The sequence below is a fragment of the Paramormyrops kingsleyae genome, chromosome 10 (genome assembly GCF_048594095.1).
Source record: "Paramormyrops kingsleyae isolate MSU_618 chromosome 10, PKINGS_0.4, whole genome shotgun sequence".
NCBI lineage: Eukaryota > Metazoa > Chordata > Actinopteri > Osteoglossiformes > Mormyridae > Paramormyrops > Paramormyrops kingsleyae.
Genome location: NC_132806.1, coordinates 10,215,231 through 10,287,319, shown reverse-complemented (window position 1 = coordinate 10,287,319; position 72,089 = coordinate 10,215,231). Strand labels below are relative to the sequence as shown.

General features: G+C 43.9%; 2 protein-coding genes across 2 annotated transcripts; one reads left to right on the top strand and one right to left on the bottom strand.

Moving 5' to 3' along the window:
- Positions 1-29,635: 29,635 nt before the first annotated feature.
- Positions 29,636-33,956, bottom strand: LOC111834262 (uncharacterized). The gene is made up of 6 exons (XM_072717237.1): positions 33,824-33,956; positions 33,689-33,732; positions 30,897-33,565; positions 29,885-30,839; positions 29,784-29,812; positions 29,636-29,713 (listed from the first exon to the last, which is right to left on the bottom strand). Exons 1-5 carry the CDS (start codon positions 33,847-33,849, stop codon positions 29,805-29,807), a joined length of 3,702 nt encoding a protein of 1,233 aa, XP_072573338.1. The 5' UTR covers positions 33,850-33,956; the 3' UTR covers positions 29,636-29,713; positions 29,784-29,804.
- Positions 33,957-34,535: 579 nt separating this feature from the next.
- On the top strand, positions 34,536-38,820 carry LOC140593261 (uncharacterized). The gene is made up of 6 exons (XM_072717236.1): positions 34,536-34,662; positions 34,754-34,797; positions 34,921-35,807; positions 36,165-36,842; positions 36,900-38,184; positions 38,753-38,820. The coding sequence occupies exons 1-6, from the start codon at positions 34,637-34,639 to the stop codon at positions 38,818-38,820; spliced, it is 2,988 nt and encodes a 995-aa protein (XP_072573337.1). The 5' UTR covers positions 34,536-34,636.
- The last annotated feature ends 33,269 nt before the right edge of the window (positions 38,821-72,089 follow it).

The following is a 72,089-nucleotide window of genomic DNA, read 5'->3' as shown; positions in this document are numbered from 1 at the left end:
CCAAAGGCTTTACTCCAACTCGCCACATTTCCCTGTGGGGAGGGAGAAGCTTTTTGTGGTCTTCCGCACGACTTCTGCGTGGCTCGGCAAATGGTAAAAGAGACCGCCCACATCTGCCGGGCTCCGCCATTAGTCGCTTTTGTCAACTGCCAGTCTGCCATTGGCCGGCCCCTTTCCATACTCCCCCCACCATAACATGGCCATCGTTAACCACCCTGCTGCCTGTCATTCCCTTGGGCTAGCACTCCTGGAGGTGAAAGAGTGGCGGTCTTTTGGACCAGCGTTGATCTTCACTCCCTTTCATGCTTAATCCCTCTGCTGACGAGGTGTGTCCTGGGCCCATGAAGTAGGAGAAGCCTGCAGAATGTTTATGAAGCAGTGAAACTTTATCACTGTTGCCATGGAGGCAGTGTGGGTCCCCGTGATCTACAAACATGACCATTCCCATTCTCCTGCCCAGTCCAGTCACATGTCTGTCCTATGACTCCAACTCGATCCGGATCTGTCGCACGAGCTCACCTCAGGCTTGGAACCGTGTTCCTCAGTTACCAAGCAACTAGGGTGTCCTCCGTTAAACATGACCATGACTTGGTGATATAATTATGCACACCTTACAGGACCTACACCTGGATCCCCAAATCTCTGCTCCCTAAATGGGCTGCAGTGAAGAAGGGGGGGGTACTTATCGTGTTCCTGACATCTCAACTTCTTATACAGCTAGAACACATCTTCAAAACACCTTAGTGTGCTTGTGAGGCGAATGAAAGGTGACTGACATATTCCGCTCTCTCTTCTGCGGTTCTTCAGCTTGTTATTATTGAGCTACAAGCAGATACTTTTCCCACTTTATACCAGTACAGTTTTTTTTTTTTTACTGGATTTGTTGGAGGATCTTGCTTGGCTTCCCCATCTCTCCCGATAAAGTGTCGGCTTAGCGAATAAAATATAGAAAGTAAAACCCAGCCTGCGGGTGACCGTCGACGGGCAGCAGCGGTTTGCTGGATCTGGAGCCAACACGCACGTTGCCAGCAGAAGTTAAAAATAAATAAGCATATCATCCACACTTTCGGCGTCTTGATAATGTAAAAGCTTGTTACCGTGGATGATGCGATCGCAAAACACACGGCGCATTTCACGAGACAAACAGGCCGCAATAACATACTTGCATCTGGGATTTTTTCCCCCTCATAATTCCACACCTATCGATTGCTGCAATGAAATCTGTTTAGTTGACTTGTGACATGTCTTGTGTCACCATCTAATGACAGTGGAATGACAGGGCAGCCTGAAGGCAGTCCCTGTCTCCACGGCGATGCGGGCTAGTTAGCGCTGGTGGCGGGGGGCCTCTTAAGGGTGCAGGCCACACTCTTGTTCCTGTCACTAATATGACAAGGAAGCCACTTCCAATTACCAGCCAGTAATTCATCCTGTAAGATGTCATTTTTGAGAAAGTCCTTCAAATCCAATTTTTAAAAAGTATTTCAGTAACAAGAAAAGTAATAATATTGATGCTGTAAAGCAATCTGCAAACAAATATCTGTAAACAAAACCAAACTTTTAAAGATATAAAAGGCATTAAAATAATAATAATGAAATAATAATGAAATTGCTTGTTTTTCCCTTTCTGTGTTTCTTGTATTTAACTCTTTCCATTTCTTTTCACTTTCTTTCTCATTCTCTATCCCTTTCTTTTTCTTTGTCTATCACTGTTCTTTCTCTTTCCTCACTCTCTTTCTTCTTCTCCTCCCTGTTCTTCTCCTTCTTTCCTGTTTCTCCAATTTTCCCCTGTCCTTCTCTCGCTTTAATCTCTGTCTCTTTCACCTTTTCCCCAGTCCATCTCCCTCTCTCCTCTCTGTTTCTCTCCTTTTCCCCAGTCCATCCCCCTCTCTCTTCTCTGTTTCTCTCCTTTTCCCCAGTCCATCTCCCTCTCTCCTGTCTGTTTCTCTCTTTTTCCCCAGTCCATCTCCCTCTCTCCTCTCTGTTTCTCTCCTTTTCCCCAGTCCATCTCCCTCTCTCCTCTGTTTCTCTCCTTTTGCCCAGTCCATCCCCCTCTCTCCTCTCTGTTTCTCTCCTTTTCCCCTGTCATCCCCCTCTCTTCTCTGTTTCTCTCCTCTTCCCCTGTCATCCCCCTCTCCTCTCTCTTTCTCCACTTTTCCCCTGTCATACACTGCAGGGGAAAGTGAATCTGTTTCCACCTCTGCTGTCTCACACTCTCTCTCTCTCCTTTATTTGTTCTCCTCCATTTCTTTCCCCATATCTCTTTCTTTCCTTCTCCATTTCTCTAAATCTCTTTTTCAATCTTTCTTTCTTTCTTTCTTTCTTTCTTTCTTTCTTTCCCTTTGTCCATCCCCTTCCATTTCCTGCCTTCCACTTCTCTTTCTCCTTGTCTATCTTCCTCCCTCTCCTTTTCTTCCTCTCACCTTCCATGCTGACCCGTGAGCCTACAGAAGGGCCTCTGTGCCATGATTTCTCATGCCCCCCCCCCCATAGCCGTGTGACCCCCAAGGTTTTGGGGGAAGGTCAGGGCAGCGGGCGTTTAAACACGCGCTGTTTTCATGCTCTCGCACCCGGATACCCAGCATGCTGTGGCAGCAGGCCTTATTTAAACAGCCGCACCGCTGTCATGTTTCATTAGCGTTCGGATGAGTTAGTGGCCCTGCACCGGGCTCTTATGCTGCCCCTATCACCCTCTCAAGGGAACCCGGGGGCGTGGTCTTCACCTGCCGTCCTCCAGGTGCAAGCTATGCTGAGTGCTTATACATACCTCTAGTATATAGAGAAAGGCTTTTTACTTGGCCTCCGTGTTTCACTCAGTCGCCACTATGCACTAACTATTACCTGCTTACCTTAACCAATATGGATCACCCGATACTTACTACAAAGCCAGCAATTACCCCTTTTATCCTTCTCCTTTTGTAATGTTTTTCCTGTTTGTCAGACATATCAAGTTTAACTGATTACTAATGGGACATTAATGGTGTCATGGTGTTTACACAAAGCAAAGAATTTGCCCCATTTAGAATGACAGCTCCCGAATTGTGCTTCTCAGGATAGACACGACCCTACACTGGATAAGCGGTCATGGAAAAGGGATGGATGAGTGGGAGTGTATAAAGAGCGAAGACAGAACCATGACTGTAAACCTCCGCTTCCTGTCAGCCAAGCCGGCCACGTCATTTACCTGGAAATCTCCAAGCTTCTCATCATCCCGCCCTGTCGTCTCGGCTAAGCTGACGTGTGAAAAATCCAGGGTGAAGCAGTTGGGCCTCGAGCGAGGAAAGCCAGCTGATGGAGGGCTAATCTGTCAGCTTTTGACAAAGCTGAGCCTGGCCTGACGTTGAGGGGTATTTAATTGAAACATTACCCCTTTTAAAGACTCTGTGAGCTGTCGACGCAGGGGCCAGGGTGGCAAGTTTGGGTCTTGCCCAGACGGCGCCCCCCCCCCCCCACCCCTGAATGCGCCACACTGATTTGGGCTCTTACTCGAAATGCCCTTGGCATAGAAGGGATGAAGAAAGAACCCACAGCTGTCTCCGCACACATGAGTGTCAACGGTGATGTCATAGCGCACACTGAAGGGGTTTATCTTGGCTAATTAACTGGCTCATTAAATGTACTTGGCAGTTCTAAGAACTGGTGCCCTTCTTGCGTAACATGTCATCTGTATCATGCTCCACTGATCAGTGAGGGGACGTGACACATGTTGTTATCAGCAACCTTTAGGTTTCAGATGATAAAGTCTAACCAAACCCTATGTCGCAGCGGAACTAGCAATGTTTGTTTTACTGGGTCTTTCTCGTCTTGAACATTCCCAGTAGTAAGTTCCCATAGAGTAGCTTTGACATTGAGATGATTCTTCCAGGTGATACCTGAATGGGAACCAAATGTAAGAACAACTACTCATTGAATAACCCAGTTATGTATTCATCTGACTCCATATAGATAGTGTCTAATAGATCCAGAACATTCGGAAAACCTGTCATTGTTTACAAAGAATATTGAGTCTACATTGGTCTTGTCCACTTTGGTCCAGTCCACGAACACAGATGTTCCTGTTACACTTGATCCCAGTGGAGCTCCAGGCAAAGCTGTAATGTCATTTGCATGACTATGTGATCCATGCGGGCCTGCATGAGAAGGGACACCCACTCAAGGACATAGAGGACAATATCAGCTGAACCAAAGCAAACACACACAGATGATGACGTGCAGCTACAGTCCAGCTTCACTCTCAGAACTTCTTCTGCTCACTTACCTGGCATTTGAAGCACAGAAATGACAAAAATGAGCATTGAAAGTGAGAAGGTGTTATTGTAGTCACTGTTCTCTCTCTCTCTCTCTCTCTCTCTCTCTCTTTATATATATATATATATATATATATATATATATATATATATATATATATAACCCCCCAAAGATTTTAAGGATTCATCAATTACAGTTGTGTCAAAAAGCAAGATTCTGCTTTGGATGACATCTTTATGAGTTTAGTGAAACATAAAATCAACACAGAAAATGAATGATGTAGTATTTCTGTGTAACAATATATTTTGTTAAGATAGCCATATCACGATTATTCAACCCCATATAATATTGCTTTTTATAAAGCTTTCTGAAAGTTTTTATCACTCGAAGTGGAGTTGAAACATAATTAAGCCTTTGGGAACTCTATAATGATCTTTCATTTGCTTCAGCTGTGATGCATATATAAACCCCACCCATGAAGGTATTCAAGGTGAGTTACAATCATGGGAAAGACAATGTAGCTTCCACAAAAGTTGAGAGAGGTGATTATTTCATCACACATGAAGGGCCTTGGGTATAAGAAGATGTCCAAGACATTTTCATTCCAAGAGACACCATTGGGATCATCATAAGGGAGAAAGAACAGCTGCAAGCCTGCCTGGCCGTGGAAGAAAGCCCAAAATTTCATCAAGGGCCCTTAGCAATTTAGTCAGGACAACTAAAAGAAACCCCTGTGTGGGGGCGATGTTGGTGTGGGAGGTAGTACAATCGTTTGACAACTGGTGGGTTGTAGGTTCGAGTCCCGCTTCCTCCTGACCATGTCGAAGTGTCCTTGAGCAAGACCCAAAATTGTTCTTGGTGAGCAGGTTGGTGCCTTGCATGGCAGCCTTCGCCACCGGTGAACATGAGGCATGAATTATAAAGCGCTTTGAATGCTTGTAAGAGTAGAAAAGTGCTATATAAATGCAGTCCATTTACCCCCTGTGACTGCAAGATACCTACAGGATGACCTGATGAAGGCTGGTAGAAGTGCTTCAGTGGTAACTATAAGCAGTGGTATGTCTGGCATGTGAAAGGCCAGAAAAATACCATCCCCACGATCAAGCAGGGGGGTGGGTCATTGATGATTTGGGGTTGTTTTTCTGCGGCAGGAACTGGAAATATTTACCGTGTACCTGGCATCATGAAATACCCATAAATGCCAGGCCATTTTAAGGAGAAATGTGATGCCTTCTGTTGACAAATTGCACCTTCGTGATCGTTGGACTTTCTAGCAAGACAATGATCCCAAGCACACCTCCAGATCAACCAAAGCTTCGTTGAGAAAAAGATCCTGGAACATCCTGCAGTGACCTCCTCAGTCACCAGATTCATATCCAATTGAAAATCTTTGGTGGGATTTAAAGAAGGCAGTTGCAGCACGGAGGCCATCAAACATAAATGAGCTACAGGTTTTTGCACGTGAAGAATGGGCAAAGATTCCGATTGAAAGGCGTAAGAAGCTTGTCAGCACTTACCGAAAACATTTGTTAGAAGTTATAAAAGCTAATGGATTCTCCACAAAGTACTGAAGCTGGGGGTTGAATAATACTGCACATGCACATGTTTTAAAAAGTTAAGAAGTTAAGTCAACTTCTGTTGTCAAATTAACTCAGATATCATATCATATAAATGTTTTATGTTGTTTAAATGAGATTTTTTGTCAGTTATTGTCATTATCTTTCATCTACATGACTATCATGTCTTTTGAGGTGAAAGGGTTGAATATTTCTGATTGCAACTGTATATATATATATATATATATATATATATATATATATATATATACTGTATATATAAAATATTGAGACCACAGCATTTTCAGTTTCACTCATTTATTAATTTATGGGTATGTGCCTGTGTAAAATATATATATTTTTGCACACTCCAACCTGGCTCTTCCCTGCTTCTCATTGATGAATGACTTCTTCTTTACTTTATGGGTGTTCATTTCTGCATCTAAGAGTCTCTTATGAAATGTGCTAGCCGCAGAATTGGGAACAAATCATTTCTTGGTGAGTTTCGAGTCAAGTCTCGAGTCAAAACATTGCAGTCCTAGTCAAGTCTGGGGTCATTTGCCCTCAAGTACAATTCTTTGTACTTGTGTATTCCCTTAAAATGATGTTGAATAACGACTTACGAATATTTCAAGTTACGAATGGCCGTTCGGAACGTATCTCATTCGTAAGTAGAGGAGCGTCTGTACACTGAAGTTATAAAATTAATGTTATGGTATCCAGAGGGGGATTATAACCTGAAGTCTTCACGAGTCATAGGGTCCAAGTCAGGTCCAAGTCTCGAGTCATTTGCCTTCAAGTCCAAATCGATCCCAAGTCCAAGTTTTGCTGAGTCAAGTCACAAGTCATCAAGCTGAGTCACGAATCAGTGACTGATGTCCCCACCTCTGCCTAGCAGTGCATTTCACACCACTTAATGTTTCCCATTTTTTTTGTAGGTCTCTTGAGGTCATCCTCTGATTTCTGAGGCACTGGCAGATAAGTTGACAGTCATCTCTGGCATTAGAAAGTTGCTTCTGCTCTCCACCTGACTGGCTTTTAGTTATTGCCAGTGTCTCCTACTTCACCTTATTCTTGTGTACTGCTGTTTTAGAAACTTGGAGCCTGGAAGCAGCCTGCCTCGCAGTGTAGCTTTCTGCCAATAGGACCAGAATTAAACCCCCTCCCCCCTCACACACACACATCATATATTTTTGGGGACCGCTCATTCATTTCTATGGGATAAATCCTAATCTCAGCAATGACAACCTTAACCCCTACCCAGCCCTAACCTTAATCCAAGTAACCAAACAAAATACAGTGATACCTCAGTTATCGAACTCATTAGAACTCAAATTTCTTAAAAGTTGAACCAACCAGTTAAATTTTTTTTTACCTAGAACTCGATCTGAATCTCAGAAGTAAAACCGTGAACGCCGACCTAAGACAACTTGTACGCGCGGGGAAATGAGTCACGCGGCACGTCTCTCAGCGGAAACAAAGGGTAACACTTCTGTCTAAACTTCGCATTCCCTGTGATAGCATTGTGTATGTTTACACTAGCAGAATACATATATTTAGACAGTAAAAATACATTTAGACAATGATAGACATTAACAGTAATTATTATATAATAAAATACATTTAAAATAAAGATTTCTTATTAATAATTTAAATATTAATAATAAACCATTAATACATTTAATTATAATAATATTGTCGTGCTGAGCGGGGACGGAACGAAGGCAAAGGCGCAGACGTCAGGGTATTGGGGAATACGGGGTTTAACTACAGATAAGGCAGGCAAAACGCAGACGGACAATACAATAATACAATAACCGGACTGGGGAAACACACTGAAACGCGGACTAAATACAGAGGACTAATGACAACAACCAGAAACAGCTGATCACACTGGGATTCCACACGGGGTTAACGAGGGGGCGTGGCACACGGAAGGAGCGGACGATCGGGGCAGGACACATTGTTTTTTTTTTACTTTACACATTGTTTGGATGCATTTATTTTCTTACTTTACAAATGACTGTTTTGATAAATGTGCTTAGATATGTTTAGTACAGTATATGCTCTTCTTGTTTTATCAGGTTCATTTTGTGTTTAAATGCTAAAAAAACATATTTAGGTGTAATTTTTGGGGGCCGGGAACCAATTATTTGGTTTTCCATTATTTCTTATGTGGAAAATTCGATCACAACTCGAACTTTTTAGGATTCGATCCGGAGTTCTGAATGGATTAAATTCGAGTTCTGAGGTACCACTGTACAAGACTTTTAGCATTTTTAGTTTTTTTTATTGTAGTCACACATTTTTATAAAATTGAGTCTCCCGTTTTGGGGACCGAAAACATGGTCCCCACAATGTCAAAATAGCAGGCTTTTATCACATTGTGTAACATATACATGCCCCCCCCCCACATAATCGAAAGTTCTTTACAGGTATGTTTTTTTCACCCATTTATCCATATTTGTCCATATTAGACACTTCCTCTGCTGGCACCAGTTAGGCACCAAGCTACCACTCTGACCTGTTTTCGGCAGCTTTTTTGTAAAAGTCCCATCGTTACCAACAGACACAAACAACGACATGCTGACCCATTGATATTTTTTCCCTCCATTTGCACGTGCTGGGTAACTCTGAAAGCATGCAGCCGCTCAGGCGGTACCTGGAGGTGCCATTCTTCTGTGGATTTACAGCCAAGAACCTCAGAAATATATCATTACTTTCACATTTCCTTCCTGTCCTGTGTTGCTGATGTACACTTGCCTGGAGCAGGGGCGGGGCACAGGGGGGGGGTGGGGCACAGGGGTGGGGGGGTGGACTAGGCAACCTTATCAGATCCAGACCACTTTGGAGAGACACCTGGGGAATTTTGCTCGATATATTACCACCTAAGTAGCCATAAAAGAGATTTACGGCTGTGCCCAGCAATTCCAGGGAGACTCACAAGCCCACAAGGGCTTTGGAGAAAATACAAAAATACATACATTTATGGGATTTGGTGGGTCTGGATTTCTTGGGGGTTTGATACAAAAGTGAATCAAGATGCCCAAAGAACACCACACTCCAGATGCCACCCCGGAGGCAGGAGCGCACAGATGCGTCAGCATGTATCAAGACGAGAATCCTGGTTCTCCTGACTGGACACGGAGCCCTTAGCGGCTGGTGTTTTCCCAGAGGGACAGAGGGAGCGAGGGCTCGCGGCTGATGGCCTTCCAGTCAGCGGCCGCTTTGAAGTACCAGGCTTTACCTGTCCGTCTGGCCTGGAAACCTGTTTGTTTCACACCTACAGTGTTGACAGGTGTCAGGTCTGGGAACCTGCACCTTTGTCTAGGTGAGGCAGAAGGGGTTAGGAGGCATGGGGGGTGGGGTCGGAGGGGGCGTGGTCCCTAAGCCCTAGGGGTCTTCCTGTGGTGGCATATGTTTCCAGCATAATTCCTAAAGGTGACGGTTTTTTAAATGGAGGGTTTAACTAGCCTCGACACATCCCCAGCGACTGCCATTAAGACCTAAACGGCTAGTGCGTTACTCTGTTTGTTTCTGCCACGTTTTTTTTTTTTGTTTTTTTTAAACGACACGGTGTTCTCTTTCGGCTGCTTATCTTAAACCAGCGCCTTTGTGCGGCGAACAAAAGGAAAACGGGAATTGAACCCGAGTATAAAAGGAAACGCAAGCGAGAGAAATCAGGTGGCAATTAGCTAAACAGCCCTAACGAACGCATTTTACATTCATTATCCTTGTATAAATGGTAATTACATGAATCACACGGAGCAAAATGCTTATGCAGGATTCAGAGGTCATTCACATTTATTCAGCATAATTATGACAATTTATTTATTTTGACAAATACATTTGCCCCGCAGGAGCTGTATCCCTTCATTAAGCACCGACAGACAAAAATCTGAATGGTGCATTTATTTATTTGATTTTTATCAGCAAGAAAACACGTTTTTTTACCGGTTTAATGGGTTACAGTATATGAGAATGGGCACCACACCCAGTTCCCTCCATACACCTTCAGTAAAATGTTTATATACATTATAAGAATAAGTTTCATGATAATATTGAAGAATATTAACTTTTTAGTTGTTTTATTTTTCCTTTAGAAATATCTACGCTAAGTGTTCATTTTTCACATACAATGCATATGATGTGGACACTGCAAATGAAGTTTTGTTATGTTTTTCTTTTCATCACTCGAGATTTTTTTAATTTCTGGAGGTTTCCACACTGAGTGTTGATTTCTGTGAAATACAGAAAATGTGGATGTGACCTTTGGCAGGAGTGCTATCTGTGGTGTGGTTTTCTCAGCACGAGCATTGTGTTCTGACGCTGGGGGGCACTTGTGGTGTTGAGCTGTGGGGGCAGGTGAGATCCTCGGAAAATGAAGCGTCTCCGAGGACCTGGGGCAGCTTCAAGCAAGATGATTTCTGGGCTTTGTGGAAATGGGACCTTCTTTTCAGAATATTCACATTTGCAGTGGAAGCCCTATCATGAATTGGCAGAACACAAAAATATGCATTCCAGAAGATGCCGTCTGAAAATAAAGAAAAGAAAGGGAAATCTGATGGGACATGTCAGGTTGGAAATCCGGGCACTGACCAACCCAGCTTTCCACAGAAAAGATCATGTGTTTCACTATGTAGATGTTACACTAAAGATGCCACGCTAGGTAGTCACAGGAGACTGCAAAGAGTCAACCAGTTCCAAAACGTAGGGGTCTGAACCTCCTCGCCAGAAAGCCTTTGGCCCCCTTTACGGTTACAATAATTTAGGTATTGTCGTCTGGACAAATTGCCTCAGGAGTTGCCCCATTAACTAAGCTCTGTATTTATTCAGACGTGTTCCTACCTGCACAAGAGCTATGTGAAAAATGTAATGGAGCATCTCATTCTGGACCCAGCTCAGAAATACCGGCATGGGGACCAGTACACAGAGAGGAAGCAGGCAGTTGGCAGTCGCAATCCCACAGAACCAGGATGGATGGAAAATTGACCACCACCACCCCCGCCCCCCCGCCACCCCCCCCTTAAAATTTGTTAGGTTGTTCATTGTGTTGGGCTGTGCCTGCAGGATAGTTAGATGTTGGCCGCAGTTGGGGTGAGGGGGGGATGGTGCCAACCGGGATTAGAGACCCCCCTCTGGGTTTAGACTCATAAGCAGCCGGTCAGTCCGCTCTGCCTGCTCAGCATCACAATGGGCTGATCGCCGAACAAGATTTTTCAAAGGACGCAGGCAGCCCAGTACGTTTGACTGTTAAAGTCAGCAACGGCTGTTTGGTCGTATGGTCAATGTCTTGATAATATGGAACATCCCTCCAAATATTTCTATTTCTATTTAAGAAAAACTTTAAATGCATGTTTATGTTATATCTTTAGATTGCTCCTTTGTAGTAGGTTACGATGGACATGAAATCTAGGCTTCAGGCACCTGTTTGTTGTAGATTCTGTAGTTATATACCTCAATACCTTGAGAAAACCAGCTCCACTACAATTGAGTAGTGTCTTTGGATTCCTGGATCTACAAGACGAGCACATAGGGGCTACAGCTATGGTGAGAACCTCACTGGTCTGGTAGACACCAACAGCAGCTGTAGATCTCCCTTAGCTCAATAAAAAAAACAGGCTCAAAGTTTGATGCAGTAGTAGGAGATACACAGCGACCTCTAGTGTTGGTCTCAAAATCATAACTAGTAGCCAAGGTAGGTAGAGAAAACCAAGGTTGAGATGACTATTGGTCTTGGACCATTGGAAGACTGGAGTCTGGACTATGACCTGAGGATGAGGTGTGAGATGACCAGTGTGAATATTTTGCACCACAGACACACTCATTGTGTGTAACTGTGGTCTACATGCAGTGGGAAGGGGGGTGGGTGGGGATGGATGATGATGTTGGATAAGTGTTCCTCCTGTTTTCTCTCATTGACAGGGATCCATGCCTACCAGGAGAGTGTGGGCAACACGTTTAACTGCTTGGTGACATTACTTTGCATTTCCATCCATCCAGAGCCAACTGTGACACGCTCCTTAATCCGCCTACACATCGTGCCACACCGTGACTTAGTGCTGAAGCAATTAAGTTCAAGCACCCCCATCCTTGTGAAATTTCAACACCTGCATTACATCTGGAAGTAATGCTGTGAGAGACACTGTGTGGCAGGTGAGGCCACAACACAGTGAGGTGGCCAACTGCCCGAGCCGTCGCCACAGGCCAAGAGGTGTTAATGGAACGGCAGTCTGAAGACAGACGGTCAGACTATTCCCTTAAGCCCCCCGGTCCCATTTCCCCCCTCAGATCCAGGTTCCTACTGGTCTCCGAGGAAAGCCCAGTCGTGTTGGTCATTGAACCAGAGACATCTAACATAAACGTACAACTTGAAATGGAAGCTGAAAATGGCATGGTAGCATGAGGGATTATGGGATATGTTTTTTTTAGTCCTCCAATGTGCAATTTTCACCTTTTCTTTTCCGTGCCTTAGCAAAGAAGCACCTCCATGGCACCTCTGCAGTGAGAATAGCACACAGCCCAACAGGCTTCTCAAGCAGGCTCCAGCTCCGCAGTGCCCCCAACTGTCAGGTGCACTGGGATATCCGGAACTATTGTACTTTTACTTGGGCAACCATTCCTTTTAGCACTTTGATTGACATCTTATTGACCCACAATTAATTAAAAAGCAATTACTTAGGATGGCAATCGGGTTTTGCTGCTTGTTGCAGTTCATTCATTTGTGATTATGGTGGTTTGATGGAACCTTGAGATCCATGGCAGCCAACAGGAGACCCACAGAAGGGCCACACTGTACCACTAGGGGCCCTATCCCTGTTAATTTATGTCCCTCTCCCCATAGCACCTGGAGCTAGAGCAATGTCAGCTTCCCCTTTAAAAAAATATCACGGCATGCTCATGCTATCACAGTATACATGAGCGTGCAAGCACCGCACCGGAATGAACCGCGAGGCTTCCGGTTCTCGCTCACCACCACCCGTGAGGTGTTGCTGATGTGCTGTGCCACGATTGGTGCACCTGGCTGCGGGGTTGTGGGTTATCTGCGGTCAAAGGAGCACTTCTCTCCCTCTCAGGGTTCGATGCCACACTCTCCGCCGTGCAACCAGTTCTGCATAAACATGTTGGCCGGGCAGGGGGTATGTTTACAGCTGTGCATTACATACCCTTGAAGGAGGCGGGGGCCTTGAAGGGGGGCAGTCGAGCCTGATACTCTAGCAAGAACCAATACAAATAAATTGGTGAAAATGAGGGAAATTTCAAAAAGAAAACTGTCATCTTCTAATGCTAAAAATAATGTAGCCACTTTGTTCAAGGACGCTGTAGTGAGTACTGGGGAGATAAATGCCTTTAGGAATTCCTGCTCTAACTAAGCACCCTGCTACTCCGATTATTGCCCATCCTACACATTCCATCATGGTTTACTTTTACATTGTGTTTTAATGTTATTAATGCGTTTCCATCCTGCACTTGTGCTGTCTATCCATGTACTTTATGCTCATATATAGCATCGTGGTCCAGGGAATGTTATTCTATATCCCTGTATGCAGCTTACTGAATATGCTTGGTCTGACAATAAAGCCCTACTTGACTTGAATTCCATAAAATAAACAATACCAATTTCTATGAAGCCCATTTTCATAAAGCCTAACAACTGCTCCTGCAATTCATTGTAATACATTCATTAAGTATTATAAACACGGCTATAACACATTACAGCCATGTTTCCCATGCATTATGAAAAGTCTGTTAAGGTCTCATCTATAATGCATTATAAATACCTTCATAATGCATTATAATGGTCAGTATAAGCATTAAGGATGCTTTGTGCTGCATTATGAAGGTATCTATAGTGCATTATAGATGAGGCCTTCATCAAGCATTCATAATACATGATACACATGGCTATAATGTGTTATGCCTTTTTATAAGTAGTTATACCCATGTTTATAATACTTCATGAATGCATTATAATGCATTATGAATGTATGTGTGATGCAGTATAATGACTGCTTTAAGTAAAGTGTTACCAAATAAAGCAAGCCACGTGAAAATGAAGCCCATTTAAACAGTAATGCTCAAACACAGGCAGCCAGCTCCAGTTTGATGGTAGAGGAATGAGCTGCCGTGTGTTTTCTGCAAAGGCAGACCTTGTGCAGCCTGATAATTACAGCCCAGCAGTCAGTCTTTAATTTTGGGACATGAGAGCGGTCGACTTTCTGCAGCCATGTTGGAATTTGAGGCTGAGGTGTGAGATAAATTTAGGGGTGCCTGACATTTTTATTCGGGGGAATCCCCAAGATGCCTTCTGAAAACTGATGGGCTTGTAAATCATATCTCCTGGTGGCAGATCATCATCACGGCTGAAAGGATGTGTTTTTGTGGGCTGCCGTGTCCAAGGCAACGTCATACACCTCCTGCATACATGCAGAGATTTAACAACCCCCCCCCCCCCAGTCTCTAGCTTCTGGCCTTCCTCCTCTCTGCCCACCCCATCCCTTCTTTCCTGGGGGCACAGGTGAGTACAGGTGGCAGCCAAACGCCATGGGAATTGAATGACATCACAGTTGGGGGCTGACCTACATTTAGACCAAGGCTGAGGTGCATTGTTCCAGCGTGTCAGACAGGCGTTGAAACAGTGACCCTTTGTGACCTACGCAGTGGTCTGGGATTGTAATACACAGCACAGCCAGGCCCTCTGCCTCTCCGACATCCGGGGTAGGGGGTCACCGGGGAGGGGCTGACCTCCACAGGCCAAATGTCACCATTCAACTCGTCCATCAGCATCTTTTTCATGTGGCTGTTCATACAAATTACTTATATCCTGTCTTCTGTTTTAACAGGCGTTGTGATGTTTCTTCAGGTGTTGCAAAGCCGAAAACTTTAAAGAAAGTAGTAAAGTGATTTTAAAAACTCAGTTGCATTGGCGCTTAGGCTAATCAGCAGATATTTGAGATGTTACGATAACGATTCTTAAAACCATAAACAATCAGTTTTTTCAGTTTTTCCTTAATGCCATTGCAGCAATTATGGAGTCTTTTATAATAATGACTTTCCCAGGCCTGATATACTGTATAATGCTTGAATTCCATTCTGATAATCCAGCGTTCATATCCTTGCACCTTGCTTATGGTGTTCTGACTTATCCTCTACTGCCATCCAGTGGTCAAAACATAAAATGGCTAAAAGGTTAATCCTGACGTCAGAACCATAAAAGACAAATTCCAACACGACTAAAACATACTTGAGCCCACGTGGAACATCATTACTGAAAATCCTTTTGAAACAACTTAAATAAAAAACACACAATGCAATATTACAGTTGGTGGCTTTCACATTTACAGTCAAACGTATTATTTGACTATACTAATATTAGTAGAGAATAACTGTTTGAATTTACATTTACTGTTCAAATGTATTTAGCATACCTGCACAGGCAACAACGGTCACAGGGATTACACATATTCTTGCCCAAACATTCATACACATACACACGCACACACACACACACACACGCACACACATGTAGGGTAAACATATCCTTATGGGGACCGCTCATTCATTTCAATGGGAAAAATGCTAACGCTAACTATGACAACCTTAACCCCTACCCAGCCCTAACCATAACCATAAGTAACCAAACAAAATACAAGAGTTTTTGCATTTTTAGTTTTTTCATAGCAGTCACCGATTTTTATAAAATAGAGTTTTCCCTTATGGGGACCAGGAAACCGGTCCCCATAAGGGAAAAAAATGGATATTTATCACGTTATGGGGACATTGTGTCCCCATAAGGATAGGTAAACCCGCTCACACACACACACACACACACACACAATATTTATGTATCTGGAAAACCTCTATTTTAATTCAGTTTACACGTGCTGGGATCTGAACCAACAATTTTTTAAGGGAATGGATCAATTTGCACACAGAAAAATTTCCATAAAGGATAAATAGTCAAGTCAAGTCATGTCAAGTTAGTTACGTTTATTTGTATGGCACATTTTCATGCACAGAGTCCAATAACATGCTAAGGTTAATTGGAGTTAGCAAATTGCCCGTGTGCGTGTGTGAGTGAGGGTGCCCGGTGCTGGGATGGCTCCCAGTCCAGGGTTATTCCCTGCCTTGTGCCCATAGTCTCTGGGATTGGCTCTGGAAAAGAAAAAGAAACAAACCTCTACAGTTACGCATTCATGCTCACATACATCCATTTAAACAAATCAAATACTGGATTCTGGAAAAAAAAAGAGCACAAATACATCTGACCATAGTGTGGATTAAAAAATGTATACCTTTAGTGTTCTTTTGGTTCCTAGTGTTGCGTGGGGATGCAGGGAAGGATTGACGATCCATGGAGCAGCTTAAAATGCCCAAGGAGACTTTATTTTTCAAAAATCAAACATACCCTAAAGCAGAAACAAAAAGAACCGCAAGTGGTCAAAAACAAAGGGCAACAATGCATAAGAATAACATGCAAATTAACACCAAAAGGGCAATAAAACAGAACCATAACTGGGGAGTTAAACCCAGGTAACAATAAGCAGGAACCAAACCACACAGCACTAACATCTACAATAACCAACAATGGAAGAGGGCAAAGGCAGACACATTTATATATAAGTAACAAGGCTAGGGTCACCATTTGTCCAGATTTCCCTGGACACGTCCTCTTTTTGGGCCCCTGTCCGGGCGTCCAGGTGGTTTTTCAAAAATCAGTGGCTTGTCTGGGTTTAGCCCTGCAACTGTATGACCCAGTGTTGCAAGTTACAGTGCAGTAGTAAGTGAAGAAGGAGGCACCGATTTTCAACATACGGCAGCCACTCAGTATCACCTCACAGCGCTTGCAAGGCTCGTCCACACATTTAAAAATTAAACCATATGCATATCCCTATGTGTCACGCTGCTCACGAGTGACATCAGCTTCAGGGAACCATTGGCACTTTGACATTTCATTTTTGTTTTCATGTGAACAATGAGTCGCATTGCTTGCTTGAAGTTTAACAAACTTTAGCTTAGCGTTTTGTATCTTTTGTTGAAAAAGACTTGTATATACATATATTGTGTCAATTGTGTGTAGATTGTAAAAAACGAGAGTTAACCGTAAGGATACCATATGTTCAGGTTTCTCCGGATGCGAATATTAATTTAACAGGGTGGTTTAGGGAAGATTGACTAAATTGACTAAATTGGTCAGTGAACGTGAAAACTCATTAATATTCTGAACCCCAGACACATCCTCTTTTTTGTCTCACAGAATATGGTAACCCTAAAGAAGGCTAAATGAGGGACAGGCTATTACTAATTACAGACAATGAACTAAAAGCTACAGAGAACAGGTGAGGGTCACGAATGAGCACTAAGGACTTCAGACAGTAGGAGAGACTAGGATCATAGGTGAAACAGAACAGAACCACAAAACTAAAGACTAGCAGGGATAAGTAAAAACAAAGGCACATAACAAGAACCAATGCAGGAATATATGAACATTAAATTGGGACAAACTCAAATGTCCAGTATGGTTGAAGTTGGTATCGGGCCGTCTGAAACACACATCAGTAGAGATACATGGTTATTGGCCACCTGCTTAGTCCATTCGGCCAAGCAGCAGCCCAGAGAGCAGGGAAACACACTAATAGAAACTAATGAAGTTGCTACAACACTGTGGAAGGAACAGGGTGACCAGCGACACCTGCTGGTCAAATGAGGAAGCAGACAGAACAGAACAAGGCAGGGATTGATCCTGACATCTAGATCAACGCAGAACATGTTCCTTTTGGATTGGGTCAAGCAACTGGGTCACAGTAGGGCCTTCTGCTACCGAACTCCACACACACAGGAGATACAAGCACGAGCACCAAGGCGATACATTCTTGCACAGTGATACCATTGGTGTGTGGACTTCAACAGAAGTAGTTCTACATTAAGCCACTCACTACAAAGTCTGTGGATTATGAAGAGTAACTGTATCATGATTTCTAGTAAGAGAGATTGCTGTTGAGTTTTTATAATGCATTTTTTTAGTGCTTTAATCATCACAGAAAGAATGCCATTCGGTCCCATTGTATTCAAGAGAAGACCAATATCTCTATCGCTGATATCTCCAAAACTATGTGACTCCCAGCAGAACAACCTAGATGAATAGATAGCACTAAAGCCCTTCTAAAACATCTTTTTTTCAGTTTTGGGTTGAGCCTCCCCTTTGAGACAAGTCAAGTCAAATCGTTTATTTAAATTATATACCACATTTAAAAACAACAGGAGTTGACCCAAAGTGCTTTCCATTTCAGAAAGAATTAACAAACACTGCATACATAGTACAATATAGAAATAAAATAACATGAGTTACATAGTAAAATATAAAAAATATAAATTAAATAACATGAAAATATGCATACAAGAAATAAGCAATTAAAAATTTAAATTCAAAATAAAAATTAAAGGAAATAAACCAATAAGCAACAGAAAAAGAACTAAGAGGGTAATTAAAATAAATTAAAAGAGTTTTTAAAATAAAATTAAAAGTAACTTAATAGTGGACTTCACAAAACCCTAGGAGACCTTCAAACTGAGTTGAAAGTAAGAAAAAGAAGGTGGGTCATTAATTTAGATTCATCAATAGAAGTGCAGGACTTAATGTTGGATGGGTGACTAATCCAGAGTCTGGGCGCAGCGTGAGTGAGGAACTGAGGGGAGCATTTGTGAGGATGACCTAAGTGACCAGGGGGCTGATCACGGAACTAATAGGTCTGAAATGTTCTGTGGTGCTAATCCACTGAGTGCGTTAAAATCAAATAGCAAAATTTTTAAATCTACTCTGTAGTTCACTGGTAACTAATGCAAATGAGTCAAAACAGGAGTATGCCATCTTTTCTTTGTTCCAGTTAAAAGTCTAGCAGCTGCATTTTGAACCATTTGAAGTCTAGAAAGCCAACCCCATATGCAGGGAATTACAGTAGTCAGGCCGAGAGGTGATAAAAGCATGGATAATTATCTACAGGTCCTTATGAGATAAAATCGGCTTTAACTTGACTATAGTTCTGAGATGATAAAAGCTGCCCTTTACAATACTGCTGACTTGTTTGTTAAAATTCAATGATGTATCCAAAAATACACCTAGGTCTTTAACTTCATTATGCAAATATACTGACAGGGGACCAAGTGCACTGCTAAGGCTAATAATAGAGTATTGGGGGGCCAAATATAATTTACTTCAGTTTTGTTTTCATTTTGTTGAAGGAAGTTCCTCACAATCCAGCATTTCATATCATCCAAGCAGCTGAGCAGGTTCTTCAGAGAGCAGGCGCTATCAGCTGTAGCTGCTAGGAAAAATGTGTGTCGTCTGCATGATGATGATACAAAAAATTGTATTTTTCTGAGATAGAGCCAAGATGTTAAACTTGTTCAAGTAGGAGGTGACCTGGGAGAATGCAACTTTTCCCAGTATCTTGGAGATCAATGGTGGCCTAGAGATGGGACTTTAATTTTCATGCTCATTGGGGTTGAGGCTGGTTAATAAGCAGAGTTGGGTAATTCAGGTCCAGAGAGTAAAAGTCCAGACCAAGATGTTGTTTCAACCAACCAGTTGAGCTTAAAGAGTCACAGTCACAGAGTACTCAACTGATTGGTTGAAACAAAATCCCGGTCTGGAGTCTTACTCTCTGGACCTGAATTACCCAACTCTATTAATAAGCTATTACTTATAGCCAAAATAAGAGGGCAGATTGTAACAAAAAATTCCTATTAAAGGTGTGATGGTATAATATCTAAGTAAGTGGCATTCATTTGTGGGCAGATGGGAAGATGACACTGGCTGAAATTGCTGGAGGTAACTGATTGGACTATGTGTCTCTGAGGAATTTGTGTTTGGTGGTGAGATGTTAGATCTCATGTTGTTGTCTTTGTCAAAAGCTCCTCACAGATTTCAGCAGTAGAAGCAAAGATAACAGCAGCAGTAGCAACAGGATGATTTAAGATTTAATTGTGCTGAATAATATTTTGGGTCTGTGAGCATTTTTATTAATTAGTTCAGCATAATATTTAAAGAGCCTTCCTGCAAAAACCCAGATATGAGCCTGGATTTGGTCGCCACTCACTGGTAGGAATGACCGCCATCTATAAGCATCCATTTCCTACACTTCCTCTTCACTATGGAGACCTTTGGCAGCAGGGCAAAAATGGGAAACAAACTGCAGTTGGTGTCAGAATCTTCACACAAGTGGCCCTGGACACCCCCAGAGTAGAATAGGGCTGCACGGTCACATCGCAATATGTGAAATTTCCACAAGGAATACTGAGGTATTTTGAAAAGGAGATGAAATTACCCAAAATAGACTATAGCCAAGTAGAACTTGCTATTAAATACCAATAGAGTGTGGCAGATAAGCTGGCGGAGTTTCTGCAAGTGGTTAAGAGACTCAAATCAGTAACGCACATACCGATGACAATGATGAAATGATATATGACAAATAAGTCTAGATCACCTCTCCAGGTTTAACCAGCAGGGCGGCGCCCTTCAGGCAGGTCGTCAGCAGTCAAACTTAGGCTACAGAGGCTTTCTTCCCGATCTCCGGCACAAGAGTCAAACTCAGGGACTGCCTCTCCACTGCCCCCATCAGGCCAGAGTGCAGCTGTCTGCAGCACACAGTTGAAACCTTTACAGTGCATAGCTTGTGCTCTGCTAGGTATGAGTTCTGTGTGAAATGGGCCAGGTTCCATAGTAGATGGGCTTTCTTCCCAGAAACAGCCACCGGTCCATCTTTGACTGGAAATAGGCAGTAGGGAAGAACCTCAACATCCTCCATAGTTCCTTCACTCTTGTTACAGCCCCCAGGACATGCTTTTGGCAGCATGAAAAGTATTTTTAAAAAAGGCAGAGGTTTAAAGTTCAGGGAGGGGTTTAAAAAAACCATAGAAGAACGAACATTAAAATAAAATTGTCAAAATAACTTTTTAAAACACATTGAAAAAGCCGTGCATTCATTTCCCTACCGTGACTGAAATTTTTAGTACTCCCTTGTTCTCTTCCGTCTTTTTGGTTCTGCCATGTTTAATCCACTGAGGTAAAGGTATATAGTCAATGTATGTACATTGCACTTCATTATTTCGACACTCGTCGTTCCTACATGGAATGGGAAGGGTGATCACCTAGATTGTGGTAACTACAGGTGGGTAACACTGCCCTCGGTGTTGGGTAAGGTCCTTGCTAGGGTCATCCTCAACAGGACCTGTGATCACTTGCTCACCTATCAGCAACCGGAGCAGTCTGGTTTTATGCCTAAGACGTCTACTATCAACCATATCCTGGCACCAAGGGTTTCACACAAATTTCAGCAGTTTCTTTGCAGGTTTTGCCGATTTTCGTAATGCATTCGAAGCAGTTGAATCTTTCTCAAAAAGATTGTCAAAAGGATGTAGGACTTCCTGAGACTTTGTAGGATCCCTCCCGAAGTTGCTCAACTTCACGGCTGGTCTGTACACTGGTACTGTGAGTGCTGTGCAGAGTGGAGGCAGAACCACTGCATTCTTCCCAGTTGATTCTGGGGTTGTTCAGGGGCGTGTTCTTACCCCAGCTATGTTCAATGTTCTTGACTTTGCTGACGATGCTGTGATAATTTCTGAATCAATCGAGGCACTGATTGGGGCTCCTGAGAGACCTCGACAGTGACATTCATGTCTCTGGTGACCTCCAATGAAGTCAGTAGACAGATTGGGAGTGCATGGGGGTCATGAGGTCACTGGAAAGGGGTGTGCAACCCCCCTGATATCTTTGTAAGAGGTTGATTGTCCAAGTCTTTAGATTCCTGGTGCCCCCTGTTTTGCTGTATGGCTGCGAGACATGGACACTATCCAGTGACCAGAGACAAAGACAGGACTCTTTTGATGCTGTGTCTTTTCAGAGAATCCTTGGGTACCACTGGTTTGATTTGTTGAACGAGTGAATGCTCAGGGAGCCCCAAATAAGGCACATTACCTGGATCGTGAGAGGATGTCAGAGATGGCACTATAGTCATGTGGCGCGATTCCCTGACAGTGATCTGGCTCACAGGATCCTCTTTGCTGAGAACCTGAGTGGCTGGACCAGGCCAAAGGGATGCCCATAGAAAACCTGGCTGCAGCAGATAGAAAGCCATTTGCAGAGAGTGGAACTGTACTGTGTATTAGCCTGGGGGGTTGCCAATTCGGATCCTGAGGTGTTTCGTCATGTGGTGGGTGTGGCAATGCACTGTACCAGTGCATGCTTCCCAACCTGGGGGGTATTCTCCGTATGTGGATTAGTCGTTTTATACTGTAGGCGATGCGGAAAATCTGTCGAAGAGCGCTGTTTGCCGGGAAATTCGCAAAGTCTGTGTAGCCCTGAAATATATGCTCCGGGCATTCATAGTATTTCCTGGACACCTGCGTGTGCAGACAATTAAAGAGGCGTTTTATGCCATTGGAGGTAATCTATAGGCAAACAAATTACAGTCCTATAACAAATTTCATAATCGGACTAATATTCTCATCATCCAGGATTTCCAAATGTGATTGGGGCACTGGATTGCACCCAGATCAGAATCAAGGCCCCATCAGGTCCAAACGAACCGGACTATGTGAATAGAAAAGGCTTCCACAGTATTAACGTACAGGTATTGTAACCTATAATATACTGCCAATAAGCAGGCTGACATACAGGAAAGTTGTTTTACACACTGAATTCTCAGGTGACCTGTGATGCATCATACCTTATTTCAAATGTGGAGGCTAAATGGCCAGGGTCTGTTCATGACTCCAGAATATTTAGGGAGTCACACCTGCATCGGACACTTGAACAAGGTAATACTCATACATATTTCTGAATCATGGTGAAGCGTGCATTGTAATCACAACTGTTACCTATTCCACAGGTCATCATGATGGAATCCTGGTTGGGGATAGGGGATATGCCTGTAGACAGATTTTAATGACCCCATTCCCTAACCCCAACCCTGACAAACCCGATATAATGCAGCTCTGTGTAGAACAAGGGCACGTATTGAAATGACCTTCGGCCACCTGAAGGAGAGAGTTCAATGTCTGAAAAGGCTGAGGGTTGCACCTGACAGAGCATGTGACATAATTGTTGCATGCTCCATCCTACACAACATAGCCACCATCAGAAGAGGGAGGGCCCCTGAGGTGGGGGTGCAGCCTGATGATGACCTTGAGCCAGTGCACCTTGACCAACCCAGCGGCACAGCAGCCAGAGACCGAATTGTGGCCCGATATTTCCAGGAATGACAACACAGTTGTTTCACACAAATGTTACCTTTATTGTGAAGTCACTTTTCAGCCTGTAAGGAGTACAGAACCAAGTATTCATAAGTTGTATGCGCATAATATACTGACAGAGAGAGGCGGATTTGTTACCATTTGTTTTCTAAGTATTTCTATCTGCAACTTAATTTTGGTCTTCCTGAGTTCATTAAATTCCATGTCCTGCTGGATTTTCCTCATTTTCAGTTTCCTGTATGTGATTTTCTGTTGAAGGTATCTCTTGTACAAAACACGTACGTTATTTGTCCTAAGGACAAATGCCTTAGGATTCTCTCTGCACTGTACATGCAGTATAGCATTTTGATTCTTCTTTCCACTTTACAAAGTACTCAACTGACCTCACCATCTCCTCTTCTTCATGTGAATCGTGTTCCAGAAGGGACATGTGTGCTGCAACTGGGCTCCTGTACAGAAGTTATATCATCATTAGAACTGATTGCTCAGAGTGCAGTTTGTTCAAACATTATTCGAAACATTTACCTCTTCCCCTGATGAATGGTCAGACACTGTCTTCATCAACTACATCACATGGGTCAATGTCTCGTTGGTCAGACACAGGTTCAAAGGTTATGATATTCCCTGCAACTGACCCAGCAACGAAAAAAAAGATATATCATATTGAAACGCTGAAAATTAATATATATATATTGTTAATAGAAAATAACAACCCAGGGAAAAAAAAAAAACACATACGGAAATTGTACCACAGGTCCTCTGTGACTGCACCTATGGCACCCGCAGACCACAAATATATGCAATGGTCATCCTGTACCTGAAATGAAGTGACCGCTGCTGCGTCCTGCCACTGGCTCCGACGAGGAGATTCCCCCTTCAATGCCCTGAGACACAGGGCGATGGGCATTCTGCTGGAGAGCCAGCTCTTCAGCGGGGGTTAGGTCTGGACCGGGCGGACCTCCAACAGTTTTATTTTTGTTCGCTTTGACAGGATTTTATTTATTTTATTTTTTGCACACGTTAACATACATAGATGGATACACACATCTATCTAATTATTAGAGTGTGTGTAAATATCATTATGCATACACACACACACTTTATGAGATGTCATATTTACCAGTTTGAAGTATATTTTTGTACTTCACTTTAACTTGTTCCCCTGTCCTGATCGTGCTTATGTTTGATCTGGAATTATAACGATTAAATGATGATTCACGTAAGACATTGGACCAGTAACGCTGCATTCAAGGAATATGATAATTGCCAGTAATACAATAATTGCAAACTACTCACGCATTTAATTTGTCGGCCACTTTTTGCCAGCCGTCTTTTCTGGATTGTGCCACTTTTGCGGTGTTTCCTTTGGTGCTAATTAAGTTTATGAACTCCTCATATCCCTCCAGTATAAGGTCCTGCTCGCTTTGGGAGAAGAATTGTGCCCTTTCTTTCGACATGTTGCAGGAGCCAATGAGAGACTTGCCGATCATGTTTTCTAGACTCGATGTATATACTGTAGGCTTTTCGAGCAGCGCAATCATCTCGGATGATTGGATCCAGCTAAGCTAATCTACTCGTGAAGTGCGTTTCAGGAACCGAATTAACCGGATGATTTTCACCGGCATTAATTGATCCAAGATGAAGCTTCTGATCTTGGATGATTTAAGCGACGTACGGAGAATACCCCCCAAGTCAAGACTGAGTCCAAATGAGAGAGACAGCAAAGACAAAGGGTGTTGTATTATATTTGTGGTATTCATTTATAGGCCCAAGATTGACATATATACAGTAAACATAATCAGCTGCAGTCTTATAATAAATACACAAAATGTGTTTATTATTCTATAAAAACCTTTTGATTCAGAAAAGTCTTGAACAGAGTGAGATTACTATTCTGAATCCAGGATCCACAGAGCTACAGCAGCGAAACACAATCACAGCCCTTAAGGGACAACATCCTTGAGATTTTTTCCATTTAACCAAATATGATTGAATATTTATCTCAAGGCTTGAATTAAGGCAGCTGACTAATTATTTGAATCATGAGTTTTGTAAAATTAGCACAACTGAATATAATTAGGGTTGTCATGATAGCAGATTTTCACCACACAATTATCTTGGTCAAAAGAATTCACAGTAATGATATTATCACCATATTCATAGAAGATATTGGCAAATTAATAATGATGTTATCAATCAAATTCATCTTTTAATTTGTTTATTGTGTATTTAGTCTCTTTTTGGCAAATGAATTTCACTCATAATACGAGTTTAATGAGGTGGAGAGTCTATAAGCAGAACTAGAAGAACAATTACGGTACTTAATGGGGAGTGAAAAGACAACGGGGGCTAAAACCCCGATTGCACTCGCTCTTGTTTGTCATCTTCGACATGCCTTTCCATGCCCGTAGTGGCCACACAGCACAGTTTGTTGCACTTGCACATCTGAACATGAGTAACATTACACTTTACAGCTTTTTACAATGGTGCCCGATTTGTACCACCTTGTTTTCACCACACGGCACAACTCAACCTGAATTTCTTTTAACAACATCAAGTTAATTTTACGGATGGCTTGTAAGTGATCTCAACCAGCCCAGGGTGGGATATTCAGCCAGATTTCTGTTTAATGAAAGTCCTGCATAGCACCTGCACTAGTGTCAGCAAAGAAAATGTTTTTTTTTCAGTTAGCAGAATCATTGACACCAGTTGTCACTAAACAATAGAGTGACGACTGTATTTTGCAATAAATGTAGACAATACGTAAATGTCAATGTAAAAAAAAAAAACATTTGTAATGGCTGCTGGTTTCGATTAGAATATTTGTTGAGTCCAATGGCCAAGACACTAGAAAAACATAATAATTAATACTTGATTTATCCCTGTGGGGAAATTGTCTTTACACCTCCCTCTACTTTGTAGAGTAAGTTGTCTGTGAAGGGCAGCCACCTGTAGTAGCGCCCAGGGAGCTGGGAGTTAAGATCCTTGCTCAAGGACCCGCAGACGTGCTGAGGCTGGGTTTGAACTGGTGACTTTCTGATTACAGTCATACAGGCTTAGCCCACTGAGCCACACGCTGCCCCAAAGACTAAGACCAAACTCGACTACTGCAGCCCTGTTCTGATGTACTTTTTTCATAAAAGTCAAGCAAATACCTAATATCAGACTTGTCTAACTTGTTGTCTAATTGCTATGCTGGTTAACTAGCTAGCTCGTTAAGGAGACTTTTAAATAGCCTTAAACTTTGAAATGGAAGAGTTCAATTTTTATGAAATGATATATAGTTATCAGTCTCCTCAATTTAACTCATAAAATTATAACAGCAAAAGGTAGAAACACTGAAGCTGCTGGCAGCTTTGCTGCTTGGCACCCAAACGCGCAACTTTAATTTAGCTGTTAATTATTTGCATATTAAGACACCCTTGCAACTGCCAACTGTTAAAATGGTTCCTTAAGTTAAAAATTTTGCATGTTTTACATGTTTCGCAGAGGTTTGCACTCCGTAGCAACTGAGGATAGGTTGGGTCAGGGCAGGTAAGGTCAAGAAGCAGCAAATAGTTGAGTTTTGTATTTAAAAATAACAACAATAACATCACTTTTTTGAAAATCATATTAACTGGAATCGTAGGAATTTTGGTAACGCTTTACAATACTGGTACACAAATAAGCATATATTAATAGTTGAACTAATGCCTGAGTCAGGATGAGTTAATGCATTCACTAATGATTAGAACATTGGTAAATACTGAAGCAAATACCTCAGTGACCTAACAAATCATACATAAATAAGCATTAGTGTCATTGTTAACTACTAATGCATTCATGACTCACTTTAATAATTAAGTGTTTTATTAATAGCCTACTATCTCCAGAGGCGGGCCTTTTTGGAGCCACACTCCTAAAGTCACTTTGGGCAAAATCAAAACAGGAAGCTAGCTCAAAAACAGAGTAAAAAGTTTCAAATCTGAGCATTATCTGCTACAATTGATGGAAATGTACCAAGACTGGCCCAGACACTAAAACATCTTTACTACAATTATAAAATTTGCTTATTATCTTCAACTACTCGACCATAGTAGAGTAGTTGAAGTTGAGTAGTAGAGTAGTGTATATAATAATGTGTGAGCTCCCTCTAATGGTGCTCTTTAGGTAGAACACGAGAGTCGTGGCTGTATTATTGTTGCAGTCAACATGTTGCAAATATCTAAGCCTATTTAAGAGAATGTTGGGTAATGAGCTTCACTCAGGTCCACCCAGATTTCATACAGGTCCATCCATCAGCCACTTTTCTGTATTTAAATGCTGCAGGAGGATGCTCACATGAAAAAATAAGGTAAAACTAATTCACGTCTATACCAAAAAAATCTTTCCTTCATTATATACAAAATTGTCTGAAGACTTGTGTGGTCATTGCTTCAATTTAAGCAGCTTTATGGAGTATCGTTGAAGATAGCAAAGTTTATGAAGGGTCTGATTTTGGGCATCTTTTACTCCTGGTTTGGGCTATAAAATGGGAAGGAGTTTGCAACCCTGACTGTGCAGAGTCTGCGCTGGTCTCAGCTGTGGACAGTGTGTGGCTCAGTTGGTCAGGTGTAGATTTGGGGGGGGGGGGCTCCCTCCAACATATGACCACAAATAATATTCTTCATATTCAAAGATATAATTAATCTCTCATCAATTAATATAATTTTTTACCCCAAGTACACCTACCCTTCATGGAAATGGTTTATTCTACAGCCCTGCTCTGGGGTGTTTCTTGCACATTAGCAAAAGACAAAAATATAGCAGGAAAATGAATAGCAAGAGATCAAAGACAAAAATACAAAACAGAACACCATTTACTCATGACACACCCCAGCAGACACACTTCTGGTATATATTATATTGTACAGGTAGTAATCCAACTTTACCTGACCAGAAGTGTGACTATTAATAATCCTGACTACGTATCTGTGCTGGACATCACCAGTGTTAACAGGATTTTACTGTACAGTGACAGATCAGCATAGATTGCCATAAATCTGATAATTTAGCAGGTAGGTCGCATACCCTTTCAAGTCAAGCTGTATTTTCTTAAAATGTTTGCACCTTTTCATTGTGCCCCACAAAGACTAGAGACTTATGTCTTAAATGATTCAGATTTCCATTACGCATTAAAATTTAATGGCTTTTAATAAAGAACAAAGTCAGCAAATAATTTGACTGAACAAGAATCACTGACCGCTCTCCCACGACTAAAGGAGTAGAACACCTGCAAATTTAACATGGAGTTTGCAGTGTTATTTGCATAATCATTTACTTGTGTGGTAGAAAAATTATAAATCAAGGACTTAGAATTAAAGTCTGGACCTCTTAGTTTGGTGAGTAAAGAAAATCTTTTATTCCAGCAAGTTCAGCAAAGCGCTCCCATCACACTCTGGCACTTGGTACCAAGTCACCCCCAGCACACAGAGCAACCAGTAGATAAAACATAACTCCCAGGACTTCTAAGGCCTGATTGGTCATGAAACATCAACAAACTAAGCTGAAACGTATAACAAACACAATTCTCCTGCTCCATTGGTTCACTTTGGTAGCAAGGTAAAGTCCACCCATTGTACGGAACTTACTGGAGACAGCCTCGGCTTCTAGACTCTAGAGATATGTATATAGATATTAATTATACGACATTGAATCACTTAATGTTTGGGTGTTCCATTGATTGACATTGTCCCTGACTCACTGCAAATATATGGTTAACATGATTAGTATGATTAACATGATGCGATCAATTGCATAACATTATATATTGACTACTACTACTACTATATTAAGCTATAACTCTTTGTGCACCAGTTGGGGTGACTTCGAGTCTCTTCCTGCAAGTGGTTTCTCCCCCCCCCCTTTGCTCCACTGTCTGCCCCTCCAAGGTCCGAGCTTCTGCGGAGCCACCTGCAGGCAGCTATCACAAATCGAGGTCACACAGTATTCAAAACAATCTCTTCTGGCCTAAAGGCCAAAGACATAAACCCAATATGCCTCCCCTCCCAGGCCTACTAATGTCCAATTTTACTTCCACACTTGCACATATGAGCTGAGAGAATAGACTCACACATTGCAAAGCAAAACCAAAAATGATTTACTGTAACATGCATTTGGCAGAACAAATGCAGTTTGGCTATACTCATCCATTAGCCAAATCACATCACTGTAAAAGCTGAAGGCAGAGTCAGGCATGATTGGGTTGGGCTGCCTCATTCACAAGGTTGGGATTAAAGTTCCCACCTAGTAATGAAAGGAGTCCCCACAAAGACATACAAACCTATATGATGTTGCCAAGCTGGGCAACAAGTAACCCATTGTGTCCTGCAGGCAAACTAAACCAACATTTGAAGTAACAAATGAAATACCAACATCATGACTGCATGATTCACACACACACACCACTCCAGGCTGAGATACAATGCAGCAGACCAAGAGTATCAAGTTGTGATCAGACTGGCCATTTGGCATTAGTGGACCACTGAGGTTTGAGGGAAGGTACACCTTACAGATCTGCCTGACAATGGCAGGCAGTCACAAACCACAAGGAATCACAGGAGGAGTTCATTAAGCCATTTATTTGAAGCCAAGTACACAAGTCAGAGGAAGAGCTTCCAAGTTCGGACCCAAAGGAGCAGAACCTACAAAAGAGCCATGATGAGCAGAGACCAGGCACAGTAGAAACATTGATATGGTCAATTCCCAGCTTACCATCAATTCCGAGCTGGACAATTAGTTCCCTGTGAAAGAGATGCCATCAGATGTAGTCACATGGATGTGTGCACATGACCCAAAAGAGCCCTTTGCCTCACCTGGGATGAAATGCTGCAAGGACTTCTTGAGCCAACCTGTTCCAGGGCTCACACTTAAACCTGAGCCAAGCTGATACTCTGGGCTCACAGACCCACTACCACCAAGCCTAGAGGCAGCCTGGGAACTGAAGCCTTGAGTAGACCCAAAGCTCGGGCCAGAAGCAACACTGACTGAGGTGCCAGAGCCCTGCTGAGATCCTACACCCTTCTGGTACAGGGCCCAGCTACTGCAGTTACCCTGCTGGGATGATAGCTGCTGGGCACCAGTTAGGCCTTGCTGGGGCACTAGCTGCTGCACACTGGAGTAGCTCTGCTGGGAACCAGTTAGGCCTTGCTGAGGCACTAGCTGCTGCATGCCAGGGTAGCTCTGCTGGGAACCAGTTAGGCCTTGCTGGGGCACTAGTTGCTGTGTGCCAGGGTAGCTCAGCTTAGACCCTAGCTGCTGGGCACTGGTTAGGCCTTGCTGGGGCACTACCTGCTGTGTGCCAGGGTAGCTCAGCTTAGACCCTAGCTGCTGGGCACTGGTTAGGCCTTGCTGGGGCACTACCTGCTGCGTGCCAGGGTAGCTCTGCTGGGAACCAGTTAGGCCTTGCTGGGGCACTAGTTGCTGCATGGTAGGGCAACTCTGCTGAGCACCAGAGTAGCTCAGCTTTGACCCTAGCTGCTGGGCACTGGTGAGACCTTGCTGGGATGGCAGCTGCTGGGCACTGGTTAGGCCCTGCTGGGGCACTACTTGCTGCATGCCAGGGTAGCTCAGCTGGAAACCAGTTAGGCCTTGCTGGGGCACTACTTGCTGCATGCCAGGGTAGCTCTGCTGAGAACCAGTTAGACCTTGCTGAGACACTAGTTGCTGCACACCAGAGTAGCTCAGCTTAGACCCTAGCTGTTGGGCTTGGGTGAGGCCTTGCTGGGATGGCAGCTGCTGGGTACTGGTTAGGCCTTGCTGGGGCACTACCTGCCGTATGCCAGGGTAGCTCTGCTGGGAACCAGTTAGGCCTTTCTGGGGCACTACTTGCTGCATGCCAGGGTAGCTCTGCTGGGAACCAGTTAGGCCTTGCTGGGGCACTAGTTGCTGCACACCGGAGTAGCTCAGCTTAGACCCTAGCTGCTGTGCACTGGTGAGGCCTTGCTGGGGCACTAGCTGCTGTATGCCAGGGTAGCTCAGCTTGGAACCAGTTAGGCCTTGCTGGGGCACTACCTGCTGCATGCCAGGGTAGCTCTGCTGGGAACCAGTTAGGCCTTGCTGTGGCACTACCTGCTGCATGCCAGGGTAGCTCTGCTGGGAACCAGTTAGGCCTTGCTGGGGCACTAGCTGCTGCACACCAGGGTAGCTCTGCTGGGAACCAGTTAGGCCTTGCTGGGGCACTACCTGCTGTATGCCAAGGTAGCTCACCTTGGACCCTAGCTGCTGGGCACTGGTTAGGCCTTGCTGGGGCACTACCTGCTGTGTGCCAGGGTAGCTCAGCTTAGACCCTAGCTGCTGGGCACTGGTTAGGCCTTGCTGGGGCACTACCTGCTGCGTGCCAGGGTAGCTCTGCTGGGAACCAGTTAGGCCTTGCTGGGGCACTAGTTGCTGCATGGTAGGGCAACTCTGCTGAGCACCAGAGTAGCTCAGCTTTGACCCTAGCTGCTGGGCACTGGTGAGACCTTGCTGGGATGGCAGCTGCTGGGCACTGGTTAGGCCCTGCTGGGGCACTACTTGCTGCATGCCAGGGTAGCTCAGCTGGAAACCAGTTAGGCCTTGCTGGGGCACTACTTGCTGCATGCCAGGGTAGCTCTGCTGAGAACCAGTTAGACCTTGCTGAGACACTAGTTGCTGCACACCAGAGTAGCTCAGCTTAGACCCTAGCTGTTGGGCTTGGGTGAGGCCTTGCTGGGATGGCAGCTGCTGGGTACTGGTTAGGCCTTGCTGGGGCACTACCTGCCGTATGCCAGGGTAGCTCTGCTGGGAACCAGTTAGGCCTTTCTGGGGCACTACTTGCTGCATGCCAGGGTAGCTCTGCTGGGAACCAGTTAGGCCTTGCTGGGGCACTAGTTGCTGCACACCGGAGTAGCTCAGCTTTGACCCTAGCTTCTGAGCACTGGTGAGGCCTTGCTGGGATGGCAGCTGTTGGGTACTGGTTAGGCCTTGCTGGGGCACTACTTGCTGCATGCCAGGGTAACTCAGCTGGGAACCAGTTAGACCTTGCTGAGACACTAGTTGCTGCACACCAGAGTAGCTCAGCTTAGACCCTAGCTGTTGGGCTTGGGTGAGGCCTTGCTGGGATGGCAGCTGCTGGGTACTGGTTAGGCCTTGCTGGGGCACTAGCTGCTGCATGCCAGGGTAGCTCTGCTGGGAACCAGTTAGGCCTTTCTGGGGCACTAGCTGCTGCACACCGGAGTAGCTCACCTTAGACCCTAGCTGCTGGGCACTGGTTAGGCCTTGCTGCGGCACTACCTGCTGTATGCCACGGTAGCTCTGCTGGGATGGCAGCTGCTGGGAACCAGTTAGGCCTTGCTGGGGCACTAGTTGCTGCATGCCAGGGTAGCTCTGCTGGGAACCAGTTAGGCCTTGCTGGGGCACTACCTGCTGCATGCCAGGGTAGCTCTGCTGGGAACCAGTCAGGCCTTGCTGGGGCACTACCTGCTGCATGCCAGGGTAGCTCTGCTGGGAACCAGTCAGGCCTTGCTGGGGCACTACTTGCTGCATGCCAGAGTAGCTCAGCTTAGACCCTAGCTGCTGAGCACTGGTGAGGTCTCGCTGGGATGGCAGCTGCTGGGAACTGGTTAGGCCTTGCTGGGGCACTACTTGCTGCATGCCAGGGTAGCTCTGCTGGGAACCAGTTAGGCCTTGCTGGGGCACTACCTGCTGCATGCCAGAGTAGCTCAGCTTAGACCCTAGCTGCTGAGCACTGGTGAGGTCTCGCTGGGATGGCAGCTGCTGGGAACTGGTTAGGCCTTGCTGGGGCACTAGCTGCTGCATGCCAGGGTAGCTCTGCTGGGAACCGGTTAGGCCTTGCTGGGGCACTAGCTGCTGCATGCCAGGGTAGCTCTGCTGGGAACCAGTTAGGCCTTGCTGGGGCACTAGCTGCTGCATGCCAGGGTAGCTCTGCTGGGAACCAGTTAGGCCTTGCTGGGGCACTAGCTGCTGCATGCCAGGGTAGCTCTGCTGGGAACCAGTTAGGCCTTGCTGGGACACTACTTGCTGCATGCCAGGGTAGCTCTGCTGGGAACCAGTTAGGCCTTGCTGGGGCACTACTTGCTGCATGCCAGGGTAGCTCTGCTGGGAACCGGTTAGGCCTTGCTGGGGCACTACTTGCTGCATGCCAGGGTAGCTCTGCTGGGAACCAGTTAGGCCTTGCTGGGGCACTAGCTGCTGCACACCGGAGTAGCTCACCTTAGACCCTAGCTGCTGGGCACTGGTTAGGGGCTGCTGGGGCATTACCCCCTGTACCTTAGTAGGGGGTATAAATACCGTAGGAGCATAGTGAGTACCAGGACCTGCATCAGGCTGGACTGCCACATACTGAAGAGATTCTTGGCCATTCCGGGAACCTACAGTGCTGGTCAAGGAGGAGAAGGATCCAATGCCTTGACCAGACTTACAAGTGCTTGTTGCCACTTGTGCCTGGCTGGACCCAGAGCTGCTCCCAGAAGATCCAGCAGCCAAGCTATATTTTACAGGAGAGCCAATGCCAGCACCTGGGGGGCAAGAGCATAAGAGCAAGAATATAATCACAATGTCAAGGAGTAAGGGGATTAACACCCATCCAGGTTCCTCAAGCAGTCTCACAACCCCATTAGTAAGCCACCAGTAGCACTTACTTAGTCCTACATCAATGTAGCAGACTGATACCAAGCAAAGCACCCTGCAAAAGAGGCAAAAGGGCAGTTACACTCAGCAAATACCTCGCAGTGATAAGACATCATCATCATGGCCCTTTTTGGAGCCCAACTTACAATAAATTAACTCCAAGTGCCATCATTCAGCTACAAAAACTAGACTGAGGTGAAATCAGTTGCATAGCCTTTGATATTACACTGTCTATCGTAACTAAGCACTCACACTTAGGATACCCAACAAGTTCACACTTCAAGCCTTTAACTTTCCCGCCTCGTGCAATCTAATTAGAAGCAGCTGGTAACTATGGAAACCACAACTGGCAAACAAGGCGGGAAAAAGTAACGAGAAAAATTTGATAATGGTTCTTAATTTGTACTGCATCATAGTGTACATATAACATGCATCTGAAGTTGTATTCCTACATGCATTGTGCAAACCTTTGGAATTTAACCTTGTTACTTATTGCTCAGGAATCATGAGAGAAAATCACAATCTTGATTCTGAGTGAAAAGAAAATTGTGACTCTTATTTTGCCCAGAATCGTGCAGCCTTAATCCTCATTTTACATTTCTACTGCAGATATAATGAGGCAACAATGCACATGTAATGTTAGTAACAAGGTTAAATTCCAAAGGTTTGCACAATGCATGTAGGAATACAACTTCAGATGCATGTTATATGTACACTATGATGCAGTACAAATTAAGAACCATTATCATATTTTTCTCAGTACTTGTTCCCGCCTTGTTTGCCAGTTGTGGTTTCCATAGTTACCAGCTGCTTCTAATTAGATTGCACGAGGCGGGAAAGTTAAAGGCTTGAAGTGTGAACTTGTTGGGTATCCTAAGTGTGAGTGCTTAGTTACGATAGACAGTGTAACACCAAAGGCTATGCAACTGATTTCACCTCAGTCTAGTTTTTGCAGCTGAATGATGGCACTTGGAGTTAATTTATTGTAAGTTGGGCTCCAAAAAGGGCCATGATGATGATGTCTTATCACTGCAAGGTATTTGCTGAGTGTAACTGCCCTTTTGCCTCTTTTGCAGGGTACTTTGCTTGGTATCAGTCTGCTACATTGATGTAGGATTAAGTAAGTGCTACTGGTGGCTTACTAATGGGGTTGTGAGGCTGCTTGAGGAACCTGGATGGGTGTTAATCCCCTTACTCCTTGACATTGTGATTATATTCTTGCTCTTATGCTCTTGCCCCCCAGGTGCTGGCATTGGCTCTCCTGTAAAATATAGCTTGGCTGCTGGATCTTCTGGGAGCAGCTCTGGGTCCAGCCAGGCACAAGTGGCAACAAGCACTTGTAAGACTGGTCAAGGCATGGGATCCTTCTCCTCCTTGACCAGCACTGTAGGTTCCCGGAATGGCCAAGAATCTTCTCAGTATGTGGCAGTCCAGCCTGATGCAGGTCCTGGTACTCGTTATGCTCCTACGGTGTTTATACCCCCTACTAAGGTACAGGGGGTAATGCCCCAGCAACCCCTAACCAGTGCCCAGCAGCTAGGGTCTAAGGTGAGCTACTCTGGTGTGCAGCAGCTAGGGTCTAAGCTGAGCTACCCTGGCATACAGCAGGTAGTGCCCCAGCAAGGCCTCACCAGTGCTCAGCAGCTAGGGTCTAAGGTGAGCTACCCTGGTGTGCAGCAAGTAGTGCCCCAGCAAGGCCTAACTGGTTCCCAGCAGAGCTACCCTGGCGTGCAGCAGCTAGTGCCCCAGCAAGGCCTAACTGGTTCCCAGCAGAGCTACCCTGGCATGCAGCAGGTAGTGCCCCAGCAAGGCCTAACTGGTTCCCAGCAGAGCTACCCTGGCATGCAGCAGGTAGTACCCCAGCAAGGCCTAACTGGTTCCCAGCAGAGCTACCCTGGCATGCAGCAGCTAGTGCCCCAGCAAGGCCTAACCGGTTCCCAGCAAGGCCTCACCAGTGCACAGCAGCTAGGGTCTAAGCTGAGCTACTCCGGTGTGCAGCAACTAGTGCCCCAGCAAGGCCTAACTGGTTCCCAGCAGAGCTACCGTGGCATACAGCAGGTAGTGCCCCAGCAAGGCCTAACCAGTGCCCAGCAGCTAGGGTCCAAGGTGAGCTACCTTGGCATACAGCAGGTAGTGCCCCAGCAAGGCCTAACTGGTTCCCAGCAGAGCTGCCCTGGTGTGCAGCAGCTAGTGCCCCAGCAAGGCCTAACTGGTTCCCAGCAGAGCTACCCTGGCATGCAGCAGGTAGTGCCACAGCAAGGCCTAACTGGTTCCCAGCAGAGCTACCCTGGCATGCAGCAGGTAGTGCCCCAGCAAGGCCTAACTGGTTCCAAGCTGAGCTACCCTGGCATACAGCAGCTAGTGCCCCAGCAAGGCCTCACCAGTGCACAGCAGCTAGGGTCTAAGCTGAGCTACTCCGGTGTGCAGCAACTAGTGCCCCAGCAAGGCCTAACTGGTTCCCAGCAGAGCTACCGTGGCATACAGCAGGTAGTGCCCCAGCAAGGCCTCACCAGTGCTCAGCAGCTAGGGTCCAAGGTGAGCTACCTTGGCATACAGCAGGTAGTGCCCCAGCAAGGCCTAACCAGTTCCCAGCAGAGCTACCCTGGCATGCAGCAGCTAGTGCCCCAGCAAGGCCTAACTGGTTCCCAGCAGAGCTACCCTGGCGTGCAGCAGCTAGTGCCCCAGCAAGGCCTATCCGGTGCCCAGCAGCTAAGCTCTAAGCTGAGCTACTCTGGTGCTCAGCAGAGTTGCCCTGGCATGCAGAAACTAGTGCCCCAGCAAGGCCTAACTGGTTCCCAGCAGAGCTACCCTGGCATGCAGCAGGTTGTGCCCCAGCAAGGCCTAACTGGTTCCCAGCAGAGCTACCCTGGCATGCAGCAGGTAGTGCCCCAGCAAGGCCTAACTGGTTCCCAGCAGCGCTACCCTGGCATGCAGCAGGTAGTGCCCCAGCAAGGCCTAACTGGTTCCCAGCAGCGCTACCCTGGCATGCAGCAGGTAGTGTCCCAGCAAGGCCTAACTGGTTCCCAGCAGAGCTACCCTGGCATGCAGCAGGTAGTGTCCCAGCAAGGCCTAACTGGATCCCAGCAGAGCTACCCTGGCATGCAGCAGGTAGTGTCCCAGCAAGGCCTAACTGGTTCCCAGCAGAGCTACCCTGGCATGCAGCAGGTAGTGTCCCAGCAAGGCCTAACTGGATCCCAGCAGAGCTACCTTGGCATACAGCAGGTAGTGCCCCAGCAAGGCCTCACCAGTGCTCAGCAGCTAGGGTCTAAGGTGAGCTACCCTGGTGTGCAGCAAGTAGTGCCCCAGCAAGGCCTAACTGGTTCCCAGCAGAGCTACCCTGGCATGCAGCAGGTAGTGCCCCAGCAAGGCCTAACTGGTTCCCAGCAGAGCTACCCTGGCATGCAGCAGGTAGTGCCCCAGCAAGGCCTAACTGGTTCCCAGCAGAGCTACCCTGGCATGCAGCAGGTAGTACCCCAGCAAGGCCTAACTGGTTCCCAGCAGAGCTACCCTGGCATACAGCAGCTAGTGCCCCAGCAAGGCCTAACTGGTTCCCAGCAGAGCTACCCTGGCATGCAGCAGGTAGTACCCCAGCAAGGCCTAACTGGTTCCCAGCAGAGCTACCCTGGCATGCAGCAGGTAGTGCCCCAGCAAGGCCTAACTGGTTCCCAGCAGAGCTACCCTGGCATGCAGCAGGTAGTACCCCAGCAAGGCCTAACTGGTTCCCAGCAGAGCTACCCTGGCATACAGCAGCTAGTGCCCCAGCAAGGCCTAACTGGTTCCCAGCAGAGCTACCCTGGCATGCAGCAGGTAGTACCCCAGCAAGGCCTAACTGGTTCCCAGCAGAGCTACCCTGGCATACAGCAGCTAGTGCCCCAGCAAGGCCTAACTGGTTCCCAGCAGAGCTACCCTGGCATACAGCAGCTAGTGCCCCAGCAAGGCCTAACTGGTTCCCAGCAGAGCTACCCTGGCATACAGCAGCTAGTGCCCCAGCAAGGCCTAACCGGTACCCAGCAGCTGCCATCCCAGCAGCTGCCATCCCAGCAGCTGCCATCCCAGCAGCTGCCATCCCAGCAGCTGCCATCCCAGCAGCTGCCATCCCAGCAAGGCCTCACCAGTGCTCAGCAGCTAGGGTCTAAGCTAAGCTACTTCGGTGTGCAGCAACTAGTGCCCCAGCAAGGCCTAACTGGTTCCCAGCAGAGCTACCCTGGCATGCAGCAGGTCGTGCCCCAGCAAGGCCTAACTGGTGCCCAGCAGCTATCATCCCAGCAGGGTAACTGCAGTAGCTGGGCCCTGTACCAGAAGGGTGTAGGATCTCAGCAGGGCTCTGGCACCTCAGTCAGTGTTGCTTCTGGCCAGAGCTTTGGGTCGACTCAAGGCTTCAGTTCCCAGGCTGCCTCTAGTCTTGGTGGTAGTGGGTCTGTGAGCCCAGAGTATCAGCTTGGCTCAGGTTCAAGTGTGAGCCCTGGAACAGGTTGGCTCAAGAAGTCCTTGCAGCATTTCATCCCAGGTGAGGCAAAGGGCTCTTTTGGGTCATGTACACACATCCATGTGACTACATCTGATGGCATCTGTCTTTCACAGGGAACTAATTGTCCAGCTCGGAATTGATGGTAAGCTGGGAATTGACCATATCAATGTTTCTACTGTGCCTGGTCTCTGCTCATCATGGCTCTTTTGTAGGTTCTGCTCCTTTGGGTCCGAACTTGGAAGCTCTTCCTCTGACTTGTGTACTTGGCTTCAAATAAATGGCTTAATGAACTCCTCCTGTGATTCCTTGTGGTTTGTGACTGCCTGCCATTGTCAGGCAGATCTGTAAGGTGTACCTTCCCTCAAACCTCAGTGGTCCACTAATGCCAAATGGCCAGTCTGATCACAACTTGATACTCTTGGTCTGCTGCATTGTATCTCAGCCTGGAGTGGTGTGTGTGTGAATCATGCAGTCATGATGTTGGTATTTCATTTGTTACTTCAAATGTTGGTTTAGTTTGCCTGCAGGACACAATGGGTTACTTGTTGCCCAGCTTGGCAATATCATATAGGTTTGTATGTCTTTGTGGGGACTCTTTCATTACTAGGTGGGAACTTTAATCCCAACCTTCTTGTGAATGAGGCAGCCCAACCAAATCTACACCTGACCAACTGAGCCACACACTGTCCACAGCTGAGACCAGCGCAGACTCTGCACAGTCAGGGTTGCAAACTCCTTCCCATTTTATAGCCCAAACCAGGAGTAAAAGATGCCCAAAATCAGACCCTTCATAAACTTTGCCATCTTCAACGATACTCCATAAAGCTGCTTAAATTGAAGCAATGACCACACAAGTCTTCAGACAATTTTGTATACAATGAAAGATTTTTTTGGCAAAGATGTGAATTAGTCTTACCTTATTTTTTCATGTGAGCATCTTCCTATCCTCCTGCAGCATTTAAATACAGAAAAGTGGCTGATGGATGGACCTGTATGAAATCTGGGTGGACCTGAGTGAAGCTCATTACCCAACATTCTCTTAAATAGGCTTAGATATTAGTGTTGTAGTCAAGACCGCCTAAACCGAGATCAAGACATTGCTGAGACCGGAAGGTATCAAGACCAAGACACTGCCGAGACTTGAGGGTACAAAGACCAACATCAAGTCCAAGACCAAGACCAAGACTGGTCGAGACCAAGGCCAAGACCGAAAACAGACTAGGGATAGAATCAACATCACATTACTCAGATCAACTGTAGAGAAAAAAGGCATTGCTGTAGTGTCATTACTCGTTAAATCAAATTCATGTTATCTTTTCAATTATATTGTCCATATGTCTCTCATTTAAAATCTTCCAGATTTGTCATAGTTACAAGGCCTGATGGAAAATAACAGAGATGGGGACAAGTCGCATATGATCAAGTCCAAGCAAGTTTCAAGTGTTAACCATCAAGTCTCGAGTCAAGTCTCAAGTCACAGTTAAGACAAATCAAGCAAGTCAAGTCAAGGGTTCACCCTAAGCAAGTCAAGTCGAGTCCTGATAAGTTTCAAGCCAAGTCAAGTCAAGTTGCAGTACTAAAACAGAGGTTAAATTTTCGATACATGTTTATTTTTGCACAGAAAAATTTTTACAGAAAAGATGAACTTATATACATATATTATGTATCTTATTTAGTGATGAATCACGTTAATTAAAATGAACGGATCTTTTTCATTTCAGCAGAATATAAATATAATGTATGTTAATATAGCCCAGTGATGAAGTTATGAAGCATAATCGTCATCTCTGCGGTGGACGCGCAATATACACGTTTCATACATAATATATAATCTGATATATTTGTTTTCTATTTGAACTGGTTTCATTGTTATACAGCACACAACATTTTGTTGTTATTGTGAGTGTACACAAAAAAATTATAGACACTTAACGTAACCGATTCGAACGATGAAATTATTCTTGTCTGTATGACCAAAAAGTTTTGAACGAGTTATTGAAGGAGAAGTGATTGCACCGACGCTTTCATCTTTAGATTTTCATGCAGTATAACGTACGTACACGAGCTGCCATTCAACTAACCACACGCAGTCAGTCCATACAAACGCTTGAAAATGCGCACATTTAATATAGACATTATAGTTTACATGTAATATCGAGAAGCCCTTTCATTTCAAGTTGCACTCAACATTAAAATGTGGCTACGCCACTGGTAACGTTATAGCGTTTTATTTATGAGATGATCATCACATTTCTGATAAAAAAAAACATGCAACCAAGGCCAAATTATGACAAACAGAAAAGATTAATTTAATTAATTAGTAATCGTTTTATTAAATTGACTATAAAGAATTTGACTTTCTTACCTTTCCTTGTGGTTTTTGAAGTGCCGGATGAAATTTGATGTTGTGGTTGTCGTGTCTGATATTCTCGCGTTGCATTCTCTGCATCTGGCAAATCTTTTTTTGTTAGTACGGTCTAGTTCAAAGTCTTTATAGCCAAAACGTGACTATATGAGGAGCTCGACTATTGTCTGCCATAATTGGCGCGGTTTGAGTTGTGCAGCGTTCTTCTTCTTCTTCTTCTTGGTAACGTTAAGAGTTGTGCAGCGTTAAGGGCGCAGGCGCCAATTATGGTGCTGCTGAGTCATAATTATTTTATTAAATTATTTTATTTTATTAAACGAATTATATTTAAAAGTTCAAGTCATTGTCGAGTCTTCCACTTTAAGTCAAGTCAAGTCTCAAGTCACTTACTCTCAAGTCAAAGTCAAGTCAAGTCATTTTCTTACTTCAATCAAGCAAGTCTCAAGTCCTGAAAATTGTGACTCGAGTCTGACTCGAGTCAAGTCATGTGACTCGAGTCCCCCATCTCTGGAAAATAATATTCTCAGCAATCCTCTCCTATAACCATTTTATCAGACCTCGTCAAGGGAAAGAGATGGGATGTACCAGAAAGATGTTCATATTAAGTACCAGGGAGAGAGGCCTCGGGTAAGCTATGAATACCGCTATGTGATGATCCTCTGCTTTGAATTGAAGAGAATGAGCCTCCAGATTGACTTGCACCTCCAAGACCGTGCTTTCTAATGAATGTGAAATACCTAATTTAATTGAATTATAACTATGCTATTAGTGCTGGGAGACAAAAACGATCTTGATTTTTTTTCGATAAAAAATAAGGACGATCACGATGATACACACAGACTATAAAACTCGATCAACCAAATTTGCTCCGTTTTAGAGAATGCGCTGAGACAGACAACTCGTTGGCCTATCGAGCAGAGGTTTACTGAACGCCAGCACAACAGCCAATCACCGACGACGTTGTAATTTTGCCCATCCCCCCTTAAAGAAGCAATGGGTGCGTTCGACTGCAGCTGACGCAACATGGAGTGCGATCTGTCGGCGGCTGCAGGGGTGGAGTATAAACTGACTGCAGCCAAGTCAGACAATTTCTATTCCTCGTAGTCTGTGAGACTATGTCTTTATGATAGGTATGTCTGATTGTTATGTCTTTCTGATAGGTATGTCTTTCTAATGGGCATGTCTGTTTGATAGGTATTTGTTTCTGATGGGTATGTCTGATCAGTATGTCTTTCTGATGGGCATGTCTCATGGGTATGTCTTTCTGATGGGCCTGTCTGATGGGCATGTCTTTCTGATGGGCATGTCTCATGGGTATGTCCTTCTGATGTGTATGTCTGATGGGTACGTCTTTCTGATGGGTATGTCTGAAGGGTATGTCTGTCTGATGGGTATGTCTGATTGTTATGTCTTCATTGGTATGTCTTTCTGATGGGTATGTCTTTCTGATACATATGTCTTTCTGATAGGTGTGTGTCTGATTGGTATGTCTGATCGGTATGTCTTTCTGATTGGTATGTCTCATGGGTATGTCTTTCTGATAGGTATGTCTTTCTGATGGGCATGTCTCATCGGTACTGTATGTCTTTCTGATAGGTATGTCTGATGGATATGTCTTTCTGATCGGTATGTCTGATAGGTATGTCTTTCTGATAGTTATGTCTGATGGGTATGTATTTCTGATAGGTATGTCTTTCTGATCGGTATGTCTGATGGGTATATCTGATGATTAAACAAATAAAGCAGCACAACATTACAGTAACTAACAATAAATAAACCACTAACTTACGTGTACTGTTAGAGCATTTATGTAATTTATTTAAACTTTATTTTACCAGTAAATGAACTGAAACCAGTTCTCACTGCTTTATGTGCTTTTCGGGAGAAATAGCTAAATCTAAATCTTCAACCAATAAAGGCAAAGTTGTGTCATCACGGAGGCGGTTCCAGTTTGTGCTGCACGGTCTGTCTCAAGTCGTCTTGCTCTCGCGAGGATTTTGTACTATGTGACATGGTGACGCGTGGTGACGTTTTGGAACATTTCTTTGCTATCATGCGATGTGTATGAAGTGTATGGACTGTGAAGCATTGTGTCCATTGAGAAAATGTATACAATGTAACGTTTTTAAAGTAGATGCATCTGACTGGTTGCATTTGAATTGAGGTGCGTAATGAATAATGATACAGTTCTGTGAGCATGTGCTGTTTTCTCTTTTTTTCCCCATCCCATTGAGACCGCTATGTCCGAGACCAAGACAAGACCGAGACCAAATAGGGTCGAGACCAAGACAAGACCGAGACCAAATAGAGTCAAGACGAAGACAAGACCGAGACCACAAAAAATTGGTCTCAAGACCGATGGAACTACAGCACTATTAGATATTTGCAACATGGTGACTGCAACAATAATACAGCCATGACTCTGGTGTTCTACCTAAAGAGCACCACTAGAGGGAGCTCACACATTATTATATACACTACTTGACTACTCTACTACAGTAAAGTAGTTGAAGATAATAAGCAAATTTTATAATTGTAGTAAAGCTATTTTAGTGTCTGGGCCAGTCTTGGTGCATTTCCATCGATTGTAGCAGATAATGCTCAGATTTGAAACTTTTTACTCTGTTTTTGAGCTAGCTTCCTGTTTTGATTTTGCCCAAAGTGACTTTAGGAGTGTGGCTCCAAAAAGGCCCGCCTCTGGAGATAGTAGGCTATTAATAAAACACTTAATTATTAAAGTGAATCATGAATGCATTAGTAGTTAACAATGACACTAATGCTTATTTATGTATGATTTATTAGGTCACTGAGGTATTTGCTTCAGTATTTACCGATGTTCTAATCATTAGTGAATGCATTAACTCATCCTGACTCAGGTATTAGTTCAACTATTAATATATGCTTATTTGTGTACCAGTATTGTAAAGCGTTACCAAAATTCCTATGATTCCAGTTAATATGATTTTCATTGATGCCATTGTTATTTTTAAATACAAAACTCAACTATTTGCTGCTTCTTGACCTTACCTGCCCTGACCCAACCTATCCTCAGTTGCTACGGAGTGCAAACCTCTGCGAAACATGTAAAACATGCAAAATTTTTAACTTAAGGAACCATTTTAACAGTTGGCAGTTGCAAGGGTGTCTTAATATGCAAATAATTAACAGCTAAATTAAAGTTGCGCGTTTGGGTGCCAAGCAGCAAAGCTGCCAGCAGCTTCAGTGTTTCTACCTTTTGCTGTTATAATTTTATGAGTTAAATTGAGGAGACTGATAACTATATATCATTTCATAAAAATTGAACTCTTCCATTTCAAAGTTTAAGGCTATTTAAAAGTCTCCTTAACGAGCTAGCTAGTTAACCAGCATAGCAATTAGACAACAAGTTAGACAAGTCTGATATTAGATATTTGCTTGACTTTTATGAAAAAAGTACATCAGAACAGGGCTGCAGTAGTCGAGTTTGGTCTTAGTCTTTGGGGCAGCGTGTGGCTCAGTGGGCTAAGCCTGTATGACTGTAATCAGAAAGTCACCAGTTCAAACCCAGCCTCAGCACGTCTGCGGGTCCTTGAGCAAGTATCTTAACTCCCTGCTCCCTGGGCACTACTACAGGTGGCTGCCCTTCACAGACAACTTACTCTACAAAGTAGAGGGAGGTGTAAAGACAATTTCCCCACAGGGATAAATCAAGTATTAATTATTATGTTTTTCTAGTGTCTTAGACTTGGCCATTGGACTCAACGAATATTCTAATCGAAACCAGCTGCCATTACAAATGTTTTTTTTTTTACATTGACATTTACGTATTGTCTACATTTACTGCAAAATACAGTCGTCACTCTATTGTTTAGTGACAACTGGTGTCAATAATTCTGCTAACTGAAAAAAACCCATTTTCTTTGCTGACACTAGTGCAGGTGCTATGCAGGACTTTCATTAAACAGAAATCTGGCTGAATATCCCACTCTGGGCTGGTTGAGATCACTTACAAGCCATCCGTAAAATTAACTTGATGTTGTTAAAAGAAATTCAGGTTGAGTTGTGCCGTGTGGTGAAAACAAGGTGGTACAAATCGGGCACCATTGTAAAAAGCTGTAAAGTGTAATGTTACTCATGTTCAGATGTGCAAGTGCAACAAACTGTGCTGTGTGGCCACTACGGGCATGGAAAGGCATGTCGAAGATGACAAACAAGAGCGAGTGCAATCGGGGTTTTAGCCCCAGTTGTCTTTTCACTCCCCATTAAGTACCGTAATTGTTCTTCTAGTTCTGCTTATAGACTCTCCACCTCATTATACTCGTATTATGAGTGAAATTCATTTGCCAAAAAGAGACTAAATACACAATAAACAAATTAAAAGATGAATTTGATTGATAACATCATTATTAATTTGCCAATATCTTCTATGAATATGGTGATAATATCATTACTGTGAATTCTTTTGACCAAGATAATTGTGTGGTGAAAATCTGCTATCATGACAACCCTAATTATATTCAGTTGTGCTAATTTTACAAAACTCATGATTCAAATAATTAGTCAGCTGCCTTAATTCAAGCCTTGAGATAAATATTCAATCATATTTGGTTAAATGGAAAAAATCTCAAGGATGTTGTCCCTTAAGGGCTGTGATTGTGTTTCGCTGCTGTAGCTCTGTGGATCCTGGATTCAGAATAGTAATCTCACTCTGTTCAAGACTTTTCTGAATCAAAAGGTTTTTATAGAATAATAAACACATTTTGTGTATTTATTATAAGACTGCAGCTGATTATGTTTACTGTATATATGTCAATCTTGGGCCTATAAATGAATACCACAAATATAATACAACACCCTTTGTCTTTGCTGTCTCTCTCATTTGGACTCAGTCTTGACTTGGGGGGTATTCTCCGTACGTCGCTTAAATCATCCAAGATCAGAAGCTTCATCTTGGATCAATTAATGCCGGTGAAAATCATCCGGTTAATTCGGTTCCTGAAACGCACTTCACGAGTAGATTAGCTTAGCTGGATCCAATCATCCGAGATGATTGCGCTGCTCGAAAAGCCTACAGTATATACATCGAGTCTAGAAAACATGATCGGCAAGTCTCTCATTGGCTCCTGCAACATGTCGAAAGAAAGGGCACAATTCTTCTCCCAAAGCGAGCAGGACCTTATACTGGAGGGATATGAGGAGTTCATAAACTTAATTAGCACCAAAGGAAACACCGCAAAAGTGGCACAATCCAGAAAAGACGGCTGGCAAAAAGTGGCCGACAAATTAAATGCGTGAGTAGTTTGCAATTATTGTATTACTGGCAATTATCATATTCCTTGAATGCAGCGTTACTGGTCCAATGTCTCACGTGAATCATCATTTAATCGTTATAATTCCAGATCAAACATAAGCACGATCAGGACAGGGGAACAAGTTAAAGTGAATTACAAAAATATACTTCAAACTGGTAAATATGACATCTCATAAAGTGTGTGTGTGTATGCATAATGATATATACACACACTCTAATAATTAGATAGATGTGTGTATCCATCTATGTATGTTAACGTGTGCAAAAAATAAAATAAATAAAATCCTGTCAAAGCGAACAAAAATAAAACTGTTGGAGGTCCGCCCGGTCCAGACCTAACCCCCGCTGAAGAGCTGGCTCTCCAGCAGAATGCCCATCGCCCTGTGTCTCAGGGCATTGAAGGGGGAATCTCCTTGTCGGAGCCAGTGGCAGGATGCAGCATCGGTCACTTCATTTCAGGTACAGGATGACCATTGCATATATTTGTGGTCTGCGGGTGCCATAGGTACAGTCACAGAGGACCTGTGGTACAATTTCCGTATGTGTTTTTTTTTTTTCCCCTGGGTGGTTATTTTCTATTAACAATATATATATTAATTTTCAGCGTTTCAATATGATATATCTTTTTTTTCGTTGCTGGGTCAGTTGCAGGGAATGTCATAACCTTTGAACCTGTGTCTGACCAACGAGACATTGACCCATGTGATGTAGTTGATGAAGACAGTGTCTGACCATTCATCAGGGGAAGAGGTAAATGTTTCGAATAATGTTTGAACAAACTGCACTCTGAGCAATCAGTTCTAATGATGATATAACTTCTGTACAGGAGCCCAGTTGCAGCACACATGTCCCTTCTGGAACACGATTCACATGAAGAAGAGGAGATGGTGAGGTCAGTTGAGTACTTTGTAAAGTGGAAAGAAGAATCAAAATGCTATACTGCATGTACAGTGCAGAGAGAATCCTAAGGCATTTGTCCTTGGATTTTCATCTGCAGAAAAACGTACGTGTTTTGTACAAGAGATACCTTCAACAGAAAATCACATACAGGAAACTGAAAATGAGGAAAATCCAGCAGGACATGGAATTTAATGAACTCAGGAAGACCAAAATTAAGTTGCAGATAGAAATACTTAGAAAACAAATGGTAACAAATCCGCCTCTCTCTGTCAGTATATTATGCGCATACAACTTATGAATACTTGGTTCTGTACTCCTTACAGGCTGAAAAGTGACTTCACAATAAAGGTAACATTTGTGTGAAACGACTGTGTTGTCATTCCTGGAAATATCGGGCCACAAATCGGTCTCTGGCTGCTGTGCCGCTGGGTTGGTCAAGGTGCACTGGCTCAAGGTCATCATCAGGCTGTACCCCCACCTCAGGAGCCCTCCCTCTTCTGATGATGGCTATGTTGTGTAAGATGGAGCATGCAACAATTATGTCACATGCTCTGTCAGGTGCAACCCTCAGCCTTTTCAGACATTGAAATCTCTCCTTCAGGTGGCCGAAGGTCATTTCAATTCGTGCCCTTGTTCTACACAGAGCTGCATTATATCGGGTTTGTCAGGGTTGGGGTTAGGGAATGGGGTCATTAAAAACTGTCTACAGGCATATCCCCTATCCCCAACCAGGATTCCATCATGATGACCTGTGGAATAGGTAACAGTTGTGATTACAATGCACGCTTCACCATGATTCAGAAATATGTATGAGTATTACCTTGTTCAAGTGTCCGATGCAGGTGTGACTCCCTAAATATTCTGGAGTCGTGAACAGACCCTGGCCATTTAGCCTCCACATTTGAAATAAGGTATGATGCATCACAGGTCACCTAAGAATTCAGTGTGTAAAACAACTTTCCTGTATGTCAGCCTGCTTATTGCCAGTATATTATAGGTTACAATACCTGTACGTCAATACTGTGGAAGCCTTTTCTATTCACATAGTCCGGTTCGTTTGGACCTGATGGGGCCTTGATTCTGATCTGGGTGCAATCCAGTGCCCCAATCACATTTGGAAATCCTGGATGATGAGAATATTAGTCCGATTATGAAATTCGTTGTAGGACTGTAGTTTGTTTGCCTATATATTACCTCCAATGGCATAAAACACCTCTTTAACTGTCTGCACACAAAGGTGTCCAGGAAATACTACGAATGCCCGGAGCATATATTTCAGGGCTACACAGACTTTGCGAATTGCCCGGCAAACAGTGCTCTTCGACAGATTTTCCGCATCGCCTACAGTATACAAAAAAGTGCCGCTTGCAAAAAATCTTAAGGCGATGCACACTGTCTGTGTGGTTGAGAGAGCGTGACTTCGCCTAGTTTGACTTATAATATATGGCGCTAATAAATTGTTGAGGTATAATATTCCATCTCGGCTGAAGCGGTATCTCTCGACGAGAATATCATCTGTGAACAATAAAGGATCTTGCCGATCGCACAAAACCCTCTCGATTTGAAATTCCCTTCGTATTATTTGTGCTCCGATTGCAATCGGGCGCTCATCCATGAACGGCGAGCCCATGACTAATTGGCTGTACACGCACGGACGCTGATTACGTGTGCGAGCTAATCCTTGTTTACACATCCACATACACATGGTATGACAACACATCCAGCGAGAGTTTTGAAGAACTGACAGATCCAGGATCATGCCAAATCGTCAACAATTTCATCTGGCTAAACGACTAATCCACGTACGGAGAATACCCCCCAGGTTGGGAAGCATGCACTGCTACAGTGCATTGCCACACCCACCACATGACGAAACACCTCAGGATCCCAATTGGCAACCCCCCAGGCCAACACACAGTACAGTTCCACTCTCTGCAAATGGCTTTCTATCTGCTGCAGCCAGGTGTTCTATGGGCATCCCTTTGGCCTGGTCCAGCCACTCAGGTTCTCAGCAAAGAGGATCCTGTGAGCCAGATCACTGTCAGGGAATCGCGCCACATGACTATAGTGCCGTCTCTGACATCCTCTCACGATGCAGGTAATGTGCCTTATTTGGGACATTCGCTCGTTCAACAAATCAAACCAGTGGTACCCAAGGATTCTCGGAAAAGACACAGCATCAAAAGAGTCCTGTCTTTGTCTCTGGTCACTGGATAGTGTCCATGTCTCGCAGCCATACAGCAAAACAGGGGGCACCAGGAATCTAAAGACTTGGACAATCAACCTCTTACAAAGATATCAGGGGGGTTACACACCCCTTTCCAGTGACCTCATGACCCCCATGCACTCCCAATCTGTCTACTGACTTCATTGGAGGTCACCAGAGACATGAATGTCACTGTTGAGGTCTCTCAGGAGCCCCAATCAGTGCCTCGATTGATTCAGAAATTATCACAGCATCGTCAGCAAAGTCAAGAACATTGAACATAGCTGGGGTAAGAACACACCCCTGAACAACCCCAGAATCAACTGGGAAGAATGCAGTGGTTCTGCCTCCACTCTGCACAGCACTCAAAGTACCAGTGTACAGACCAGCCGTGAAGTTGAGCAACTTCGGGAGGGATCCTACAAAGTCTTAGGAAGTCCTACATCCTTTTGACAATCTTTTTGAGAAAGATTCAACTGCTTCGAATGCATTACGAAAATCGGCAAAACCTGCAAAGAAACTGCTGAAATTTGTGTGAAACCCTTGGTGCCAGGATATGGTTGATAGTAGACGTCTTAGGCATAAAACCAGACTGCTCCGGTTGCTGATAGGTGAGCAAGTGATCACAGATCCTGTTGAGGATGACCCTAGCAAGGACCTTACCCGGCACTGAGGGCAGTGTTACCCCCCTGTAGTTACCACAATCATGGTGATCACCCTTCCCATTCCAGGTAGGAACGACAAGTCCTTTTTTCCAGTCAGTTGAGATGATAGCTGTATTGGGGCTTGGGTGGCTTAATGGTTAGAGAAGCATGCATGTGATTGAAAGAATGCTGGTTTGAATCCCCCACCAGCAACCTCAGAGAATGCCACCACTGATTGAAAGAAGGATGGGGAGAGCATGGGGGGGGGTCATGAGCTCACTAGAAAAGGGTGTGTGGTGCCTTTGTATGAGGATGAAGGTCCATGTCATTAGAGTCCTAGTGCTACCTGTTTTGCTGTATGGCTGCAAGTCTTGGACGCTATCCAGTGAGCTGAGTTGAAGACTGGACTCCTTTGGTACTGTGTCTCTTCAGGGAATCCCTGGGTACCACTGGTTTGAACTGTTGTTCAGGGAGTCCTGAATGAGGCAATTACGTGCACTGTGAGGGAGTGTCAGTTATGGCACTACGGCCATGTGGCGTGATTGCCCAAAGGTGATCCTGCTCGCAGGATCCCCATTGCTGAGGTCAAGGGGATATCCCATGTAATACCTGGCTGTGGCAGATAGATAGTAATTTCTGGAGGGTGGAACTGGACTGTGTGTCAGCCAGGGGAATTGCCAACCGGGATCCCGAGGTGTTTCACCATGTGATGTGTGCAGCAACACGCTGTATCAGTGCATGTGCCCCAACCTGTCCTGTCTTTCCCTTGGTCTGATGTCCTCACTGGACTCTCTCTCTCACTAAAGTGCTGTAGGAAGCTTTGGTGGAAAAGTACACTTTTTTTAATGGTTTGACTAATATTAGTCACTATAAAGCAAGCATGGCCAAACTACAGCCCACCGACCAACTTTTTTAAGTGGCCTGGAGTGAATTTTAAAAACAAAATAGAAAATAGCCTATTAGAACACAGTTTCTAGCAATAAATTGCACTGTATGTACATTTCATTTCTATCAATAAATTGCACTGAATGTACATTGAATTTCTATCAATTAATTGCACTGTATGTACACTGCATTTCTTAGTCTCAACTGTCGATGGTGCTGCCATTTTGACCAGTTAATAGACTTTCTAAAAATGGCAGGAACATCGAGTGTCGAAATAAAGAAGTGCAATGTACATACATTGAATATACAGTTGATTAAACATGGCAGAACCAAAAAGACGGAAAAGAACAAGGGAGTAGTTCTGTTGTTCTCGAGACCGGTCTCGAGACCAATTTTTTGTGGTCTCGGTCTTGTCTTGGTCTCGGACATAGCGGTCTCGATGGGATGGGGAAAAAAAGAGAAAACAGCACATCCTCACAGAATAGTATCATTATTACGCGCCTCAATTCAAATGCAACCAGTCAGATGCATCCATTTTAAAAACGTTATATTTTATACATTTTCTCAACGGACACTGCCAGTGCTTCACAGTCCACACACATCATACACATCGCATCATAGCGAAGTCGGCAAAGAAATGTCCGAAAATGTCCGCGAAGTCTATAGCATAGTTATAATTCAAATAAATTAGGTAATACTACAATTTTCGGTACGATAATAGCCAATCTGCTTACCTAATAAACACAGATGGTGGACAACTTTCGCCAATGTGCAAATAGCGTTCAATTATTAAGAAAATGAATCCCAATATTAACATTATACGTACCTTATGATTGGTAGAGGCAAACGGAGTCAAAAACGGGAAAATTCAAATAGGCCTACGTGCAAAAAAATAAACAAAACCATAAAAACCAGAATAGCGAGCAAAAAAAGCAGCGGTCTCAAATACACGAAATCTGCGCGGAAACGGATGTTTACCAAGGTAGTTAACTATTGACTTTCATTTCCGTTAGCGTGTTGCGCAACGAAGCGGGAAACAAAAATGAAGAAGGCTAGTTTCCAAAACATTTCCATAACTTTTCCTCTCTATCCAAGAATTCCAAGTCTTATCCAGGGCCTGGAAAAATTATTTCAAAAGTCCAAAACTTTTCCAGGATTTCGATGAATATACGCTGACCCCGTTTACAAAACGTTTTGATCGATAATGAAATGTGTTTTGTAACTTTTTGACCCGCCCGCACCCACGATATTCTAAAAATGTCTGCCCTAAAACCGCCCGCACCCGCGGGTCACGGGTCGACCTGCGCATCACTAATGCACTATAAAGGTTTCAACTGTGTGCTGCAGACAGCTGCACTCTGGCCTGATGGGGGCAGTGGAGAGGCAGTCCCTGAGTTTGACTCTTGTGCCGGAGATCGGGAAGAAAGCCTCTGTAGCCTAAGTTTGACTGCTGATGACCTGCCTGAAGGGCGCCGCCCTGCTGGTTAAACCTGGAGAGGTGATCTAGACTTATCATTTATCCTTTATCATTTCATAATTGTCATCGGTATGTGCGCATCCCCAATAATCATGTCGTATTTGTCGTCATTGATTTGAGTTTCTTAACTCGCAGAAACACCGCCAACTTATCTGCCACACTATTGGTAGGTATGTTACAAAAAATCTAAACCCCCCATATAACAGAAAATCTAACAGAATTTGATAGAGAACTAGATAACAAACAGAATGACACCAAAATCATTGAAATATCTTGAGAAATAAGGAAGTTATAGCAATTATAGTGGCGGGAATAAGTGGTCATTTTTTCCTTTTGTTCTTAATGTATTTTACACTAATGAGTAAACAAAGGCTGTGATCTTAAGTTGAAGAGAAATTTAAAGAAATTGAATAAATTATGTGATCTTCAAAAAAATTAATCAATTTGTTTTATAAGCTATTTTAATGAAAAATGCCCTGCAGCAATGCACAAAATATCAGTGAAGGATCTCATAACAAACACACTTGGTCATCTACAATGTAAACAAACGCGCTTGACGAATCAGGTTGCAGTATAGAAGTCACGTGACCTCTGGGGCACCTCATTACCGTGACCGCTCAGTTAGGAATGCTTTCGTTCGCAAGCAAAACCATTGACTTCGACATTAAGAATTGTCACGAAATTTCACACAGACATGGTTGAATAAATGATATATCAAATCTATAGGATTTTATTAAAAATCTACTTACCTCTAGTGATTTTGAAGCGATGCCTTTGAGAAGTAATTTATATTAATTTTGCAACGGGAAAATGAAACACTTCTGACCGGTCAAAAACCGGTCATATTCCGAAGTCTGATTCGTGAATTTCTTCACAACTCAAACGTGGTCTGTCAGTCATAGGTCAGTAGTATATCAGGCAGGTAGTAGGAAAATAGGCTCTTTTTGCCAATATCAACTTTATTTTTGACTAGTGCTGTCAAACGATTACATTTTTAACCAGATTAATCACAGGGTTGCTGTGGATTAATTTCGATTAATCACGATTAAATATCAATTTTTAATCTATATTAATCACATTTCATTTTGCATGAGCAAACAGACTTAAGAAAAAAGGGAATATATATGCACTTAACATGTTTTTTGAACATCTTGAACACGAGTCGGATGCATTAAATCTGCCACAGAAGTGCAATACCATGGACCCATATCAAAAAGCAAGATTAGAGAAGTAGTGCTTAAACAGTATAAAACTATAACTTTCCCTTCTGTTGAAAAAAGGCACAGCCATCTCGGCTTCTGAACTTGGGATCCTCTGTGCAGCTCCGAAATATTTCTTGGCTCTCCGAGAAACGGGAGCGTGCATTTCGTCACTTCCGGCTTCAAAGCTCAGAATCCGAGTTCCCAGCGAAAATGGAACGCACCAAAACTGCCCGAAATGGGTTGACAGAGACATTTCAGGGATTTTGAGTCATTCTGCGCTGCAGATAGGTTAATTACGTTAAAAATTTTTATCAGATTAATCATAATGATGGATTAATCTGCGTTAACCCGTTAATATTGACAGCCCTAATAATAAGTAAAGACATATACAGGGTATACACAGGCCAAACTTAATAGAGCTTTCTTTAGGGTGTTGGGTGAGTAAACATTTCAAAAGAAACAGGATACTGAACTGTTTGGGTACTTGGGCATTGCCCAATATCTGCACAGAGCTGTGTTGTGGGAACAGAGGGGACACGTCTGTTTTCTGCTGAAAGCCACATATCTAGAATCAGCGTTTCTTCATATATCATGATCAAGGTGCTAAACAGGCTAGTTCTCAGGACAGAGCAAAACCACAGGGTACCTTTACACAACTTTGTATGGATACATGCAATGGGGAGGAAGTAAGCCAACATGGACATGAAAATATGCAAACTTGTCACACATTCATCTATGGTCAACAGGCATAGAAGTTCACATATCTTCCAGCACAGACATTTTCTTTGTACAACCCCAAATCAGTGAAAATGAAAGAAAAAAAAAAACTTGATTCTGAAATATATGTTGACTTATTTTATTGCAGACAGTCTGGTCCACTTCATTTCATTTGTTAATATACATCCATTCCTGTATTTCTGGCCTGCAACAGGTCAGGTCGGGTTGGAGAGCATGCACTGATGCAGCGTGTTGCCACACCCACCACATGGCAAAACTCCTTGGGATCCCGGCAGACCTCCTCTAGCAACCGCTCATTTGACAGTCAAACCAGCAGTACCCAAGGATTCGCCAAAGAGAGTCCAGTCTTCATCTTAGATCACTGGATAGCATCCATGTCTCACAACCATACAGCAAGAGAGGGAGCACCAGTACTCTAAAGACTTGAACCTTCGTCCTTTTACAAAGATATCGGGAACACCACACACCCCTTTCCAGTGACCTCACGACCCCCCCATGCTCTCCCAATCCGTTTGGTGACTTCATAGGAAGAGTCACCAGAGACATGAATGTCACTGTCGAGGTCTGTCAGGAGCCCAAATCAGTGCCTCCTTTGATTCAGAAAAGATCACAGCATCATCAGCAAAGTCAAGATCAATGAATCTCTCTTCACCAACTGAGGCCCCATAGCTACTGGACCCCACAATCCTGCCTAACACCCAGTCCATGCAAGCATTGAACAAAGTAGGAGAATCAATTAGGAAGAACATGGAGGTTCTGCCTCCACTCTGCACAGCACTCACTGTACCAGTGTACAGGCCGGCTATGACGTCCGGAAGCTCCAGGGGGATCCTGCAAAGTCTCAAGCTGTCCCACAGAGCAACTCGATCAACTGAGTCAAATGCTTTACGAAAATGAACAAAGGCTGCAAAGAACCTCTGCCGATATTTGCACTTGCACTCAATGAGAACCCTCAGTGCCAGCATGTGCTCGATGGTAGACTTCTTAGGCGTAAAACCAGCCTGCTCTGGCTGCTGATAGGCGAGCAAGTGATCATGGATCCTGTTGAGGATGACCCTAGCAAGGACCTTACCTGGCAATGAGAGCAGTGTTACCCCCCTGTAGTTGCCACAATCCAGGCGACCACCCTTCCCATTCCAGATATGGAATAAAAGTCCCATTTCCCAGTCAGTTGGGATGACGCCTGACTCCCAAATGGTAACAAAGATTGCCCACAGTGCAAGGAGGACAGCCATACCACCAGCCTGGAGAAGGTCACCCCGGTTACCACAGATGCAAGTCTGCATTGTAGTGCTTGACAAAGCCATGTGGTTGTATCAGCTATTGATGAATGATGGTTCTTGATGCAGTGCCGTCTGAGGGATCAGGGATCATGGCTGTTCACCTTAGGCTTGCCTCCTTGCCCTTTATGTACTGAAATTCCTCCAGATTCCTTGAATTGTTTAATGATATTATGCACTTTAGAGGGAGAAATATGCAAATCTTAATTTGAGGAACATAGTTTTTAAACATTTCAATAATTTTCTCACCATTTGTTGACAAACTGGAGATCCTCTGCCTATCTTTGCTCCTCAAAGACTTTTATAGATACTGCTTTTGTACCAAATGATGATTATAATCACCTGGTAATATCACCTGGTTGAAATCACATCATTGTTTAATTTTTATCTCATTTCTAACTCTAAATTGCCCCTATCCTGACTTGCAGGCCTGAAATGCAGGAATTGATGTATACTGTATTAACAAATGAAATGAAGTTGACCAGAAAAAACATGAAATATCTTGGGTTCATACTGTCTGCAATGAAATAAAAGTCAAAATATATTTCAGAATCACTACTATTTTTAATAGCATGTTCCATACCGTCCCAGCTTTTTCTGATTTGGGGATGTATTAATTGTCACAATTGACTCATTCAGTTCTGATCGTGCGAATTTGCTATTAATTGCAATTGTAGACATTGGCTCCCAAAGGGATACTAAACACAAATGTTTGGTGATTTATGTTATTGTAATTAGAAAGCACCCAATGAGACTGTTTGTAAGTGAACTTTTTAGCTCAGAAGAGCTCTTCTTGAACTGTAATTTGAGTTTCATTTTATACATATTTTTGGTAAACAAATAAAGTAATGAGATTTGTTATAAAACCAACAAATTTGCAATATTTTTACAGAACTAAGTAAGTGTCCCAAAAATTTCTGTGAGCACTGGACAGTGTTTGTGTTATTAGTATCTGTGTTTCTGTGTTACTACCTTTAATGTCATGTAATTTGACCCAGTTTTGAGCCACAAAAATGCTGTCAGCTTCAGCTGAAGTGATATTTGCATGTGGTCTCTGTGGGAGGGAACTTCCACATGCGTCACAAACACATTAAACTATATAAAGCACCACTCATATAGGAGTGATCTTCACCTGCGTTCACTGACAACGGTGAGACATCTCCAACTACTGGTCCTCTTCATCGTGAGCCAGGTGAGGGAACACAGTACAGATACTGACACTCTGTAGTTCGCTGCTACTTTCACTTTTCTGCTTATAGTGTTTGGACAGAAAAGCAGCAAGAATAGTGTCTTTTGTAGGAATAACATATTTCTATGTACTTTCAATTAATTGCAGGAGCATATGACCTTTTAATGCCTTCTACAATTCATTGCAATATATCTATTTAGGAAAAAAGCTGAAAGAAAGTTTATGATCAGATCCAGTAAACTAACAGCCACTTACACAGGATACTTATAGTTTCATTGTTTGTCGTAGTGTACGTGTGGGTAGTGCTGCTGTTTATCGTAGTGTACGTGTGTGTAGTGTTGCTGTTTGTTATAGTGTACGTGTGCGTAGTGCTGCTGTTTGTCATAGTGTACGTGTGGGTAGTGCTGCTGTTTGTCATAGTGTACGTGTGGGTAGTGCTGCTGTTTGTCATCGTGTACGTGTGTGTAGTGCTGCTGTTTGTCATAGTGTACATGTGTGTCGTGCTGCTGTTTGTCATAGTGTACGTGTGGGTAGTGCTGCTGTTTGTCATCGTCTACGTGTGTGTAGTGTTGCTGTTTGTCATAGTGTACATGTGTGTCGTGCTGCTGTTTGTCATAGTGTACATGTGTGTCGTGCTGCTGTTTGTCATAGTGTACGTGTGGGTAGTGCTGCTGTTTGTCATCGTCTACGTGTGTGTAGTGTTGCTGTTTGTCATAGTGTACATGTGTGTCGTGCTGCTGTTTGTCATAGTGTACATGTGTGTAGTGTTGCTGTTTGTCATAGTGTACATGTGTGTCGTGCTGCTGTTTGTCATAGTGTACATGTGTGTAGTGCTGCTGTTTGTCATAGTGTACATGTGTGTCGTGCTGCTGTTTGTCATAGTGTACATGTGTGTCGTGCTGCTGTTTGTCATAGTGTACATGTGTGTAGTGCTGCTGTTTGTCATAGTGTACATGTGTGTCGTGCTGCTGTTTGTCATAGTGTACATGTGTGTAGTGTTGCTGTTTGTCATAGTGTACATGTGTGTCGTGCTGCTGTTTGTCATAGTGTACATGTGTGTAGTGCTGCTGTTTGTTATAGTGTACATGTGTGTCGTGCTCGGGAAGTGCAGTGACCCAGTGGGCCGTGTATGTTCAGGGTCTTGGGATTGAAATCCACTTTGGCTCAACCTGTTTTTTTTGTCTTCTTCAGAAAGGAAAAATGGCATCTGTGTGTCCTGTTCTGTTCCTGATCCTCGCTGTTGGGTGGGCAGCCATGCCAGTGATGTCTGAGATCGACGTGCAACTCAATGAGACACGATATCAGAAATTCCTCAGGCAGCATTTTGACAGAGATATGGCGGTAAAGAAATGTGGCAGCGAAATGGACAAGAGGAAGATCTATGGGGATGAGCACACTCACAGCTGTAAAAAAGTTAATACATTCATTGTTTGTGACAGTAAAAACTTGATCAATGATGTTTGTGATAAGGCGGGTTCTCCATACCCTAAAAATCCACAGCTACGCATAAGCAATAAGCCTTTTCATGTGATCACTTGCAAGATGATGGGAGGGTCAGACCGCCGACCTTGTGAATACAGGGGAGACAGCAGCACCAGAAAGATTGTCATTGGCTGTGAGAACAAGCTCCCTGTGCATTATGAAGAGGGAATAATCATTCCATCTGCCAATGAATCAGTTTAGGCCCAGATTAATTAGGATGGAGATGAGATTATTAGCTTGTGCATTTTCTGTGAGCTGACTTGGATGTATAATCATGTTACTCCAATATCCAATTCATATGTATTTCTCTGATGCTTCTGTAACATCTGTTTCTGAGTTAAATATTCTATATTAGCAGCTTTGCAATGAGTATTACAATAAAAAAATAAATAAAAATTTGACTCATGTTTTTAAAAGGAAGGCATGTAACACACTTACTGTCATGCCCTGCTCGTCCGATCCTCCTGTGTGCCACGTCCCCCCTCACTACCTCACGTGGAATCCCAATGTCACCAACTGTTTCCAGTCATGTTGATTAGTCCTGGTTAATTAAGTCCGCGTTAAAGGATCTTTCCCCAGTCTTGTCATTGACGTTATGTGGTGTAGTTGTCTCCTGATCGTGTGCTCCCTTCGATTAAACCCCGTATTTTCCCGACACCTCGAGTCCTGCCTCTGCTTCCCGACTACGTAACACTTACTGAGCTCTATTTAATATCTGTATAGAAACTCATGAGAGTGCATCTGATTTTATTTCCAACATCAAATTCCAAAACCATGATCCGAAAATACAGCAGTATTTGCACTATATACATTTTCCAGTGGTGGCAGAATAACATGAAATGTCATGAAATCACAATTACGCGACTCTACAGAGGACTGTAACAAAGGGGAGTCTCATGACGGCTGCCTAGCTCTGCCTTCCTTCACTTCCTTTCACCTGTTTCATTCACTACAATGTTCCCTTGCTACTGAACTTCGCTCTAATTAATCCTACTTCGATTTCCCCGGGTGTCTCTCTTGTTGGCTGCTTTGCAGCCTAGATCTCGTTCATCCCTTTACAGTTCAGAGAGGAAAGCTCCTCGCACTGAGGGTGGCTCCAGTGAGGACGCCTTTCTTCCTCCTATGGCCCCTGTCCTCGAGGAGATGAAGCGTTTCACACCTGAGCAGAGGAGCTCACCCCATGGTTTCATCCAGCAAAACCACAGTGAAGATGACGGTGCTTGAAGATTGTCACCTCAACTTAAAATTAGTGGGAATCAAGTTTCATTGTGAAAGGAGTGTTATGCTGTCTTTTCCTCGGCAACTTTAGCCTGCTATTTTTTCTCATCTTCAGGCTTGTGTGCCATCAATTGATCATGCTCACAGGCTGTGTAGCCTGAAGGAAAATTCTTCACATCTATATTTCAAAGCAAAATTGTATTATTTAACCAAGATTGTAAACATTGTCAAGAGATACATTTCAATAAATGACAGAAACATTAGTATTTTATCACAAATGCACAGTACTACACCACTGCTAACCTGATGAAATTTGCATGTGCACTCTAGAACAAATAAATTATTCTTACAAGATATTTAATATTGTTTGCTTCATGTGGGGATGATCCCAATGGTTTGCCTCATCTGTGTGTTTAAATACAGGACTTAAAATCACTTCAGTCTAAGTTATTTTCTTTATGCAGTATCATCATAATCATTCTGGATGCCTTTCTTAGTTCAGACTTTTAAATCTGGCCAATATAACTAGTAACTCACTACTTGAGTACTTTCTTACTCTTACTGAAGTACATATTTCACTACGTTCAGCGGGTCAGTCAGGTGCAAGCGGTTTTTATCAAACGGACTGTAAAAATTCTAAAACATGTTTCCAGGCTCGTAGTCGGGAGAGAGGCGGGGGTCGGGCGATCGTCTACTACTTCTCTACTGTCTTTTGGATAGTTAATCTCTGTTAGTTAATTTTCCTGTGTTACTCCCTGCTATTATCTCTGTTTTATTAGTTTTGTTTTGACCCTTCACAGTCCTTTTGTTTTGTGTGCTCTATTTGCTTTCTGTTCTGTTCTGTTAAATAAAACCCGGATTTTGTAGGAGCTGCTACGTTACTCGTCCCTTCTCCAACATGCCCCACCATAACAAGGAGAGCTAGGCAGAGGACTAAATAAGACCTGCAATTCTCCCTCTCAGATTGATCTTGTCATGAGATCTTTCTCATTTACAAACATGCACCTTCAACACTCATGCATACTGTCATGTCTCAGGTAAGGACAGAAGTGGAGGCAGGAATGGGGAAAACCAAAAGGGGCTTTATTAAATAAAATTGCGCGCAGTGCAAAAGGACACAGACCATGAGGGGTCAATACGGGGTAGGGAGGGCAGAGGGCACATTGGGGAGCAAACATAAGCAGCAACATGAATGACTGGACTGGGGAGCTGAAGACAGTCCACTATACACCACTGATGAGGGAGCAGATGAGAGGCACCTGGGGTGATCCACACAAGGGCTGTAATGAGAGGAAAGATTAAACAAGTAACAGGTGTGGCTCGTTAGATCCACACAATGAAGAGAACGAGGGGGAAAGGATGCAGGGTGTGACACATAGTCCACTACGTTTATGTCATGTCGACATCCATATGTCCTCTGCCGACCTACACGCATCCATATTCCCCTGGGTACTCTTTTCTCTTTCCTTATTTGCTTTGCGTTAATAAATGTATTTATTGATTTTAACTAATTTTGTGGTCCGCCTCCCCATTTTATGTTGCACATGAGATGGGCTGCAACAATATAAATTGATGGAAAAATTTCTTGGATGAATATTGTAGTTTTCTTGCTCTCTAGGTATTACATTATCTATTAAAATGTATTAATGCATCTAATCATTCAGCAAAGTGATGTAATATATGCATTTTTTATATGTATATTTCCTTTTTTTTAAACTTGATGACCTTGATGCCCTTGAATGTGGCCTTACTGCCCTTAAACAAATTGCCCAAACAAAGGCCACATGGCCCAACTCTTCATATAACAAAATTCCAGACCTGCACATGCTGTATTTTAAAATTATGAAAAAGTACTTAAAAACGATACTTTATTTCTGCTGATTACAAAATTGCTTACGGGGCATTGTTGACATCTTTCACAACAAAAAGGAGAAACAGACGAAGAGAAGTAAGATAAGTAAGGCTTTTACAATATGATAGTGATAAGCTGGCAAAGAATTGTGTATCTTCACAGAGATAATTGTCAGCTCTGTGAATTACTGCATGCTTTGGCAGGTACATCTACGCATGTTGGGGGCTTGAATCCTGCCTCTGTTCTGTGCGTGAAGATTGCATGTTCTCCTTGTTTTATGTGGGCAAATTCCATCAATCCACAGCCAAACAGCTATGCTAACTGGTGTCTCTAAATTGCTGTATTGGTTTCTGATTTGGCTTCAAACCTTAACAACAAAATTAAAGTGTCAGGTAGGAGATCTTTGTCCCGAGAGATCAGAAGTATATGCATGTGACTGATCTTTCATGAGAATCAACCCAGGGAGGCTAGTGTTTAACATTTGATGTGTGGAGGAATTCTGAAAACTGGCATCCAGAAGAGCCGTGCTGGACTTGTCTGAAGTGGGGAAGAAAAGGCCTCATAAGAAGGGTGATAAAGGGCAATCTGGCCTCATTTCTCCAGATAGTCAGACAACCAGTCCTGGTACTGATCATGGCGGTTTTTATGCTGTGCCTCCTTTTCCTGTTCTGTGCCATCCTCCTTAATTAATGGCCTTGAACTGTGGTTGAGGAAGGGCAGAGCCCAGCTGTCCACCACCTCGGCACAGAATCCAGGCAGGTGACTGCTGTTCTCGGTGCTGCGCCTTATGCATCCAGGCAGGTGACTGCTGTTCTCGGTGCTGCGCCTTATGCATCCAGGCAGGTGACTGCTGTTCTCGGTGCTGCGCCTTATGCATCCAGGCAGGTGACTGCTGTTCTTGGTGCTGTGCCTTATGCATCCAGGCAGGTGACTGCTGTTCTCGGTGCTGCGCCTTATGCAGGGCCACCTGTCAGCCGTCTGCAAAGGCAGCCAAAGTTTTGAAACTCCTCCCGCTGCTTATGGAGGTCCGCTGTCAGCTGGGCCTCCAGAGTGCGTCACGCCTGCATCGCGGCCCCCGCCTCCTGCAGCTCGCGTCTCTTCTGGGCTTCCAAGCCGCGACACGCCTCCTCCCGGCTGAACAGCGCTGTCTCGCAGCCCCATAATGCCGCTTGTGCCGCCTTGGTCAGGCTGCTACAGCTCCTGCTGCAGACTCCGGTAGCCACTCCTGTTCCCGCTGCTCATCAAGCTCGCAATGTTCTTCAGCGCCCCCATGCGTACCTGTGCCTCCGCCTGCGTATGCTTAGAGCTGGTGTTGCGCCGCAGCTCCTTGCAGCTGATGAGTGGGGAGCAATCAGTGGCCTGTGAGTGGCCAGAATCCACAGGAGTGCCCTCCTTCTTTGCTCGATGACATCTGAAAATTATAACCATGCTATAGACTATGTTGTATCCATTAATAGATAAACTGGAATTGTCCCACTGTAATCTTTACACTTCGATATCACTGAAATTACTTACCACATAGCATAGAATGAATGCTTGCTCAACACAATGCCCATAGACAGATGCTATATAAAATCAATGATGATTTATTATGTCAAATAACACCACTGTAATAATTAAACAATACACCCACACAAACAAATACCAGATAGGTACACAAATACAGTACATCATATAACCATATATATTCTTAACCGTATATTTATGGTTCTTAACCATATATTTATATATTGTGGTGAGCGTGAGAGAGAGAATGCGAAGACACACTGAACTTCAAGCAAACATCTTTTTATTTCTCAGCTTTTGGCAGCTTCAAAACAGACTTGCATACAAAGAGTATTGTGCCCCCTACTGACATGCTCCAGTACTGCTCCTCAACCCAACACAGAAGCTCTCGCTGGCCATTCTCTCCTCTCTGGCAGCTAACTCTCTGGAGAAGGGTGAATGGCGAGAAGGGCTCAAACACACAAAGTAACACACATAACCACACAGAAACACATCAACAGTTACACAAACATCTACTCCCCTTTTAATGTCCCCCAGAACACAATTAACGGCCAACTGGCCACTCGCGCTCACCACAATGGCTCCTGGGAGCCAGTCCTGACGTGCCGGCTCATCACAATACTTATAGGAGAGTTTGGTTGCACATTAGGAACACTAGTGATTGCAACATTTTGTGACCTAGACATGCATGGTGGGGTCTCATTATAAAAACCCTCTCCACTGGTGCTGAGGAGGCTGGCACAGAAAGTACCTTTAGAGCAATATTGTGGAGTTGAGGAAACCGATCATGGTTTTTGGCCCAAAAGACAAGAGCATCATCAGTTGCACAGTCATTCATGTAATCTAAGTACAGTGGTACCTCAGAACTCGAAATTAATCCGTTCAGAACTCCGGACCAAATCCTAAAAAGTTTGTGTTCTGATGGAATTTTCCCCATAAGAATTAATGGAAAACTAAAAAATTACACCGAAATATGTTTTTTTTTTTTTAGCATTTAAACACCAAATGAACCGGACAAAACAAGAAAAGCATATACAGTACTAAAGACATCTAAGCTATCGAAACAGTAATTTTTAAAGTAAGAAAATAAATGTATCCAAACAATGTGTAAAGTTAAAAAAAAAAAACAATGTGTCCTGCCCCGATTGTCCGCTCCTTCCGTGTGCCACACCACCTCGTTAACCCCGTGTAGAATCCCCCTGTGATGAGCTGTTTCTGGTTGTTGTCATTAGTCCTCTGTATTTTGTCCGCGTTTCCAGTTTGTTTCCCCAGTCCGGTCATTGTATTGTCCGTCTGCGTTTTGCCTGCCTTACCTGTAATTAAACCCCGTATTCCCCGATACCCTGACGTCTGCGCCTTTGTCTCTGTTCCGTCCCCGCTGGGCACGTCAATATTATTATAATGAAATGTATTAATGGTTTATTATTAATATTAAAATAATTAATAAGAAATCTTTATTTTTAATGTATTTTATTATATAATAATTACTGTTACTATCATTGTCAAAATGTATTTTTACTGTCTAAATATATGCTTGTATTCAGCTAGTATAAACATGCATGATGCTATCACAGCGAATGCGAGGCTGAGACTGAAGCGTTACCCTTTGTTTCCGCTGAGAGACGTGCCGCGTGACTCATTTCCCCGCGCGTACAAGTTATCTTAGGTCGGCGTTCACGGTTTGACTTCTGAGATTCAGATCGAGCTCTAGGTAATTTTTTTTCTAACTGGTTGGTTCGACTTTTAAGAAATTCGAGTTCTAATGAGTTTGAGAACTGAGGTACCACTGTATTTAAACTTTACGTGAAAGATAGATAGTTCCCAATGCAGTAATGTGGTTGTTGATTGCGAAGGTGTGGGTCTGTGCAGACTTGTATTCTATGTCTCAGGAGTGACTGACAGCTCCATTGCATTACCTGTATGTTGTTTTTCCTCATTCAGAATCAGACGAATGGGCGAAAGCTGTCAGCTGGAGTGACGACCAGTACTGGGCGACTTGTGGCAAGTGGGGAGAGGTGATTGACTGGGGAGAAGAGGAAGAGCTGTGCTCCCCAGCAGAATCACCCTCTGACCAGGCTGACGGTTCCATCGTGTCACACACCCGAAAGCCAATTGCCAAGGCAGTTAGCTGGACGGATGATGTGTATTGGGCAGCCTGGGACAAGTGGGAGGAGATCATCTGCTGGGGCGATGGAGAAGAGTGCTTCCCAGTAACTGCACCCACCAACCAGCCTGGGAGGGATAAGCGGTTAGATGCACATGGGTTGGAGGCCTTTGTGCAAAATAAAAGGACAATCTCCATAAAGCCTGCAGACGACCACCAAGACAGGCTGAAGGTAGGAGCTGTACTGGTAGACCTCTACCAGTTTGATCTTGAATATTTAAATCAAAGTAATGTTAATTTTGAAATAGTAGAAGTACAAATTGGAGAAGTGAAATTGGAGGAGACTGCAGAGAGGGGTTTTGATTCAGCAGTTGAATTGGAAATTATGGATGTAGAGATAGAAGTTGCAGACAGTGAATTCCAGCTGAATGCTGTTCTGGAGCCACGCTCCTGGTAGGGTCACCCTTGGCGGTAAGGTTGAGGGAGAGGTGCCAGACAAAGCGCGACTCAAGAAAGACCTCAAGAGCGGAGCAGGCGGAGGATTGTGTCCAGGCATGCAGGTGGATCACAACAACGGCTGTGAAGGTGGAAGAAGGCTGCAGCAGAGATGGACCTTCAGCTGTCTTGGAGTCCATGCCGTTGATAATAGGTTTGTCTCTGTCAAGGACCGTGTGGTGGACCATCATATTCGACTCCGAGTGATCGCCGACGATGCCTGTGTGTCTGCTTGCCTGTGTGCGTGCGTTCGTGCATACTTGTGTGCTTGTGTGCATGCGTACCTGTGTGCACCATTCACACCAATGGTCAACTTGGTAGCTCCAGTTAACCTCAGTATATTCCCAGAGGCGGGTGGCACAGTGCTGCAGTGCTTAGCACTGTCGCCTCACATCTCTGGGACCTGGGTTTGAGTTTCTGCCAGGGTTCCATGTGTGCAGTTTGCATATTCTCCCCGTGTCATCATGGGGTTTCCCCCCACAGTCCCAAAACATGCTGTGGCGAACTCAGGTTACCAAATTGCCTGTAGGTGTGAGTGTGTGAGTGAATGGTGAGTGTGCCCTGTGATGAGTTGGCGCCCCATCCTGGGTTGTTCCCTGCCTTCTGTCCAGCTCCGAACCCCCTGTGGTCCTGAACAGGAGAAGCGGTTTCAGAACATAGATGGATGGATTAATGTTCGCCGTGCATGGGATATAAGTATTGTTTGGTGATTGTATATCTGTTTTCCAGATGGGTGGAGGCATTTCCTTGCCGCCACCCTGAGTCTCTGAGTGTTGCTAAATGTCTGCTAAAGGGGGTGATTCCTCGATGGGGCATTCCATCTAAAATCACCACAGACAATGGTCCTGCGTTTGTCGCAGAGACCCTGGCTAAATTGTCCCATTGGATGCAAATTGATTTGAAGCATTATTGCGCCTATCACCCCTCGAGTGGAGAGATGGTGGAGAGGGCAAATCAAACACTGAAACTGAAATTGGCCAAAATTTCAGAGACGACAGGCCTGCCCTGGGTCGATGCAGGAAGGCCGATGCGTGTTTTGTCTCCCTCACGATATGTTACACTGGAGACCGTGGATGGGGATTTGCTGACTTATCTGACAGGTCTGCGGTGAGCGATAGGTGCAGCCTGGGACCAGGTTTGTGCCAATTGGAGGAATGCGGACGGTAAGCCGTTACAAGCTGTACGTGACACCGCTCGAACCTGGGAACTGGGTGTTAGTTCGTGACTTGAGAGGGAAGAGATGGACCACGTCGAGATGGAGGGGACCACACCAGGTCCTGATGGTGACCCCTCACGCAGTGAAAGTGGAGGGAATCGACGCCTGGGTCCATCGGGTCCACTGCAGACGCGTGTCCGACCCTGGTGGTTCCTTCAAGACTGGCCCCCGAGAGGGTCACAATTGTGTGGAATCTACGGGATTCCATACACCAATCATGATATGGCAGTCCTAAATCAAACATGCCCCGGCTCTGTCCGTCATGGCTGCTCTGCTGACTGCGTGCCTATTCACGGAGCAGGCGGTCTCTTAGTCGAACTGAGCAATGGTTTGGCGTTTATTCCATCCCTTGGTGTAGCAGACCTTCAGACAGAGGTGGCTGCCCTGCAGACTGCAGTTGAAAAAGTGACCAGTCAGACACTTGACACTGTAAAGGCCGTTAAAGGTGAATTATCCACAGTGAAGCAGGTAGCTCTGCAAAACCGTGAGGCATTGGATCTCCTATTAGCTGAGAAAGGTGGTGTTTGTGCTATAGTGGGGAAAGAATGTTGCACGTACATCCCTGATTCCTCTCAGGCTGTGCGGGATCTAGAGGACGCAGTGCACAAACAGCTGTCTGAGATACATGAAGAGCATGGCCTGTTTGAGTACAGCTGGGACAATTGGTTCTCCTCACTGATTCCGTGTTTATCCAAGGTGATTAAACCATTAGTTTTTAGTATATTGCTTTTGCCTGTAGTGTTGCTACTAATCATAGTTGCTACTGATTGAGGTGATTTCATTCTTGGGTTGACAGGAGCTGGCATTTAGAGGACAGGATGAGAATGAAAGGAATGTGTAGATGTAAAGGAACCTATAGATTTCCTGCTGCAGTGATGTTCTGTCTTTTGTTGGAGTGTTACCATGGCAATGTAACGCAGAGCAAAACAGTTACATATTACATACTTTATACTGAATAAAATAAAAATAAAATACATAAAAAAAACTACCTGATTTGTAAATGTGTAACTGGTAGCTAAATGACCACAAAGCGCAGTTTCTGTCCATGAAAAAGTACAGTAGAATAAATTTGTAACAGAAGACATAATGCATTATTATAAAGATGCAGCCTCAGAAATGTCTGTCATGCCCTCATTCCTGCCCCCTCATTCTATCTCATTCAATCTCCAACAGCCACACCTGTTACTAATCTGTCCACTCTCTCATTTCAGTGTGACTCACTCCAGCTGCCCCTTGTCGTCTCCCTCATTAGTGCTGTATTAAAGTGTCTCCTGGTGTTGAGCTCCCTAGTCCAGTCATTGAATTTACGACCTCCTGAGTTGTCCTGTGCCTTGTGGTCTTGCCTGATCCTGATCCTGATCTTCATTTTGACCCCTGTGCTCCGTTTGATTTGCTCTGTCCGTTGTGGTTTCCTTTAATAAAGCCCTTTTTGAGCTCCCGGCCCTGACGCCTGCCTTCATGTCTGTCCTTGTCCTTGGTGCGACAGTATGTTTATAGTTATCATTCACAGTGTTAAGAATTACGGGAACATAACGGTTCATTTCCACCATAGACCTGATTAAAATTTTGTTTGGACAAGTGCCAGGACTAGCAGAATAAGACCAGCTTGGATTGGAATACATGTTATGCAGTATTGCAGATAGTTTGGTGAAAAACTTTGCTACCATAAAACCCATAGTAGGGTTCAAGTAAAGAAACACAATTTCGGGGGGGGGGGTTTCTTATGGGCTGATATTTGTGCCACTAGAAACTGAATATGAATACTGTATATTTGAATCTGCAGTTGACGCATTAAAAAACTGAATCTGAATTTATTAGTTTGAATCTGAATTCCAATAACTTGAAACTGCATTTATCCTAGTGAAGAGTAGTCAACAGCAACATTAAGAACCTTTATCACTGTCATTAAGTATAAAAGTACAAAAAAAATGTTAAATGTTGCCAATAGATGGCGCCCTTGCTCTTTACACTATATAAATTTTATGTATGGCTCTTCTGTGTGACTTGTACTATAAAAAGGAGAGACACAGTTGATTGTGGTGCGACATGTTAAAAGCGAATACTACAGAATTATCAGAGAATAATAGAGACATTGTGGATTAATTCATCCTTCGAAAGCTTGGAAGAGCTGCGCCCTTAATTGCTTCAACAAACAAGGAAACACTAAAGTAACAAAATAGGATAGACTTTCATGACACGTATGAATGAGCCATTGACATCTGGCCACATCCCTCCCCCCTTTTATGGCGCTGATGGGGATGTATCTGGATCGTGTTTCACTGTTGCGTTGTTCACCAAATTCCCATGCGAATGCGATTTGAATACGCGCTAATGCGGCTATTTAGAATGTTAATAGCGATCTTCAGGTGACAGCGGTACTACACGCCCTCGATGCAGGTAAAACAAACTAAGGTGACATGGTTTAATTTTTTCCGATTTAACCTAATTTTAAAAACTTTAATACTTCCGACAATAGACGTTTTGAAAAGAAGACAGATTACGGATTTAGCCATCTTTTTTTCATGATTCTACATTAAGATTTCAGCGAGATATAAACTGAAAGAGACGCGAAAAGTACGCTGCGTCGCCAACTACCTGTATGCACTCGACCCCAGAGGGTTAAAGCATGTGAGCAGAGCAGTATTCGGACCATAAGACGCAATGACTTTTTCTCTCCACTTTTAGGGGAGAAAAAGTGCGTCTTATGGTCCGAAAAATACGGTACTGCTGTGCACAATGTGACGAGAAACAAGTATGAATTAGCTTAGCACCAATTGTGTTGGCTTAGAAGTTTCTGTATCTGTTAGCTATTTTGTTAGCCTTTGATGTATGAATATGTACTTTATTAGTGCTGCAGTTTATCGTTCTGTTGAAGGACAAATATAACCTCTGTCAGCTGACGTCACACTCGCTATAACCGCAGTGTGTTGTGGGTAGAATCGCCATTTTGGGTGTATACAACTGAAGAGCAAGCATTTGCGTGTGGCATTGTTTTTGGTGAGATGGGACACTCCTGCTGTGTGAAAGGCTGTCATACTACATCACATGGTAGAAATGGCAGAAAGGTGGACCACAACATGGTATTTTTTCGGTTTCCCACTTGGAAAAGATGATATGGACAGCAGGCAGAGGAGGTAACGAAGAGGCGTCGGGTGGCCTGGGTCGCAGCAATGAGATGGAAGGAGATCACTTTCAACACGATATCTCCCTTAATGCGTGTTTGCTCTCGGCATTTTCATAAAAGCAAGTAAGATGTTTTTTGTTTAAGTAGTATTACTGAATATGCATTTTTTTTGGTCTTCTGAAGTTGATATTTTCACATTGGTTCACCTACGCAAGCAAGCTAGCCTCACTACTGTGACTACAGAGGGTAGCAGAAATGGGTTAATCTGTTCGTGTTAAACTAGCGTTACAGAGTGAATGCTTTTAAAATACAGAAGTAAAACTAATGACACGTTTATCAGTGCATTTATGTGTATATTCGCGTGCATGGATTATAAGGCACAATGCTGGGTAAAGCTGTCACTGTGTGCTGTGCCCTGACAAACCAATGCCCAACTATAGTTTAAGTTTAGAAACTTTTGCAAGTATGGTTTCTAACGTTTTACATGATGTCTGGAAGGATCTGTATAAACTCATTGTATACCGAGCCTGTATTCTGCTTGCCACATATTTTATTTTAAATATGACTAATAAAGTTATGTCCATGTAGTGACATTTTTGTGGTGTTCTTGACACCTAAATTACTACTGTATTTTGGTAATGAAAATTGCCTATTACTGATTACATAAAACGTTACATTTTTGTGGAGAAGAGAACACTGAATATGAAATATTAAGTTTGTTAACCAAATGTGTTTACATCTATGATACACTCAAAATGGCGAATGGGGGCGTGTCAGACACGTGACTGACAAAGACCGATGCAAGGATTGCTACTGAAGGAAGGGATTCGCAATAGTTCATGGCTGGGTATTTAAAAAAACAACTAGAGATGTTCAGCTGAGGGACCAAATAGTAAAAGAGATGATTGACAAACATCACCTAGGGGTGTGGATCAAGGGAGAATGATGGTGAATGGTTGAAGAAATGATGATGCTTAAGTGACGAGGTATTGTTACACGATACGAAAATGTATAAAAAATTAGTGTAAAACAGTATTGGACACACTCCTGCAGGGTGTCCAGCCTTGGCTGTAACCTCACTGTGGCAATAAAGGCTGAATCTGAAGATCTACACAAGCGGCTCCTGACTTCTGATTGGTGGGGAAGAAAAAACCACAACAGGAGCACATTGATACACATACCCCCCTGTATCGATCTAAATGTAAAGTTATAAAGCGGGTTTGATGTGCTATGCGTCTGGTCTGCTGCATGTCTGGTGTTTAATATGGTGATCTGTATAAGCAGTGCTCGAAGTGGAGAAATAAAAGTGTCACTACTGTATTGACCGTGAGTATGGCGGCGGGGGTGTTGGGAACAACAGAAGCGCCTCAACAACACTGTCGGTACTGCGCGCGGTGCCCCGCCACTCTCGCGTGACGCTTGTCTCTGAGTAGCAGAGTACTGGCAACTTGTGAGAGGTGGTGGTACGATAAAGATTAAAATATAGCAGTGCCAGTGATCTGACATTACAGCATACCTATCAGAATAGCATGCTCTTGGTTACATTATGTTCTCCGCTAGCCCATAAATTCAGCTTACTGTTGCAAGAATATTCGATGGAAAGTAAGCAATTATGCTTTCCCGTTATTACATGTAATTACAGTTATAACTATGTACAAGTCCTCCTGTTTCTCGAAGGTGAGCTACTGTACTACATAAAGTAAATGCACCATTGCAAAAATATTCTAGCTTTAATTCTGTCGTACACGTTAATTTTTTTTCTTGCCTTGTCCATTTTTGTTCATAGTTTGTAATATTCCGAATAACGACAATTTTAGATAACTACTGGAACAATGGGGAGCCATGTTCTGTGTGTGTGAGCCTCTGTGTCTGTGTGTATAGACTTTGCATGTCCTGAATATGTAACATTAGAGACGGCTTGATACCAGAATTTTGACTTTGATCCTGATACCAGCTTTTGTACCTCGCTATTTCAATAATGTAAAACATTCCCATTTAAAAGTTATGTTGCCTTGAAATAAACAGGTTGATTTTCAATTTATCAATCAAATAAGTAGCAATAGCATATAATAGGTTAAACATGAGAAATATGCATAGATTAATCAAATATAGATCCTGAATTTAATTTAAAAAACATCATTCTTAGTATAGTGACGTTATGTTTATATTTGTGTATTTTGTTTACCCATTGGCCTAGTCTACTTTTTGGCCCTGGGGAAATGGATATGAATTAACTCACATGTACGCTAAACATGTGAATGGTTCAATGGGGCTAATCCCACAATGATTTAAAACAATTTTACAAATTCAAATAAGAGGCTGAGAAGGATGTTCAGCTTCAGCCACCGGCTCTCGTGGTTGGCAGTGGGCTCTAATTTTGCCGGTTCTTTCCTCCTCTTCTGTCTCCCATGCACTGTTTGCAGGGGCACCTTCACCACATTGCCATTTGATGTGGACACCTTCACACTGCCTGTTTCTAAATCACCAATCATGAGCCCCCCCCTCCCCCAGGCCCATTGGTTATGACATCAAGGGCAGCACATGTGTCCTGGCCAGGATTGCCCACATGGGACTGTCCAAGATCGCAGCTGAGGTGCGGAAGTTTCCCGTGCTGATGGTCACATCCACAGGAAATGAGGTGCGCAGGATGAGATCTTTGGCAGGGGTCCGAACACCGGGCTGGGGGACGGCGGCTCCATCACACCCCTGTCTCTCTCACACACACAGCAGCAGGGGCACAACTACTCACTTTTTGCGGGGTATGCAACAAC

What these genes read in the sequence shown, in the direction of transcription:
- LOC111834262 (XM_072717237.1), bottom strand. Translation starts at nt 33,849, where the DNA reads ATGATGGCACTTGGAGTTAATTTATT. An exon ending in GCACTTGGAGTTAATTTATT is followed by an intron (nt 33,733 to 33,823) that starts GTAAGTTGGGCT and finishes CCTCTTTTGCAG; the next exon opens with GGTGCTTTGCTTGGTATCAG. An exon ending in CTACATTGATGTAGGACTAA is followed by an intron (nt 33,566 to 33,688) that starts GTAAGTGCTACT and finishes CTTGCCCCCCAG; the next exon opens with GTGCTGGCATTGGCTCTCCT.
- LOC140593261 (XM_072717236.1), top strand. Translation starts at nt 34,637, where the DNA reads ATGATGGCACTTGGAGTTAATTTATT. An exon ending in CTACATTGATGTAGGATTAA is followed by an intron (nt 34,798 to 34,920) that starts GTAAGTGCTACT and finishes CTTGCCCCCCAG; the next exon opens with GTGCTGGCATTGGCTCTCCT. An exon ending in GCTACCCTGGCATGCAGCAG is followed by an intron (nt 36,843 to 36,899) that starts GTAGTGTCCCAG and finishes GGCATACAGCAG; the next exon opens with GTAGTGCCCCAGCAAGGCCT.